Source organism: Pseudophryne corroboree, chromosome 5 (genome assembly GCF_028390025.1).
Source record: "Pseudophryne corroboree isolate aPseCor3 chromosome 5, aPseCor3.hap2, whole genome shotgun sequence".
NCBI lineage: Eukaryota > Metazoa > Chordata > Amphibia > Anura > Myobatrachidae > Pseudophryne > Pseudophryne corroboree.
The window spans coordinates 151,296,037-151,368,125 of NC_086448.1; the positions used below are offsets into that span (position 1 = coordinate 151,296,037).

Below are 72,089 nucleotides of genomic sequence, written 5' to 3' on the forward strand. Positions count from 1 at the left end.
TTGTATTCCCCTTTACACCACCCACTCTGAATGGGGCTGTAGTACAAGGGTAAAATGTCCCTAGGTAGACATTTGATGGATAATGTTGAACCTGTCTGTGGTCAACCACACCTTCCCTTTCCCTTTTTTTCAAATTCAATGCAAAAGAAATACCTCTGGGGTGACTAGATGTGCCAGCAACTTAGGTGGTTTCTGGTTTAAATATCTATCTGATCTTACCTTAAATAATACTTCATCAGTGTAGTCTTCTTGAAATTCCTCCCATTCCTCAAATGTGATGGGAAGGAATGTCCACTCTCCCCCTCCTGCTGAAGTGGGACCATGAGAGCAGACCCAACAATTTGTTGTGTCAAGGGCATTCCCTACTAACTGATGCAACTGTAGCAACATGTTTTGGTCTGATCCACTAGGGGCCTTACACCATTCTGTACATGACTCCTCTGGTGGATGTCCACAGTGCTCACAAATACATTTTGGGGTGAGTGACAGATTTCTGCATTCATGGATAGGCTTTTCTACTTCCCTTTCCTGGTGTGTGAAGTTCACTTCACTGCCTCCTCCTTTCTCCAAAATGTCATGTAACTCTCTTTTGTGTCGCCCTATTTCATCACTTATGTTTTTCTTGTATGTGTGGTTTTGACATGTCAGTTTCTTGTTACACATACAATCTTTCTCCCCAACTACGACATATATGGCAAGAATAGTGCCTACTGTTACCAGTGGGGCACCCAATATTATTCCCCAAAGTGCTTTATCTGGCTTGGGGCCTAGTAACCTGTACATTCTTGTTTCTTATCCAAACTTAACTTTCAAAAGTTTGCAATGTGATGAATGCACCCAAGACTCTCTGTCTTTCAACTTCGCAGACGTTGGGATAGTTAGTAACACCTGGAATGGACCATCATATCTGGGCTCCAGGGACTTCCTCACGTGTCTTTTAAGGTACACCCAATCTCCTGGCTGGAGATGATGTGGATTCTGATCTGCTGTAGAGTCTGGAAGAGAAGTATGTGCTACGACATGAAGATGGGTTAGTCTCTCAACCAGACTTTTTACATAAGCAGTTAGATCACCATGTTTATGCTGCAATTCTTGTGGATAATAACATCCTATCTTAGGTATACTACCAAACAAGATTTCATATGGTGAATATCCTGACTTTTTGTTAGGTGTAGTTCTAAGATTAAAAAGTGCCAAAGGCAAACAGTCAACCCATCCCTTCCCAGTGTCTTGCATTGCTTTTGCTGTGGCTTTGGCTACTGGAAAGGCTCCTGCCCATTTTGAGAAGGTGTCGACACAGACCAGTACATACTGGAAAGGCCCGTGAGTTGGCATCTGAATATAGTCTATCTGTAATATTTGGAATGGCATATTGGCTTTTGGAATGGCTCCTGCAGGAGTCTTGGTTCTCCTTCCTGGATTTGAGATTCCATATATCCAGCATGCATGTGTATGCTTCTCTGCTGCCCCTTGGAATCCTGGGGCTATCCATCTTTGATTGACTTGTTTTGTCATTTGGTCTTTTCTTGCATGGGTGATTCCATGGCTTACTTGACACATAGCTGGATATAGTACTCTTGGCAAACATGTCTTATCTTCTGTCTTCCAGAGTCCTGTATCATGTTCTTGTATGGCTCCCTTCCTTTGCCATGTGGCTTTTTCTAAGGGACCTGCTTGATTCTGGAAGAGGATGAGTTGCTGTAGATCAGCCATGTGTGCTGGATTCTGGGTTTCACTTTCAGCTAGCATTACTTGTACTACTGATTTGTCAGGGCTCTTGGCTGCCCTCTTTGCTTCGGCATCTGCCAAATTATTTCCTCTTGTCTCTTTAGTTTGATTCTTAGTGTGTGCTTGGATCTTTATGATGGCTACTTCGATTGGCTTGTCCAGAGCTTCAAATAGTTTCTTTATCAGATCTGCATGTTGTATCTGTTTTCCTGTAACTGTTTTGAAGTCTCTGCTCTTCCAAATCTGACCATAATCTTGCGTAATTCCTTAGGCATATCTGGAGTCTGTGTATATGTTAGCTGTTGTGTTCTCTGCATACTCCAGAGCTTTGGTGAGAGCTATTAGTTCTGCAGCTTGTGCTGATAGTTGTGCTGGTAGACTTCCTGATTTGATTATATCAGTCTCTGTTGTAACAGCATACCCTGTATATGGGGTTCCATTATCATAGTACCTTGATCCATCCACATAGAGGTTGTGCTGGGCATCAGGAAGGGCTGTGTCTGTGACATGAGGTAGTGGTTGAGTCTCTTGTTCCATCAGAGCCATGCAGTCATGGGAAAAAATGTTATTGTGAATATTTTCATCACTTTCTGCATTCCCATAGTTCACGTGGTCCTCATCATCCTGGTTATTCTGGGTACCATTGCTAGAGATATATGTCCCTCTTCTCCCTCCTTTTGAATCTAGGGATTCACACTCTGCTCCTTCTTCCTGCAATAGGGCTGGTAGTAGAGTTGCTGGGTTGAGGGTGGTACATCTCTTGATGGTGACATTTGTAGCACTTAGTAGAGCTACTTCATACTTGGTGAGTCTTGCGGCTGATAAGTGCTTGGTTCTGGCTTGCTGTAATATTTCAGTCACTACATGCGGTACCTGGATGATTAGTTCATGATTGAGCACAATGTCTATGCATTTCTGTTTGAGAACTGCTGTTGCTGCGACTGCTCTGATACAGGTGGGTGCTCCTTGGATAATGTTGTCCAGTTTGCTTGAAAGATAAGCTACTGGGCGTTGCTTGCTTCCATGCAGTTGCGTGATGACTCCAAGTGCATGGCCTTTCTCCTCATGGCAATAAAGAGTAAATGGTTTGGTGTAATCTGGCAGACCCAATGCTGGTGGAGATGCTATGGCAGCCTTGAGTTTCCAAACTGCTTCTTCAACTTGCTCTGTGGTGTAGATTGGTACATCTTTCTTCGTACTATCATACAGAACTTGCATGTAGATAGAAGCATGAGGTATCCACTCTCTGCAGTAGCCGACAAGACCTAAGAATGATCTGGTCTGTTTGATGGTCTTTGGTACTTTGGTTTGTAGAATGAGCCGTTTTCTTTCTTCAGTGAGGTGTCTGGTTCCTTGTGAGATACAGTGACCAAGGAAAATGACCCTCTGCTGGCACAGTTGAAGCTTTTCCTTGGAAGCTCTGCAATTTTGCTCTTCCAGAAATCTTAACAGGGATACAGTCTCTTGTTTACATTGGTCTTCTGTACTTGTGGCTAGCAATAGATCATCTACATATTGTATGAGCTGTGTGTTGTCTGGGAACAATGGTCTCCATGCTTGTAGAATGAGTGACATCGCTTCAGTGTAGTCTGATGGACTGGTTGCTCCTCCTTGTGGGAGTCTGGTCCAACAGTACTGTTTTCCATCATGAGTGAAGGCTAGCATTGCCTGTGATTCTTCTGTGATCGGAATTGAAAAATAGGCGTTGGCCAAATCGATTACCATGAACCAGGCCCCTGAAGGTGGGATCTGGTTCAGCAAGGTATGAGGATTTGGCACAATAGGAGAATTGATCACCAGTCTCTTGTTGACTTCTCTTAGATCATGAACAAGTCTATATTGTACTTCTTGTGCTCCATCTTGACCTTGACCTTGACCACCTTTCTTTTTCACAGGAAACAATGGAGTGTTCCATGGGGATTTACACTGGACAATGATCCCATTTTCTTGAAAGGCTTGGATTTGCTTTGCAATGGCTTCAGTTTGTGCAGTGGTAAGGGGGTACTGCCTGATTGAGACAGGTATGGTTCCGGGCTTGAGCTGCTGGTGGACAGGTTGAACTCGTAGTAGTCCAGTATCCATCTTTCCTTTTGACCATAGTCTGTCCGGAACTTGAGAAGTAATCCATTCTGGAAGGGTTAATTCTGAGCTGGGCTTGGCAGTTTCTTGTAGTAGGAAAACTTAAATTGCAGCTTCAATGTTGGGCTTCATAATAGCTGGAATGTTGCTGGTATACTTGATTCCTTGTGGGGTATACTGGATAGTAGCTTGCATGATGTTAAGGATATCAGCTCCCAGCAGATTCACTGGGCATGTGGGTGAAGTCAAAAATTCAATGGGTACAGGTGTAAGTTCATCATTTTTTATACGGAGAGAAGTTGGCTTACTTCTCTGAAGAGGGAGGGGCTGTCCTCCCAGCCCTGTCCCTTCAACATAGTGGCTGGTTAAGAGTTCTTCTGGGACGTCAGTTTTCTTAAGTACAGTGACTGCTGCTCCAGTGTCCAAAAGGCATTCTAGGGTGTTTCCTGTAGGTAGAGTAAGCATAACAGTACCTTTAATGGGGTCAGTGTAGGTGTCACTTGAGTAGGTGGACCCCGGAGCAGGATTCAGTCATTCCTGTTGTACCGTGAAGGCTGGGACAGAGTCCTTAGATTTCAGCCATGCCTGGTATTTTTTGCATTCCTTCTTCTGATGACCTGAAACCTTGCACCAAAAACATTTACCAGTCATGTCTTCACCCTGCACATTTCTTGTGGTGTAGGGCCTGGAGTTATTAACACCTTTACCTTGATTTTGGACCTTAATTGTCTTGGTGTTAGACTGGGCAGCCTGCACTACATGTATAGTAACAGCTGGTGCTTTGGAAGTTCTCTTATCCCTCCTTTCTTTCTCATTATCTTGAATCCCTTCTAGGACTTCTACTAGTGAGGTAATGTTCATCAAATTTGCTTCTGGTCGGATAGCATACAACTGCTGCCTGTATTCAGGTCTAAGTCCATTAAGGAACCTGGTCTTGAACAGTCTGGCGTTGTTAGCCTCTGCAAAGGGAAATCCTTAATTTTCTTGTTTAACTGACAATTTGTCATAGTATTCCCTTATGCTGAGGATTTTTTGTACCAGATCAGGTTCAGCTGGGGCAGTGTCTCTGATCTGCGCACACCTGACTTGTACTCTATATAACAGTTGCAAGCCTGAAGCTAGAGTATAACGGTTAGCTTCAGAGGGAGCTGCCTTAATTTCCCCTCTATCACCATCTGCAGCTTGGGTGGTTATAGCTAAAATTTTATTATATTCACCTATTCCTATGGAGGCTTTAAGAATCTGGTCTAAGTCAACCCAACATGGTCTATACACAACAGTAGCTTGTTTAATCTTCTTTTCAAATTCAGCTGGACTTTTCCTGATATCTGGTAAGTCATTTACAGTACGCATAACCTACTGTATGAAGGGAGCCAGGGTATGTATTGTTCCTGCTCCACATATTCTGCAATATAACCATCAGCCCCAGGTAACCTGTCAGCTGTATGTCTGGGATTAGGGTGGCTATTAACTCTGATAGGCAGTACGTGGTATTTATCACCAGGTACTGCTTTTGGATTTTTATCAGGACTATTATTGAAATCCCACAATCTCTTTAACATCCACGGAACTTGTGATTTTACATTTCCCCCTTTTTTAACATATTGTGATTCACATGGCCCTGAGTTTGGGTCTACCCAGCTACCACAAAATGGAAATGTTTCACTGCCCTCCGGGACACATCTCTCACAAATAGGACACTTTCTTTCAGGGTACTGGTTTACATCCCTAAGGACCAGCGTACCTTCTGGGTTCTCTACAAAACTCTTGCATGCCGTACTGTGTAAAATGGGGACTCTTGCCTGCTGTACTGTGTAAAATGGGGACACTTGCCTGCCGCACTGTGTAAAATGGGGACTCTCGCCAGCGTAATGTGTAAAATGGGGACTCTTGCCTGCCGCACTGTGTAAAAAGGGGACTCTTGCCTGCCGCACTGTGTAAAATGGGGACTTTTGATGTTTGTTTGTTTTTTCCTGTGGTGGCCGTGATGATATCAGATGAGACCACGCCCATATCAATGAGGCCACACACCCTTGCCGGGAGCGCGCCCATGCTTTTTCTTTTTATAGCTATGGGGGGGGGCACTTTTTTTTTATATAAATGGAGGGGGGCGCGTTTTGAAATCTCGCACTGGGAGCCAAATTGGCTAGAAACAGCCCTGGACCACATCCTTTTATTCAGCGGCGCTGTCCCTTTGTAAAGTATGGGAGGGCGCAAATTTATAGTTTGCAGGGGGGCGCCGAACACCCTAGCACCGGCCCTGCCTCCTCTGACGCATTGCTGGGACCTGTGTTCTCTTCCCCCTCACTAACGCATTGCTGGGACCTGTGGTCTCTTCCCCTTCACTGACACATTGCTGGGACCTATGATCTCTTCCCCCTCACTGACGCATTGCTGGGACCTGTGGTCTCTTCCCCTCCACTGACACATTGCTGGGACCTGTGGTCTCTTCCCCCTCACTGACACGTTGCTGGGACCTGTGGTCTCTTCCCCTCCACTGACACATTGCTGGGACCTGTGGTCTCTTCCCCCTCACTGACACATTGCTGGGACCTGTGGTCTCTTCCCCCTCACTGACGCATTGCCGGGACCTGTGGTCTCTTCCCCCTCACTGACGCATTGCCGGGACCTGTGGTCTCTTCCCCCTCACTGACACATTGCTGAGACCTTTTGGTCTCTTCCCCCTCACTGACACATTGCTGGGACCTGTGGTCTCTTCCCCCTCACTGACGCATTGCTGGGACCTGTGGTCTCTTCCCCCTCACTGACGCATTGCCGGGACCTGTGGTCTCTTCCCCCTCACTGACACATTGCTGGGACCTGTAGTCTCTTCCCCCTCACTGACGCATTGCTGGGACCTGTGGTCTCTTCCCCTCCACTGACGCATTACTGGGACCTGTGGTCTCTTCCCCCTCACTGACACATTGCCGGGACCTGTGGTCTCTTCCCCTCCACTGACGCATTGCTGGGACCTGTGGTCTCTTCCCCCTCACTGACACATTGCTGGGACCTGTGGTCTCTTCCCCTCCACTCAGGCCATGCGCTACCCGCTCAGCAAAGGGATGCAGTGCAGGTAGGCGCCAGGGAGGAGAGGCGCTTTCCCTGCACTGCATCCCCGCTGCTGCCGGCTGCTGTGCCTGTCACTGTATGACAGGCAGCAGCATCAGTTGATTAAAGCCTCCTCTCCCTTTGACGTTCTCTACGGTAACAGTCTCCTCCCCCAGGCGGCGCTAACATACGCTACCCATTGTTTTCTCCCTGGGCCTCCCCTCGCTGGAATTACACTTTCTCCGCCTCTTTTCCGCTGCGCCACTCAGACATCCCAAGCTGTGGCATGTGCGTATGCACAAGAAAAGAGCAAAGGGGGAGCGTGGCATCAGCGACGCTGAGACCTGAGTTGCCACGGCGGAGCAAGTGTAATACCAGCGAGGGGAAGCCCAGGGACAAAATAACAGAGAGCATATGGCAGCGCTGGCTGGGGGAGGAGAACTGTTACCATGGAGAATGTCAAAGGGAGCGCAGTGAAGGCAGCTGAGTACATCCTGCCCTAACTGATCGGACGAAGGGGGCGGAGTTTCACGGACGAAAAGGGGGTGGGGCTACACGGAACCAGAAGACTGCAGTACCACAGAGGAGCAGGAAGATCCTCTTCAAATGTAAGTAGTCTCTCTCTCTCTCCCCCTCCCTCTCCCTTCCTCCCTACCTACTTAACACTTGCCTGCCGTACTGTATAAAATGGGGACACCTGCCTGCCGTACTGTATAAAATGGGGACACGTGCCTGCGTAATGTGTACATTGGGGACTCTCGCCTGCTTAATGTGTAAAATAGGGACACTTGCCTGTGTAATGTGTAAACTGGGGACTCTCGCCTGCGTAAAGTGTACAATGGGGGCACTTGCCTGCTGTAATGTGTAAAATGGGGACTCTCACCTGCTGTAATGTGTAAAATGGGGACTCTTGCCTGCGTAATGTGTAAAATGGGGACTCTCGCCTGTATCATGTGTAAAATGGGGACACTTGCCTGCCGTACTGTGTAAAATGGGGACTCTTGCCTGAGTAATGTGTAAAATGGGGACTCTCGCCTGCGTAATGTGTAAAATGGGGACTCCTGCCTGCCGTACTGTGTTAAATGGGGACTCTCGCCTGCGTAATGTGAAAAATGGGGACACTTGCCTGCCGTACTGTATAAAATGGGGACACTTGCCTGCGTAATGTGTAAAATGGATACTCTTGCCTGCCGTACTGTGTAAAATGGGGACTCTCGCCTGCGTAATGTGTAAAATGGGGACTCTTGCCTGCTGTACTGTGTAAAATGGGGACACTTGCCTGCCGCACTGTGTAAAATGGGGACTCTCGCCTGCGTAATGTGTAAAATGGGGACTCTTGCCTGCCGCACTGTGTAAAATGGGGACTCTTGCCTGCCGCACTGTGTAAAATGGGGACTTTTGATGTTTGTTTTTTTCCCCCTGTGGTGGCCGTGATGATATCAGATGAGACCACGCCCATATCAATGAGGCCACGCCCCCTTGCCGGGAGCGTGACCATGCTTTTTCTTTTTATAGCTATGGGGCGGGGGGGCGCTTTTTTTTATGTAAAGGGGGGGGTGCATTTTGAAATCTCGCACTGGGAGCCAAATTGGCTAGAAACAGCCCTGGACCACATCCTTTTATTCAGCGGCGCTGTCCCTTTGTAAAGTATGGGAGGGCGCAAATTTATAGTTTGCAGGGGGGCGCCGAACACCCTAGCACCGGCTATGCCTCCACTGATGCATTGCTGGGACCTGTGTTCTCTTCCCCCTCACTGACGCATTGCTGGGACCTGTGGTCTCTTCTTCCTCACTGACACATTGCCGGGACCTATGGTCTCTTCCCCCTCACTGACGCATTGCTGGGACCTGTGGTCTCTTCCCCCTCACTGACACATTGCTGGGACCTATGGTCTCTTCCCCCTCACTGACACATTGCTGGGACCTGTGGTCCATACCCCCTCACTGATGCATTGCTGGGACCTGTGGTCTCTTCCCCTCCACTGACGCATTGCTGGGACCTGTGGTCTCTTCCCCTCCACTGACGCATTGCTGGGATCTATGGTCCATACCCCCTCACTGACGCATTGCTGGGACCTGTGGTCTCTTCCCCCTCACTGACGCATTGCCGGGACCTGTGGTCTCTTCCCCCTCACTGACGCATTGCTGGGACCTGTGGTCTCTTCCCCTCCACTGACGCATTGCTGGGATCTGTGGTCCATACCCCCTCACTGACACATTGCTGGGACCTGTGACCTCTTCCCCCTCACTGACACATTGCTGGGACCTGTGGTCTCTTCCCCCTCACTGACACATTGCTGGGACCTGTGGTCTCTACCCCCTCACTGACGCATTGCTGGGACCTGTGGTCTCTTCCCCCTCACTGACACATTGCTGGGACCTGTGGTCTCTACCCCCTCACTGACACATTGCTGGGACCTATGGTCTCTTCCCCCTCACTGACGCATTGCCGGGACCTATGGTCTCTTCCCCCTCACTGACGCATTGCTGGGACCTGTGGTCTCTTCCCCTCCACTGACGCATTGCTGGGATCTGTGGTCTCTTCCTCTCTACTGACGCATTGCTGGGACCTGTATTCTCTTCCCCCTCACTGACGCATTGCTGGGACCTGTGGTCCATACCCCTCACTGACGCATTGCTGGAACCTGTGGTCTCTTCCCCCTCACTGACGCATTGCTGGGAACTGTGGTCCATACCCCTCACTGACGCATTGCTGGGACCTGTGGTCTCTTCCCCTCCACTGACGCATTGCTGGGATCTGTGGTCCATACCCCCTCACTGACGCATTGCTGGGACCTGTGGTCTCTTCTCCCTCACTGAGGCATTGCTGGGATCTGTGGTCTCTTCCCCCTCACTGACACATTGCTGGGACCTGTGGTCTCTTCCCCCTTACTGACACATTGCTGGGACCTGTGGTCTCTTCCCCCTCACTGACGCATTGCTGGGACCTGTGGTCTCTTCCCCCTCACTGGCACATTGCTGGGACCTGTGGTCTCTTCCCCCTCACTGACACATTGCTGGGACCTGTGGTCTCTTCCCCCTCACTGACACATTGCTGGGACCTGTGGTCTCTTCCCCCTCATTGACACATTGCTGGGACCTGTGGTCTCTTCCCCCTCACTGACACATTGCTGGGACCTGTGGTCTCTTCCCCCTCACTGACACATTGCTGGGACCTGTGGTCTCTTCCCCCTCACTGACGCATTGCCGGGACCTGTGGTCTCTTCTCCCTCACTGACACATTGCTGGGACCTGTGGTCTCTTCCCCCTCATTGACACATTGCCAAGACCTGTAGGCTCTTCCCCTCCACTGACGCATTGCTGGGACCTGTGGTCTCTTCCCCCTCACTGACGCATTGCTGGGACCTGTGGTCTCTTCCCCCTCACTGACACATTGCTGGGACCTGTGGTCTCTTCCCCCTCATTGACACATTGCTGGGACCTGTGGTCTCTTCCCCCTCACTGACGCATTGCTGGGACCTGTGGTCTCTTCCCCCTCACTGACGCATTGCTGGGACCTGTGGTCTCTTCCCCCTCACTGACACATTGCTGGGACCTGTAGTCTCTTCCCCCTCACTGACACATTGCCGGGACCTGTGGTCTCTTCCCCTCCACTGACGCATTGCTGGGACCTGTGGTCTCTTCCCCCTCACTGACGCATTGCTGGGACCTGTGGTCAATTCCCCTCCACTCAGGCACTGCACTACCCACTCAGCAAAGGGATGCAGTGCAGGTAGGCGCCAGGGAGGAGAGGCGCTTTCCCTGCACTGCATCCACGCTGCTGCGCCGTCCTGTCCCCCCCTGCTGCCGGCTGCTGTGCCTGTCACTGTATGACAGGCAGCGGCGCCGGTAGATTAAAGCCTCCTCTCCCTTTGACGTTCTCTACGGTAACAGTCTCCTCCCCCAGGCGGCGCTAACATACGCTACCCATTGTTTTCTCCCTGGGCCTCCCCTCGCTGGAATTACACTTGCTCCACCTCTTTTCCGCTGCGCCACTCAGACATCCCAAGCTGTGGCATGTGCGTATGCACAAGAAAAGAGCAAAGGGGGAGCGTGGCATCAGCGACGCTGAGACCTGAGTTGCCACGGCGGAGCAAGTGTAATACCAGCGAGGGGAAGCCCAGGGACAAAACAACAGGGAGCATATGGCAGCGCTGGCTGGGGGAGGAGAACTGTTACCATGGAGAATGTCAAAGGGAGCGCAGTGAAGGCAGCTGAGTACATCCTGCCCTAACTGATCGGACGAAGGGGGCGGAGTTTCACGGACGAAAAGGGGGTGGGGCTACACGGAACCAGAAGACCGCAGTACCACAGAGGAGCAGGAAGATCCTCTTCAAATGTAAGTAGTCTCTCTCTCTCCCCCTCCCTCTCCCTTCCTCCCTACCAACTTGACACTTGCCCGCCGTACTGTATAAAATGGGGACACCTGCCTGCCGTACTGTATAAAATGGGGACACGTGCCTGCGTAATGTGTACAATGGGGACTCTCGCCTGCTTAATGTGTAAAATAGGGACACTTGCCTGTATAATGTGTAAACTGGGGACTCTCGCCTGCGTAATGTGTACAATGGGGGCACTTGCCTGCTGTAATGTGTAAAATGGGGACTCTCACCTGCTGTAATGTGTAAAATGGGGACTCTTGCCTGCGTAATGTGTAAAATAGGGACTCTCGCCTGCATCATGTGTAAAATGGGGACACTTGCCTGCCGTACTGTGTAAAATGGGGACTCTTGCCTGCGTAATGTGTAAAATGGGGACTGTCGCCTGAGTAATGTGTAAAATGGGGACTCTCGCCTGTGTAATGTGAAAATTGGGGACACTTGCCTGCCGTACTGTGTAAACTGGGGACACTTGCCTGCGTAATGTGTAAAATGGATACTCTTGCCTGCCGTACTGTGTAAAATGGGGACTCTCGCCTGCGTAATGTGTAAAATGGGGACTCTTGCCTGCTGTACTGTGTGAAATGGGGACACTTGCCTGCCGCACTGTGTAAAATGGGGACTCTCGCCTGTGTAATGTGTAAAATGGGGATTCTTGCCTGCCGCACTGTGTAAAATGGGGACTTTTGATGTTTGTTTTTTTTCCCCTGTGGTGGCCGTGATGATATCAGATGAGACCACGCCCATATCAATGAGGCCACGCCCCCTTGCCGGGAGCGCGCCCATGATTTTTCTTTTTATAGCTATGGGGCGGGGGGGGGCACTTTTTTTATGTAAATGGGGGGGGGGGGGGGCACATTTTGAAATCTCGCACTGGGAGCCAAATTGGCTAGAAAATGCCCTGGACCACATCCTTTTATTCAGCGGCGCTGTCCCTTTGTAAAGTATGGGAGGGCGCAAATTTATAGTTTGCAGGGGGGCGCCGAACACCCTAGTACCGGCCCTGCCTCCACTGACACATTGCTGGGACCTGTGGTCTCTTCCCCTCCACTGACGCATTGCTGGGACCTGTGGTCTCTTCCCCCTCACTGACACATTGCTGGGACCTGTGGTCTCTTCCCCCTCACTGACACATTGCTGGGACCTGTGGTCTCTTCCCCTCCACTGATGCATTGCTGGGACCTGTGGTCTCTTCCCCCTTACTGACGCATTGCTGGGACCTGTGGTCTCTTTCCCCTCACTGACGCATTGCTGGGACCTGTTGCCTCTTCCCCCTCACTGACGCATTGCTGGGACCTGTGGTCTCTTCCCCCTCACTGACACATTGCTGGGACCTGTGGTCTCTTCCCCCTCACTGACGCATTGCTGGGACCTGTGGTCCATACCCCCTCACTGACGCATTGCTGGGACCTGTGGCCTCTTCCCCCTCACTGACACATTGCTGGGACCTGTGGTCTCTTCTCCCTCACTGACACATTGCTGGGACCTGTGGTCTCTTCCCCCTCACTGACGCATTGCTGGGACCTGTGGTCTCTTCCCCTCCACTGACGCATTGCTGGGACCTGTGGTCTCTTCCCCCTCACTGACACATTGCTGGGACCTGTGGTCTCTTCTCCCTCACTGACACATTGCTGGGACCTGTGGTCTCTTCCCCCTCACTGACACATTGCTGGGACCTGTGGTCTCTTCTCCCTCACTGACACATTGCTGGGACCTGTGGTCTCTTCCCCCTCACTGACGCATTGCTGGGACCTGTGGTCTCTTCCCCCTCACTGACACATTGCTGGGATCTGTGGTCTCTTCCCCTCCACTGATGCATTGCTGGGACCTGTGGTCTCTTCCCCCTCACTGACACATTGCTGGGATCTGTGGTCTCTTCCCCTCCACTGATGCATTGCTGGGACCTGTGGTCTCTTCCCCCTCACTGACGCATTGCTGGGACCTGTGGTCTCTTCCCCTCCACTCAGGCACTGCACTACCCACTCAGCAAAGGGATGCAGTGCAGGTAGGCGCCAGGGAGGAGAAGCGCTTTCCCTGCACTGCATCCACGCTGCTGCGCCGTCCTGTCCCCCCCTGCTGCCGGCTGCTGTGCCTGTCACTGTATGACAGGCAGCGGCGCCGGTAGATTAAAGCCTCCTCTCCCTTTGACGTTCTCTACGGTAACAGTCTCCTCCCCCAGGCGGCGCTAACATACGCTACCCATTGTTTTCTCCCTGGGCCTCCCCTCGCTGGAATTACACTTGCTCCACCTCTTTTCCGCTGCGCCACTCAGACATCCCAAGCTGTGGCATGTGCGTATGCACAAGAAAAGAGCAAAGGGGGAGCGTGGCATCAGCGACGCTGAGACCTGAGTTGCCACGGCGGAGCAAGTGTAATACCAGCGAGGGGAAGCCCAGGGACAAAACAACAGGGAGCATATGGCAGCGCTGGCTGGGGGAGGAGAACTGTTACCATGGAGAATGTCAAAGGGAGCGCAGTGAAGGCAGCTGAGTACATCCTGCCCTAACTGATCGGACGAAGGGGGCGGAGTTTCACGGACGAAAAGGGGGTGGGGCTACACAGAACCAGAAGACCGCAGTACCACAGAGGAGCAGGAAGATCCTCTTCAAATGTAAGTAGTCTCTCTCTCTCCCCCTCCCTCTCCCTTCCTCCCTACCAACTTGACACTTGCCTGCCGTACTGTATAAAATGGGGACACCTGCCTGCCGTACTGTATAAAATGGGGACACGTGCCTGCGTAATGTGTACAATGGGGACTCTCGCCTGCTTAATGTGTAAAATAGGGACACTTGCCTGTATAATGTGTAAACTGGGGACTCTCGCCTGCGTAATGTGTACAATGGGGGCACTTGCCTGCTGTAATGTGTAAAATGGGGACTCTCACCTGCTGTAATGTGTAAAATGGGGACTCTTGCCTGCGTAATGTGTAAAATAGGGACTCTCGCCTGCATCATGTGTAAAATGGGGACACTTGCCTGCCGTACTGTGTAAAATGGGGACTCTTGCCTGCGTAATGTGTAAAATGGGGACTGTCGCCTGAGTAATGTGTAAAATGGGGACTCTCGCCTGCGTAATGTGAAAATTGGGGACACTTGCCTGCCGTACTGTGTAAAATGGGGACACTTGCCTGCGTAATGTGTAAAATGGATACTCTTGCCTGCCGTACTGTGTAAAATGGGGACTCTCGCCTGCGTAATGTGTAAAATGGGGACTCTTGCCTGCTGTACTGTGTGAAATGGGGACACTTGCCTGCCGCACTGTGTAAAATGGGGACTCTCGCCTGTGTAATGTGTAAAATGGGGACTCTTGCCTGCCGCACTGTGTAAAATGGGGACTTTTGATGTTTGTTTTTTTTCCCCTGTGGTGGCCGTGATGATATCAGATGAGACCACGCCCATATCAATGAGGCCACGCCCCCTTGCCGGGAGCGCGCCCATGATTTTTCTTTTTATAGCTATGGGGCGGGGGGGGGGCGCTTTTTTTATGTAAATGGGGGGGGGCACATTTTGAAATCTCGCACTGGGAGCCAAATTGGCTAGAAAATGCCCTGGACCACATCCTTTTATTCAGCGGCGCTGTCCCTTTGTAAAGTATGGGAGGGCGCAAATTTATAGTTTGCAGGGGGGCGCCGAACACCCTAGTACCGGCCCTGCCTCCACTGACACATTGCTGGGACCTGTGGTCTCTTCCCCTCCACTGACGCATTGCTGGGACCTGTGGTCTCTTCCCCCTCACTGACACATTGCTGGGACCTGTGGTCTCTTCCCCCTCACTGACACATTGCTGGGACCTGTGGTCTCTTCCCCTCCACTGATGCATTGCTGGGACCTGTGGTCTCTTCCCCCTTACTGACGCATTGCTGGGACCTGTGGTCTCTTTCCCCTCACTGACGCATTGCTGGGACCTGTTGCCTCTTCCCCCTCACTGACGCATTGCTGGGACCTGTGGTCTCTTCCCCCTCACTGACACATTGCTGGGACCTGTGGTCTCTTCCCCCTCACTGACGCATTGCTGGGACCTGTGGTCCATACCCCCTCACTGACGCATTGCTGGGACCTGTGGCCTCTTCCCCCTCACTGACACATTGCTGGGACCTGTGGTCTCTTCTCCCTCACTGACACATTGCTGGGACCTGTGGTCTCTTCCCCCTCACTGACGCATTGCTGGGACCTGTGGTCTCTTCCCCTCCACTGACGCATTGCTGGGACCTGTGGTCTCTTCCCCCTCACTGACACATTGCTGGGACCTGTGGTCTCTTCTCCCTCACTGACACATTGCTGGGACCTGTGGTCTCTTCCCCCTCACTGACACATTGCTGGGACCTGTGGTCTCTTCTTCCTCACTGACACATTGCTGGGACCTGTGGTCTCTTCCCCCTCACTGACGCATTGCTGGGACCTGTGGTCTCTTCCCCCTCACTGACACATTGCTGGGATCTGTGGTCTCTTCCCCTCCACTGATGCATTGCTGGGACCTGTGGTCTCTTCCCCCTCACTGACACATTGCTGGGATCTGTGGTCTCTTCCCCTCCACTGATGCATTGCTGGGACCTGTGGTCTCTTCTCCCTCACTGAGGCCTACCTGGGACTTGTGGTCTCTTCCCCCTCACTAAGGCCAACCTGGGACCTGTGGTCTCTTCCCCCTCACTGACACATTGCTGGGACCTGTGGTCTCTTCCCCCTCACTGACGCATTGCTGGGACCTGTGGTCTCTTCCCCCACACTGAGGCCTACCTGGGACCTGTGGTCTCTTCCCCCTCACTGACACATTGCTGGGACCTGTGGTCTCTTCCGCTCCACTGACACATTGCTGGGACCTGTGGTCTCTTCCCCCTCACTGACACATTGCTGGGACCTGTGGTCTCTTCCCCCTCACTGACACATTGCCGGGACCTATGGTCTCTTCCCCCTCACTGACACATTGCTGGGACCTGTGGTCTCTTCCCCCTCACTGACACATTGCCGGGACCTATGGTCTCTTCCCCCTCACTGACGCATTGCTGGGATCTGTGGTCTCTTCCCCCTCACTGATGCATTGCTGGGACCTGTGGTCTCTTCCCCTCCACTGACGCATTGCTGGAACCTGTGGTCTCTTCCCCCTCACTGACACATTGCTGGGACCTGTGGTCCATACCCCCTCACTGACACATTGCTGGGACCTGTGGTCTCTTCCCCTCCACTGACGCATTGCTGGGACCTGTGGTCTCTTCCCCCTCACTGACACATTGCTGGGACCTGTGGTCTCTTCTCCCTCACTGAGGCCTACCTGGGACCTGTGGTCTCTTCCCCCTCACTGAGGCCTACCTGGGACTTGTGGTCTATTCCCCCTCACTGACACATTGCTAGGTCCTGTGGTCTCTTCCCCCTCACTGAGGCCTACCTGGGACTTGTGGTCTATTCCCCCTCACTGACACATTGCTGGGACCTGTGGTCTCTTCCCCCTCACTGACGCATTGCTGGGACCTGTGGTCTCTTCCCCCTCACTGAGGCCTACCTGGGACATGTGGTCTCTTCCCCCTCACTGACGCATTGCCGGGACCTGTGGTCTCTTCCCCCTCACTGACACATTGCTGGGACCTGTGGTCTCTTCCTCCTTACTGACACATTGCTGGGACCTGTGGTTTCTTCCCCCTCACTGACACATTGCTTGGACCTGTGGTCTCTTCCCCCTCACTGACACATTGCTGGGACCTGTGGTCTCTTCCCCTCCACTGATGAATTGCTGGGACCTGTGGTCTCTTCCACCTCACTGACACATTGCTGGGACCTGTGGTCCTGTCCATATTCTTTAAATTTATACAATTTGGTTGCTTTGAGGATAGAATACTGACTTTGAAATTATGTGGGTTAGGTTAATTAATCACCCTCCACATGTATTCATACTTGCCTACTTTTGAAAAAGCATTTCAGGGAGATTGTGAAAGTAACACCTATCAGCGCGCGCGAGTACTACTACATCGGAGAGGCGTGTCATGAAAATGACTTACATCCAAATGTAAATGACCCCCACAGTTAGTAAGATCTATTTGTTTGTGTAAAATACTGTAAGTGGCAATAGGGATCCATTGTGCCTTATAACCAATGCAGGGAAATGGCACAAGGATCCCATTTGAATGTATGTATCTCTGATTTATTTTTCCCCCAAGAATGAGGGAGATTGATGGACTTTTCAGGGAGTGAGGAAGATTGCTGCTATTTCAGGGAGTCTCCTGCAGAATGAGGGAGGGTAGGCAACTATGCATGTATTGTTTGTAAATAATGCACCCTTGTTTTTTTCCCGTATAGTTGATGGACATATCAAGTCAAGATGAGATGGTTTCCAATGACTCGAGTGAATACCAACCCAAAGAAAGTTCAGAGGATGATGATTCTAATAATAATGAAGATTCAGATTCCAAAAAATCAATTAATAAAAGAGCACCTCGCTTTACCACCACAGAGAATGAGTCCTTAATAGATGGAGTTATTAGCTATTACAAAATTTTATTTGGCAAGCTTGGTGGTTCAAATTCTACATTTGAGAGAAAAGAGCAGATCTGGAAAAGAATTGCTAGAATGGTTTCCTCGGTTGGCAAAGTTCCCCGTTCTGCGTACGTTTGTAAGAAACGTTATTCTGACTGTAAGATTACTTTCAAAAAGAAACTGTCCATGATGGAATTACACTCTAGAAAAACTAGTGATGTGCACCGGACATTTTTCGGGTTTTGTGTTTTGGTTTTGGGTTCGGTTCCGCGGCCGTGTTTTGGATTCGGATGAGTTTTGGCAAAACCTCACCGTATTTTTTTTGTCGGATTCGGGTGTGTTTTGGATTCGGGTGTTTTTTTCAAAAAACCCTCAAAAACAGCTTAAATCATAGAATTTGGGGGTCATTTTGATCCCATAGTATTATTAACCTCAATTACCATAATTTCCACTCATTTCCAGTATATTCTGAACACCTCACACCTCACAATATTATTTTTAGTCCTACAATTTGCACCGAGGTCTCTGGATGGCTAAGCTAAGCGACACAAGTGACCGACACAAACACCTGGCCCATCTAGGAGTGGCACTGCAGTGTCAGGCAGGATGGCACTTCAAAAAAATTGTCCCAGAACAGCACATGATGCAAAGAAAAAAAGAGGCGCACCAAGGTCGCTGTGTGACTAAGCTAAGCGACACAAGTGGCCGACACAAACACCTGGCCCATCTAGGAGTGGCACTGCAGTGTCAGGCAGGATGGCACTTCAAAAAAATTGTCCCCAAACAGCACATGATGCAAAGAAAAAAAGAGGCGCACCAAGGTCGCTGTGTGACTAAGCTAAGCGACACAAGTGACCGACACAAACACCTGGCCCATCTAGGAGTGGCACTGCAGTGTCAGGCAGGATGGCACTTCAAAAAAATTGTCCCAGAACAGCACATGATGCAAAGAAAAAAAGAGGCGCACCAAGGTCGCTGTGTGACTAAGCTAAGCGACACAAGTGGCCGACACAAACACCTGGCCCATCTAGGAGTGGCACTGCAGTGTCAGGCAGGATGGCACTTCAAAAAAATTGTCCCCAAACAGCACATGATGCAAAGAAAAAAAGAGGCGCACCAAGGTCGCTGTGTGACTAAGCTAAGCGACACAAGTGGCCGACACAAACACCTGGCCCATCTAGGAGTGGCACTGTAGTGTCAGGCAGGATGGCACTTTCAAAAAAATTGTCCCCAAACAGCACATGATGCAAAGAAAAAAAGAGGCGCACCAAGGTCGCTGTGTGACTAAGCTAAGCGACACAAGTGGCCGACACAAACACCTGGCCCATCTAGGAGTGGCACTGCAGTTTTCTAGCGAGAGGATGAGTGCTTCCATCCTCATGTGAATCTGAACCACTATCCATGAACATAGGCCAGGGCCTCAGCCGTTCCTTGCCACTCCGTGTCGTAAATGGCATATTGGCAAGTTTACACTTCTCATCAGACGCTTTCAATTTAGATTTTTGGGTCATTTTACTGAACTTTTGTTTTTTTGGATTTTACATGCTCTCTACTATGACATTGGGCATCGGCCTTGGCAGACGACGTTGATGGTATTTCATCGTCTCGGCCATGACTAGTGGCAGCAGCTTCAGCACGAGGTGGAAGTGGATCTTGATCTTTCCCTATTTTACCCTCCACATTTTTGTTCTCCATTTTTTAATGTGTGGAATTATATGCCAGTATCAATTGCAATGGCCTACTACTATATATACTGCGCACAACTAAAATGCACCGCATGTATAGAATGTAGATGGATAGTATACTTAATGATGACACAGAGGTAGGCACAGCAGTGGCCTTCCGTATCGTACTGCTATATATAGTATACTGGTGGTCACTGTGTCGGCAAACTGCAAAACTAAAATGCACCACAGGTATAGAATGTAGATGGATAGTATACTTAATGATGACACAGAGGTAGGCACAGCAGTGGCCTTCCGTATCGTACTGCTATATATAGTATACTGGTGGTCACTGTGTCGGCAAACTGCAATACTAAAATGCACCACAGGTATAGAATGTAGATGGATAGTATACTTAATGACGACACAGAGGTAGGCACAGCAGTGGCCTTCCGTATCGTACTGCTATATATAGTATACTGGTGGTCACTGTGTCGGAAAACTGCAAAACTAAAATGCACCACAGGTATAGAATGTAGATGGATAGTATACTTAATGACGACACAGAGGAAGGCACAGCAGTGGCCTTCCGTATCGTACTGCTATATATAGTATACTGGTGGTCACTGTGTCGGAAAACTGCAAAACTAAAATGCACCACAGGTATAGAATGTAGATGGATAGTATACTTAATGACGACACAGAGGTAGGCACAGCAGTGGCCTTCCGTATCGTACTGCTATATATAGTATACTGGTGGTCACTGTGTCGGCAAACTGCAAAACTAAAATGCACCACAGGTATAGAATGTAGATGGATAGTATACTTAATGACAACACAGAGGTAGGCACAGCAGTGGCCTTCCGTATCGTACTGCTATATATAGTATACTGGTGGTCACTGTGTCGGCAAACTGCAATACTAAAATGCACCACAGGTATAGAATGTAGATGGATAGTATACTTAATGACGACACAGAGGTAGGCACAGCAGTGGCCTTCCGTATCGTACTGCTATATATAGTATACTGGTGGTCACTGTGTCGGAAAACTGCAAAACTAAAATGCACCACAGGTATAGAATGTAGATGGATAGTATACTTAATGACGACACAGAGGAAGGCACAGCAGTGGCCTTCCGTATCGTACTGCTATATATAGTATACTGGTGGTCACTGTGTCGGAAAACTGCAAAACTAAAATGCACCACAGGTATAGAATGTAGATGGATAGTATACTTAATGACGACACAGAGGTAGGCACAGCAGTGGCCTTCCGTATCGTACTGCTATATATAGTATACTGGTGGTCACTGTGTCGGCAAACTGCAAAACTAAAATGCACCACAGGTATAGAATGTAGATGGATATATAGTATACTGGTGGTCACTGTGTCGGAAAACTGCAAAACTAAAATGCACCACAGGTATAGAATGTGGATGGATAGTATAATTAATGACGACACAGAGGTAGGCACAGCAGTGGCCTTCCGTATCGTACTACTATATATAGTATACTGGTGGTCACTGTGTCGGCAAACTGCAAAACTAAAATGCACCACAGGTATAGAATGTAGATGGACAGGATACTTAATGACGACACAGAGGTAGGCACAGCAGTGGCCTTCCGTATCGTACTGCTATATATAGTATACTGGTGGTAACTCTGCACTGTACTCCTCCTATATAATATTAATTATACTGGTGGTCCCCAGTCCCCACAATAAAGCAGCACACTGAGCACAGATATGGAGTGTTTTTCAGGCAGACAACGTATACTGGTGGTCACTGTCAGAAAAACTCTGCACTGTACTCCTGCTATATAATACAGCTGATCCCCAGTCCCCACAATTAAGCAGTGTGAGCACAGATATATTATGCAGCACACTGAGCACAGATATGGAGCGTTTTTTTCAGGCAGAGAACGGATAAAACTGGTGGTCACTGATCAGCAAAACTCTGCACTGTACTCCTCCTAACAGCTGCTCCCCAGTCCTCCCCACAATTAAGCAATAAAGCAATCAAGTTCAACAATAAACGGAGAGGACGCCAGCCACGTCCTCTCCCTATCATCTCCAATGCATGAGTGAAAATGGCGGCGACGCGCGGCTGCTTATATAGAATCCGAATCTCGCAAGAATCCGACAGCGGGATGATGACGTTCGGGCGCGCTCGGGTTAGCCGAGCAAGGCGGGAAGGTTCGAACCTGCCTCGGACCCGTGTAAAATGGGTGAAGTTCGGGGGGGTTCGGTTTCCGAGAAACCGAACCCGCTCATCACTAAAAAAAACAGGTGGTGGTGGTCCACTTTTCGAATTGTGTGAATGGGAACAAAGGCTTAGGAACAAAATATCACTGACTGCTGTAAGGGGAATCTCAGAAGCCATTGACACAGAACGTCCTTCCTCATTGTCAACCTCGTCAGGTAATTCAATTTTGTAATTATTGTTTAATTGATGTTTAGGATGGAAATTTAAAAGTTTACAGTTTAAAGTGTTAAGAATGGTTATATCATTGTGCAACTGCACTGAATACTAGGTTTATCATCTTGGTTGTGTATGTCCTTTTTTTGGTGGTTTTTTGTCGTTTTTTTATTTACTTTAATAATCTACATTTCAGTAGTAATAATTTTGTAAGATTTTTTTTTTTAAATGTGCAAAGCTATATTGTGATGCAAATTGTATGTTGAATATATTGCCTTGCATGTTTAGTATTTTTTTTTTTTTTTTTTAGTTGGTAAAACAAAATGGATTAAATGCAAGAAGTCCCTAAAGATTTCAGAGTGTAAACACGAAACTAATGTAAAATCTTTTCAGAAGCGCAAAAAAAGAAGAAAAAATTAAAAAAGAATTGAATGTCAAAATACGGAAAAAAGGTTTTGTTTTTTTTAAATAATTTAATTTACCAAATATCTATTATGTGTAAATGTAATTGTACTAATACCACTAAAATATTGCATTGACAAATATAGTTTTTTTTTGTTGCATGTCACCTCACAAATACCTTCTTTACCTAACCTAAAGCAACTGCAAGTCTACACGCTGCAGATGTATTTTGTGGATCTACGCATGCGCACTGGCAAACTTCCAGGAAGTGTCCACAACACGATTGATCATGCTGGCTATTGGGGTATGGGCAAGGATTGTTGACCTGTATTAAGGGGGTTGCAGTGGGCAAAAAGGGGACGAGTGTGGAGAATTTGAGACACCTGCGTGTGTAGCTGGACGCAGATCTTGCTGAAGTTAGCAAGAACAGCATCCATCTCTGAGGACCCCCCTCAGCAAAGTTCTAGCACCAATTTGATATAAACTGGTTTGTTCCGTGTTTAGATGTAAAGGTTTGTTAGTTAGGATGGTAGAACATGGGATCAACCTGTGTTCCATCATGGAGAATGGTATTCACATTTCGGTGCATAAAGTTGAAGTTATAAGTATTATCCGTTTCCCTTGAAATTTTCCAAACATGCAGGCATCCAATGTAGCTGTTGTATCCAAACCTATGTACTATAAGACATCGCCGCCCCTCGCCAACTAACGTAGCGATACTAATCGCATATGTACTAACATATGCGATTAGTATCGCAATGCGGTATAGGAGGCCCCTCGCGATGATGTCTGCGTGGTCTGCGGGGTTTGGCAGGGGTCGGCGGAGGTCTCCGTCACCTCACAGACCCAGGAGGTGACGTGCGCAGGGAGTCCCCGGGCTCCTCCTCCTCCCCCCTGCAGCCGTAAAGGAGACAAGGCTGTGCTGCCGGGGAGGAGGAGGGGGGCCGCACCAGCAGCCTCTCAGGTATGCCGAGGGGAAGGGGGGGGTCGACGTGAGCAGCGCGGGGCGGCGGCGGGATGCGACAGGACCCGGCGGCGGCGGTAAGAGTCCCATAGGCTTCTATAGAGTATCGCCATTAAAAGATGGCAATACCCTATGGGGCGAAAACGCGGTGGTCGGGGGTTAGTACATATGAAAATGCGGTAAAACGGGGGTTTTACCGCATTTTCCCTTTAGTAAATCCCGCCCCTAATGTTGTGTAAATAGGTTACTGGTCGACCTGTCTGACTTAATCTTGCGCTTCCAGGGCTGACCTAATAACTGTCGGGCAAGAAAGGGTTGACCCACAGATTATCAACTTTTACATGTTTTACATCTGTTAATTTTAAACCATTTTTTCCACCAGAAATAAAGACAGAAATCGGAACCGTAAACAATACTACTGGGGATTGTGATGAATCTGAAAATTCTATTCAAATGATTGCAGATACTCTCAAGATTCCTGATACCTCTGATTCTGAGAAAGAATACAATGCTATTGCCCATAGGTCCTCAAAAGACCAACATCCAAACACAAATATCCCTGAACCTACCAAATTTCTTTAAAAAAAATTATTGAAGTCGGAAGTAAATAAGCCTAGTGCAATACCCACATCAGATGAAATTCAATATCTGATCCATGCAGCGTTGGAAGTGAATAAAAAATGTTGTCAGCACTGAATTTAGCAGTCTCCAAAAGGAATTGCAGAATCTACAATCTCTGATTTCGAAAATAGGGAAAAGGATCACAGATTTCCAAGAATGCTTGCTAAAATGTCTTGAAAACATTTTCAGAAAATCTGAGTATGAAAGAAATGATTTTACAAGAAGATGTACAGATGCATGAGATAAATAAAATTCAAAAAGAGGTTCTACAAAGTGATGGTGATCCGGATGATTTTACAGGTTCAACAAATGGAAGACATGAAGAGCAAACATCAAAGACGCTTGAAAATGAGGAATCACAGCAACAAGCCAGCCCTAGACGCTTGTTTAAGAAGCCTAGAAAATTTTTGGATGAGGAGGATGACTGAGAAAAAGTAGGTAGGATTTTATTAAATAATTTAAAAAATTGTGATATTTGTACTTATTGTGTTTTTAGAAATGCATTTAATACACGTGTACAATGAATGCTCAAATAGGATGCCTCTAGAGAACAATTTAGTTAGACAAGCCATTTATATATTAATTACTTAAAATGCTACTGTCAATCACTGTGCTGATGCTGGGTGTAGTAGATTTTAGGAATGTGGCAGGGAATATTTTTTTAAATATATTGAAATTGGACAATGTGTTAGCAATGGCCAGTTTTTTATATACAACGGTCATGTGCTGTAATATATTTGCATTTAAGATTTTAGAACCATTGTTTAACCTGAAGTTTGCCTTTTTGAGTGGCAATACTGAGTAGTTTGACAATAATTTTTTGATTGATGAAGCCAAGATGAACTATTGGTGTAACCATTCCAGCAGTGTCCACACTTACACGTGACACAGATGCATTAACATAAGCATTTATTTTTGCAATGGACAGCTTTTCTGAGCTGCCCTTATCAAATCCGGTATTCTGTGTAAGCCGCCGTGTGAGGCTCTGTGCACGGGTCACCTTTTCCTCCCAGAATAATTGCTAGGAAGCCTATAGGCTTATATAGGGTATTGCCATAACAAGCAGACATGACCCTACACATTATAAAGCAGATAGATGAAGCTTAATACATCTGATTTTGCATGAAAAAGAAGATTAGGATATTACGTAATATTGTTTGTGTATTTGCATAAAAATGTGTTTATTTGTTTTGTTCTCATACTATTATATTTTTTTCCACCAGGATACTTATTGAACTGTCAAGCTGTTCAGAATTTAAAAATCTGTAGCAGGGCTTGATTGGATTTAAAAAGTTGTCTTCACATTGTTATGGTTCTCTAAGGTTCACAAATCATTACAACATATTGTTGCCAAACTGATTTAAAATTTTGTTTGTTTAATTCTAAATTGTTTTTAGAAATTACAGATTTTGCATTGAGTGATATTAAAAATTAGTTGAAACGGATTTAAAAATCAGATAGTGTGAGACCGTTATTGTGAGTAAATGTCAAACTGTCTAGATATTTCAACTCATTGTATCAACAAATTGTGTTCTTCAGTATGACAGAACCGTTTCATATTTTAGGGAAAAAAGTTATTTTGAAAAAATAACCCAAATACTATTTTTTTTCAATATGAGAAGTGTAAATTTCATATTTGTATTTCTAATGTTACAAATAAAGAGTTTTATTTTCTATTTCGGACATCTAAAAATGTTAAATAAAAAGTTGTTTCAGCATTTTTTTAATCGTCTCTTCTTTGAAATAATATTTATATCTGAGGATATGGTTTCATAGACATTATACATATTTGAAATTATGGACATGAAAGGCTTTTAGACTTTACTTTGGGTAACACAGTCTCAATCACCACAATTAGCAAAATGTAAAAATGTATTCAAATATTATTGAACAGATGGTGTACTCAAGAATTTCTATAATAGGTGACTATAATTTATTTTTTTATTTTTAAATTGAGCCTTAAGTAATGAACATAAAGATTTTGACTTTATTACAATAATAAGAACAGCAACCAATTAGATCAGAAATAGTTCGCATTTCAAAATTCAAAAAAGAACACAAAAAAATTACTTATATTTACTTTTTATATGTGAAATTGTAAACACTATCACTAAACTATTAATAACTAATTTAAGAGAAATAATTAGCAATCAACTGCCCACAAACTTAGTTATCTTGTAATGAACAACTATTTCTCTCATCAGAGAAATTAGAAAAATTGTTTTGTGTAACTGGAATTCTCCTATTCCATTCAATGTTATTGTCAATACATATATTGTGAAGAATGCAACATACAGTAAATATTTTACATACTTTTGTGGCAGAGTATTTTAAAGTACCCCCTGATTTATCTAGACACCGGAATCTGCTTTTCAGTAGTCCAAAAGATCGCTCTATAACATTTCGAGTTGCAATATGTGACTTATTGTATTTCTTCTGGGATCTATTCCTTGGTCGATTTATTGGTGTTAGTAACCATGGCCTGCACCCATAACCTGAGTCACCTATTATAAAAAACATAAATGTGCATGCATAAAGAACAATCAATACAGAATTTAACATAAGAGTAAAACAAAATAGTAATATAAACATATATATGCTCTAATTATTTAATGTGGACTAACTAAGATAAGAAATGAAACAGCTTTCATGGATGCACAAATGGTAAACACTAGACTGATGAACAATATAATGCAGAGCCTAAATGCCATTGTGGTGAAACATTCCCATTTGTCATTTACACAGTTGTCCGAGCCAATAATGGAAAAAATAGTCCCTGGTCTGTCTGGTTTGTATACGACCCACGGGACTGCACAGTATTGCATATATGTCACAACTGAGGGCCTGAGCTGACGGGAGGCAGCCTCAGTTGTAGGGGCTGAGGTGTAGTGAAACCTGGGAGGTTGTATCAGACCACTGGACATGTAAGTTACACGTAGGAAGATTGCCCGAAGGCGTGACCACGACAACCAAAATAAAAGTCAATGATGTTTATTTGACAAACTCCATGCAACACAGCAGTAATAAAAGAAAAGCGTAAAATCAGCAGTAATAAACACAGTTCCTGAGTACTACAGAATGGCAATGGCCACAGGGCTCTGGTAGTATGGGTACAGTTCTTATTGTCCTCTAGATGGAAAGTCCTTACCAGGCCCGACTGTAGTAGTGGGAATAGCCCAGGTTCATACCAGCTGATGTTCCATGGAAAGCTGGACTGCTGTAGATGAAGTGGCTGCTGTGAGTACTGGTTGGAACCAGACAGATGTAGATACGGAGTGGATACTGGATGGAACCAGCCAAATGATATATGAAGCTTGAGAGCGATGAAATACAAATGATAGCGGTGAAATAATAGTACCGGTGGTTAATGGAAATCTGCAGAAATGGTACCGGCACTTTAAGAGGAGCTGATCTCTGCTGGAAGCTGAGTGCTGGAAGCAGGTGAATCTGTAACTGGAAATGGAGGAGTCACAGAGGACTGGAGAGTCAGGAAGCTTGGAGACAGGAGCTGGAACCTGGAAAACAACCACAGGAGAGAGACAGACTGGAACTAGGTTTGACAACCAAAGCACTGACGCCTTCCTTGCTCAGGTACAGGATACTTATACCTGCAGCAAGGAAGGGATTGGCTAGGCAATTATGCAGATTTCAGTGGAGCAGCGGATTGGTGGAAACTGAACATGTGAAAGAATCCAACATGGCTGCGCCCATGTTGGTACTTGGAGGGAAAGTTGGTTTGGTAATCCATGTGGAAACTTAGCAGCAATGGCGGCGCCGGCCGCAGAGGACAGGAGACGCCAGACTGATAACTGTACACTAGAACCACGCGGACGACAGCGGAGGCCGCGGCGGGCATGAGGCGCCACTCTGACAACCTGTAAACTGGAACACAGGAACGGCGGCGGAGGCTGCGTAGGACGGGAGATGCCATTCAGAAAGTAAACATGGCACCGCTGTGACAGCGTCTCAGGGTGACAGGAGAGGGATGCAGAATGTGGACATCAGTATTACAGATGAAATTCGGTCCTGGAACGCTGAGCCAGCCTCAGGAGACATCTAAAAGGCAAGTAATGGCGTCCAGATACCCGGATCGTGACAATATACAGTCGACTATGTAAACACTTTGTCCTAATGCCAACTTGAAACTAAAAATGTTTATGTTTATAACCACTCTTATTTGTAAAACCACAGGTTCTCCTAGTGTAGTGCAGCACAAATGATTATTTTTGCGTCCTATACAGAGGATTGCATTTCAAAATAACAATATTCACCGACCAGATATTATTAGGCCAAATAAGATATCTACTGTTCCTAATTTAAAAATAAATAAGTAAACAAATGGATAAGTATGAAGGTTAAAGTATGTATTGCAAGTATATGGTGTACAGTATGAAGTGTACCTTAACTGAAAAGTCTTTCACACCTATTTACAAGGTATGTAGATATTATAAGGTTAGGGTAACCAATAGGACATTTTCCATTAATGATAGTCCGAAATCATGAACTCTAGTCAGGCAACCTTAAAATTCATTTAAATTGGTAATTTATTTTAAATAGTACAATTTTAAAATAATTATTTTTATGTTTATTTTATTATAACTTCGTTTTTATTTGAAATAAGGTATACTCACCTAGTAGCCAGCCTTGTGGAAATTCTGAATTTTCAAATTTTTGGAAAATATTTGAATGTCTCAAAATGTACGCATCATGGGTTAAACCAGGAAACCCTGCAAATACATTTAAAAATTTAGTGTTTGAGTCACAAATTGCTTGGAAATTTAAAGAGTGAAAATTTTTCCGATTCCTACACACTTCACCCAGATCATGGGATGGTGAGAGTGGTATGTGTGTACAATCAATGGCCCCTAACACGTTAGGAAATTTGGCAATGCTGAAAAATTATTGTTTTAAATTAATCCATTCAGAGGCAGTTTTTGGAAAAGAAATGTAGTCTGCAGTATGTTTAAGTATTGCATCTAGAACTGTACCAAAAAAAACGACTAAATGAAGACTGGCTCACCCCACCTACTGAGGAGACAGTAGTTTGGCCAATAGTTTGGCCAGTCCATCAATTGCCCTACTCCTTCTGGTGAGTGGAATTATGCCATTTTTTATTTTGTTATATAGCTGTAGAATTGCAACACTGGGAAGGCGGTACATTTTTATAACTTTTGTCTCCCGTAATCTGAACAAATTTTTCCTTGCATAAAACAATCTTCTCCTTCTTGTTCTTCGATCATTCTGTCTATTGACTGCAAAATGAGGGATGTTTCTAACTCCAACTCTTGCTAACACTGCTAAAACTATTCTCAAGAAATTTTATGAGAAATCCATCTGAAATATAGTCAAAAACATTGAGAAAAATTTAGTTCACTATATAAATGTAAATTAACTCCAGCTGCTCATTCTGGACTTATATATAAAATTGTGTAAAGATCCTTACACACAAGACAAGAAAGTAAAAGATCTCCTTCACAAGGGTTAATCTGAGCGCAATCTTTTTCAATCTCTTGTGTACACTCATTTAACGGTGTGCGCTCCCGCTTATCGTTAACTACCACCTCCCTTGTCTGAACATGTACAGGCGAGGGAGGTAATCATTAACGACAGATGGGTGTTGTTCCCTCTGCCATCGCTCCCTTCCAATATCGGCATTGACAGGGTCTAGTTTAATAGGCCCTACTACACCCTGGGCGATAATACTAAAAGATATGAACGATCTCGTTCATTCATGAACGAGATAACGTTATATCTTATCTTTGAGTGTGGAGGCACCAGCAATGAACGATGCGTTGCCCCGCACTCGTTCATTGCTGGTTCCCCGTCGGCTGTGCATGCAGGCAAATATGGACGATCTCCTCCATATTTGCCTGCACTTCTATGGAGCTGGGTGATGGGGGGGTAGTGAAGAAACTTCACTCCCCCCATCACTGCCCCCCCGCCGCCGGGTTGCCCGTTGGCCGTATCCGGCGTCGGGCAGCTCAGCGGCGTATCGCTCAATGTGTAGGGTATATTAGGGCCCTACGCATTGGCCGATTTGCCGCCAAGGTGGACGACTGACAATCCATCGGGGGGGGGGGGGGGGGGGCCTTGGAGTGAAGTTTCCTCACTCCCTCTGTCACCTGGCCCAATAAACCTGAATGGTAATATGGACGAGATTGTCCATATTGGCTTGCAGGAATAGTCCCTTCACACTGGCCGATAACACTGAGATATGACCGATCTCATTCAATAATGAACAAGATATCGTTCATATCTTGGGTGCATCCATGATGAACGATGCGTGTCCCTGCGCTTGTTGATCATAGGTGTCAGCTCATTGATGCCTGCATGCCAATATGGACAATCTCTTCGATATTACCATGCAGGGCTATGGTGACCGGAGGAGTTAGGAAACTTCACTACCCCTTTCACTCCCCTCCTTTCCCCCGCCACTGGCTCGCCCGTCGGCCGCATTGTCCACCTGGCACCTCGCCGTGTGTGTAGGGCCCTATAAACAAGCTAGCACCAACGATGAGCAAATGAACGAGATCGTACATATCTTTCAGTGTTATCGGCCATTGTGTAGGGCCTATTATATTGTGTACTGGGCTCAAACAAGCCTGGATCTCCCCTGGCTTTCGAGCAGTTGTAAGTCTGTTCAAAATAGTGGAAAAACAGATATTTATCATTGGCTAATCATAATGGAGTCATTAAATACCCACGCGGGCACACATCACTCGTCATCAGCAGCATAAACACGCTGAAGTATAAACAATGTCACTAAAAGGAAGGGTAAGATCAACGTCGTTTATCGTTAACTGTGTATCCACCTTTATTAGACTAATTGACAGCTTCAAAATGAACAACAACTGCACACCGGAGTTCAGAATTTGATAAATTTTTAAAAGGTAAGTTACTACGTCTCCCCTTAATCCCTAAAAATATACAAAAGCAGCCTAATATTTTCACAACAGCCTTTTTGTACATGTACATGCTCTTTCCACTGTGAATACAGTGCACCCAGAAAGTATTCACAGCGGTTCACTGTTTCAACATTTTGTTAGGTTACAGCCTTATTCCAAAATGGAACAAATACATCTTTCCCCTCAAAATTCTACACATGATACCCCATAATCAGAGGCGGAACTACCGGCAGTGCAAGCAGTGCGTTGCACTGGGGCCCGCCTCTGTCCAGGGGCCCAAGCATGTAATGAGTCAAACTGATTCATTACATGCCGCTGTGCGCTGCGGGCAACCGCTGCCCGCAGCGCACAGCCGCCCGTAGAGGAGAGGAGAGGAGCGGCGCGCACTGCAGCGGTACGGGGTAAGGAGGAGGAGGGAGGCGGAGGAGGGAGCCGCAGCAGTGCTTTGTTACTGGTGGAGGCGCTGCTGCTGCTGCCCCTCTGCTTCGCTATAGGCTGTCTCTGAGAACAGCCTATAGTGAAGCAGAGGGGCAGCAGCAGCAGCGCCTCCACCAATAACACAGTGCTGCTGCGGCTCCCTCCTCCACCTCCCTCCTCCTTCTTCTCTACTGCCCGGGAAGCTGCACAAGGAGCCTGAGCCAACAGAGAGGGTAAGTATAATTCTTTCTTTCTTTCTTTCTTTCTTTCTTTCTTTCTTTATTTGTTGGGACTGCCTGCCGCAATGTGTAAAAAGGGGGAATCAGCCTGCCGCAATGTGTAAAAATGGGGAATCTGCCTGCCGCTATGTATAAAAATGGGGAATCTGCCTGCTGTTATGTATAAAAATGGGAAATCTGCCTGCCGCTATGTGTAAAAAGGGAGAATCTGCCTGCCGCTATGTGTAAAAATGGGGAATCTGCCTGCCGCTATGTATAAAAATGGGGAATCTGCCTGCCGCTATGTATAAAAATGGGGAATCTGCCTGCCGCTATGTGTAAAAAGGGAGAATCTGCCTGCCGTAATGTGTCAAAAGGGCACGCTGTCTGCCGTTATGTGTAAAAAGTGTATGCTGTCTGCCGTAATGTGTAAAATGGGGACGCTGTCTGCCGTAATGTGTAAAAAGTGCACGCTGTCTGCCGCTATGTGTAACGAGGGCACGCTGTCTGCCATTATGTGTAAAAAGTGTATGCTGTCTGCCGTAATGTGTGAAATGGGGACGCTGTCTGCCGCAATGTGTAAAAAGTGCACGCTGTCTGCCGCTATGTGTAACGAGGGCACGCTGTCTGCCATTATGTGTAAAAAGTGTATGCTGTCTGCCGTAATGTGTAAAAAGGGGACGCTGTCTGTCGCTATGTGTAACGAGGGCATGCTGTCTGCCGTTATGTGTAAAAAGTGCACGCTGTCTGCCGTAATGTGTAAAAAGGGGAATCTGTTCGCTGTAAGGTGTAAAAGGGTCTCTACCTGGTGTAGTGGTGCTACTGTGCGGCGTAATTTGAAGAATGGAGACTACTGTGCACCGTTTTATGAATTGGTATTATTTTGTGGACACACCCCTTCCCCACGAAGCCACGCCACTATGTATTTTTGCGCGCACCTACGGCGCGCACTGCCCCTGGGGTGGACTTGGATGGGATGGGGGGGGGGCCCAAAGCATTTTGTCGCACCTGGGCCCACCGCTTGCTTGTTCCGCCACTGCCCATAATACACATACCCCATATGCACCTGCGCTCAGTTTCGACTTTGTTGGCAAAGGCTGAGATTTGGTAATATTATTTTTTAATACAATTCCAAGAATCACCAAAAAACTCTTTCAGTTTGTCATTATGGGGAATTGTGTAGAATTTTGAGTGACAAAAAGAAATTATTCCATTTTGGAATAATGCTGTAACATAACAAAATGTGTAAAGTGAAACGCTATGAAAAATTATCGGATGCACTGTACTTTCTCCTGTATCGCTTCATGCCATGTCCCTCCTTTCCCCTGGTGCCTCATGCATGTCCCTCCTTTCCCCTGGTGCACCATATGCCATGTCCCTCCTTTCCCATGGTGCCTCATGCCATGTCCCTCCTTTCCTCTGGCGCCTCATGCCATGTCCCTCCTTTCCCCTGGTGCACCATATGCCATGTCCCTCCTTTCCCCTGGTGCACCATATGCCATGTCCCTCCTTTCCCATGATGCCTCATGCCATGTCCCTCCTTTCCTCTGGCGCCTCATGCCATGTCCCTCCTTTCCCCTGGTGCACCATATGCCATGTCCCTCCTTTTCTCTGGTGCCTCATGCCATGTCCCTCCTTTCCCCTGGTGCCTCATGCCATGTCCCTCCTTTACCCTGGCGCCTCATACCATGTCCCTCCTTTCCCCTGGCGCCTCATGCATGTCCCCCCTTTCCACTGGCGCCTCATGCCATGTCCCCTCTTTCCCCTGGCGCCTCATGCCATGTCCCTCCTTTCCCCTGGCGCCTCATGCCATGTCACTCCTTTCCCCTGGTGCCTCATGCCATGTCCCTCCTTTCCCCTGGCGCCTCATGCCATGTCCCTCCTTTCACCTGGTGCACCATATGCCATGTCCCTCCTTTCCCCTGGCGCCTCATGCCATGTCCCTCCTTTCCCCTGGTGCCTCATGCCAATGTCCCCCCTTTCCCCTGGTCCCTCATGCCATGTCCCTCCTTTCCCCTGGCGCCTCATGTCATGTCCTTCCTTTCCCCTGGTGCCTCATGCCATGTCAGCCCTTTCCCCTGGTGCTTCATGCCATGTCCCTCCTTTCCCCTGGTGCCTCATGCCAATGTTCCCCCTTTCCCCTGGTGCCTCATGCCATGTCCCTCCTTTGCACTGGCGCCTCATGCCATGTCCCCTCTTTCCCCTGGCGCCTCATGCCATGTCCTCCCTTTCTCCTGGTGCCTCATGCCATGTCCCTCCTTTCCCCTGGCGCCTCATGCCATGTCCCTCCTTTCCCCTGGCGCCTCATGCCATGTCCCCTCTTTCCCCTGGCGCCTCATGCCATGTCCCTCCTTTCCCCTGGCGCCTCATGCCATGTCCCTCCTTTCCCCTGGTGCCTCATGCCAATGTCCCCCCTTTCCCCTGGTGCCCTATGCCTTGTTCCTCCTTTCCCCTGGCACCTCATGCCATGTCCCTCCTTTCCCCTGGCGCCTCATGCCATGTCCCTCCTTTGCTCTTGCACCTCATGCCATGTCCCCTCTTTCCCCTGGCACCTCATGCCATGTCCCTCCTTTCCCCTGACGCCTCATACCATGTCCCTCCTTTCCCCTGGCGCCTCATGCCATGTCCCTCCTTTCCCCTGGCGCCTCATGTCCCTCCTTTCCCTTGGTGCCTCATGCCAATGACCTCCTTTCCCCGGTGCCTCAACTACTGCGCCTCTTGCCATGTCCTGCAGTATCCCTGCCTAAACAGTACCTTAAACACAATACATACCTCTCTAGTGCCTCCTGCCTCTATATTTGCCAACAGTTGTGCACAACAAATTATTTACGACAAGCAGGGGACAGATTCGCCTGCCAAAGGTGGCGAGCAAAAATATCAGGGAATGCCACTGACAGTTCCGATGCGATGAATGGTACATATGATAAAGCGGGAAAGTCTATACACGCCTGTGGGGAAGAGCTAACAGAGCGGAGAAGTGACGGAAAACCAATAATGCGAAAACTCTTCTTTTTTTTTTTACGAAAACTTTATTAGTACATTCGCGATAACCGGAAAAAGCACGAAAAGACGCTCTGGACGCTCCGGTAACCAATAGTAAATCCCGCCCATGGAGAGGTGCTGACAAGCAGGGGTGTATCTAGGGGTCCGAGCGCCCCTGGCAAAGTAAGGGGCTGGCGCCCCCCCTACACACATTTGGAATAAGGTGTGAGAATTGGAAATGGGGCATGGTCTTGTGGGGGAAGGGTGTGGACACAATAGTACTTCCAATTAAAATTTGCCACACAGTAGTGTCCCTCATTCACATTACACCGCACAGTAGTGTCTCGTATTCACGTTACACCATCCCTCCCCCCTAACCCACCTTTCCCACAGCCTTACCTTAACCTGCCCCTCTCCCCCAAAAGCTTCTTCAGTGGTGCCTAACCCTAACCCACCCTTCCTAATCTCCCTCCCTGCAGCCTAACCCTAGCCCTCCCACCCTCACAGCCTAACCCTAACCCTCCCACGTGGCTTGCCAGTACAGACTTTGGCACCAACTCAATCCGGATTTTGCCATTCTGCATCGCTATCTATGTTGGGATGCCAGCACCAGCATTCCGAGCAGTGTCGGCTTTCCGATCGCCGGGATGCCAAATGCCGGCATCTTAACTGCATCCTGAATGAAATGCTAATGAGATGCTGTGAGATGAGCCTCAAATGGACCCAGCCATTAACCAAACACCATTAGTTGGATGGTGGAAGTGTTTCCTGTTAGAAGAAACATCAGGGTGCCATCACTTCCAAGATGAAATGATCAATTATACAATTAACTGATATACGTTTCCTTGATCCTGGCCTGGAAATAGGTAAGATATGTATTTTCTTTATTACACTCAACAAGTTAAAGTTTTCGCTTACTTACTACTTACTTACATCTAATATGCATAAAAATCATGTAGTTTTCCAGGTACTACAGTCCCTTCTCCCAAACACTGACACTTTTTTATTATCTTCAACACGAATAGATCTATAGCACTGTGCTGTATAACAATTGCTGTGTACCTGGTGAGAGTCTGTTACTGCCGCCGCAGCCCCGGTGTCCGTCAGCACCGCACTGCACTAGTGATCAGACTAGTGTCCGGCAGCACCGCACTGCACTAGTGATCAGACTAGTGTCCGGCAGCACCGCACTGCACTAGTGATCAGACTAGTGTCCGGCAGCACCGTATTTGTAAGCAGACTCACAATAAACTACAGTTCCCAGCAGCCCTTGCTGCAAGGAGCTCCTAGCAACAAGGGCTGCTGGGAGCTGTAGTTTATTTTGAGTCTGATTACAAGTGCGGTGCTGCCGGACACCAGCGCCGCTCCAGCAGTAACAGACTCTCACCAAGTACAGTCTGACAGTACGGCTTTTCTATCCTTTGGCCGCGGGTGGCACAGCCAGGCGGCGCCCCCTCCTTGCCTGGTGCCCCTGGCGAGTGCCATCCTGGCCAATAGGTAGATACACCCCTGCTGACAAGTGGCGGGTGGCACTGATGTGAGGCAATGGTGATAGCAGCACCAGAACCCGGATGGGAGAAAGTGCCTAAGAGTATATATATCAATGGCATCTTCCATGGAGCAGGAGATCCAACATTCATCAGATAAGGCACAAGCAGCACCGGCCAGTCCATGGAAACACTGCGTCTTGGGGCGAAAAGGTATCCTTATTCTCCTGAGGAGCAAGCGTATGATCACAGATTGTTATACAGACCTCTAGCTGTCACTACGGCCTACAGATGCCCCTAGCACTACCTGCTGGTGACAGTCCTGTAGATCTTATAGAGATCCAGGTTCTATAGATGCTTGGGTACCATATATCCTGTATGAGGCAAAGGATGTGTTGGATTCTTCCCCAGAAGAGAAGGAATAAGCTCAATACTATGCTAAAGAGCGAGGAGCCACCACATAAATATCCCTTTTTTCTTCTCACTATCATGTGCCAGCAATCTCACTAAGTATAATGTTTCACTAACAACGATACTGCTTGCTGGTAAACTCAGTGACGACTATACTGTGTGCCGGCAATCTCAGTAACGACTATACTGCGTGTCGGCAATCTCACTGACAACTATACTGGGTGCCGGCAATCTCACTAACGATACTGCGTGCCAGCAATCTCACTAATGATACTGCGTGCTGGCAATATCACTAACTAAACTGTGTCTGCAATCTCACTAAGTATACTGTGTGTCGGCAATCTCACTATGTATACTGCATGCCGGCAATGTTACTGAGTATCCAAGTAGCTTAGTGAATCTGATTTGCTCTTCGAATCAGACAAATACTGTATATATATATTTTTTTTTCTCATTTCATATTTAGAAATATAATTGCTGGGTTCCTCTTCCCCAACTGGCAGGAATAATCTATTTATGAAAATGTGGGTTCCTTGCTGTGTAATGTTTATTTTAAACACTGCTTTTACTGTTTTTATATATTTAAATAAATGAGTCTGTTCACATGTGTGACCAATCAGATTCAGCCATCAATATATTTGTTATACATACACCAGGGTCAGAGCACACGCAGCTCATACCCTACGTCAGTGATGGCTAGCCTTGACACTTCAGCTGTTGTTGAACTACATATCCCAGCATGCCCTGCTACAGTTTTGTTATTTGGCCATGCTAAAACTGATGCAGGGCATGCTGGGATGTGTAGTTCAACAACAGCTGGAGTGTCAAGGTTAGCCATCACTGCCCTACATGATGCTGCATTTGAAATATGATAGACTCAATTTGTAAATACATGCCCACACGACGCCCTTACTGTACTTTTGCTGAGACTGCCAGCCCAATACGGTGAGACTCACACCCACTTCTCATGTTTATATGTCCCTTCCAGCCTCTAATCAAGTTCAATTTAAGACAAGAAAAAAAAATCTGAGATTGCCTTTCGAACTGTGAATAAGTTTGTTTTTACCACTGATAATAATGAAATAAACAGCATGCAAGTAAAGTGTCAGAAAGAGCTGCTGATTAAGGTAATAGGGCTCTTCACACTTGATAAGTAGGCCCAAAATTTTAAATAAATTGATGTAAAACTCTTTACTAAAATAATTTTAGATTAATTAATTGTTCCTTATCTTTTGATAATACGCCAAATAGGCAAATGAAGAAAAATACAGCAGTCATTTCTGAATCGCTCTGTCTCTTTCCCTGGCTATTCTGAGAGTGAGGCCCGAGGTCAGCATCACAGTATTATGCCACAGACGGTGATGTCATAATCTGAGAGTGAGCCCGGCATCACAGTACTATGCCACAGGCGGTGATGTCATAATGATACTTATGTGGGCAGCCACCAGCCTGCATTGGACTCAGTATATATATATATATATATATATATATATGCTTTACCATTGCCGTCAGAACTAAGAATATTTGTCACTTTCATGTCTTAAATTGAATTTAAACAGTGCTAAGTAATGACGCATACCATAGCTGCCTATTTAGCCCCTTCACTACCAGGGAGGTATGAGAAGGAGAGGAGGGCGTTATTACAAATATTACATGGATGGTTTTTAAGGCCTAGTATATATAGTCAGGGCCAGATTAACAACGGGGCAGATGGAGCTCCAGCTCCAGGCCTCCACATAAAAATAGGCCCATCTGCTAGTAGCAGGATGGTGACCAGGCACACAGCTGGCCAAACAATCATAAATTATAAGTATTAAAAAAGTTTTTTTCGTTTTCTCACAAAATTATGCATATTTTCTATGTTTATGTATTTAAGAAGTAATTAGGATTCATAGTGTATAGGGTTTACACACCCATATGGCTCTGGCCACACCCACACAGCACTAGTCACAGCTCCTCCACTTCTCAGCCCTTGGAAATTTTCAGCTCCAGGCCCATTTGGCTCTTAATCCGGGTTCCTAATATCACTATACAGTATGACAGTATCAAAGGACTCTCAATGTACGAATTCATTTTAGATTCTCACTATGGGGCCCATTTATCAAGATACGAAATGTAAGTGCGGTTAGCAGGTGTAATTAACTATTAGAGATGAGCGGGTTTGGTTCTCAGAGAACCAACCCCCCCCCCCCCCAACCCCCCGAACCCCTAGGGGATCCGGGGCCATCCAAGCCACAGCTCGAATGTCCCTGCCTGCCACGGATCCCCAATCGAGGCAAAACCTCAGGATTCCACTGTTGGATCCTGAGGGTTTGCCTCGGACGCTGGTCTCCATAGTAACCTATGGAAGGCCACTGATTGGCTGAGGGAGCTGTCTGTCATGGCTCTCAGCCAATCAGCGTTTCCCCATAGGCTATGAGGGCCCCAAGATGGATGCCCCCACAGCGCTAATAGCGTCGCCGCCCGCACTGCCGACACCGCCGCCCATACTGCCGACACTCCCGCACTGCCGGCACCTCTGCATTGAGGACACTTCCAGCACTCGCATTCTGCTGAAACTGCCGGCACCCCTGAACTCCTGCACTGAGGACACTTCCAGCACTCCTGCATTGCTGACACTGCTGGCACCCCTGCACTGAGGACACTTCTGGCACTCCCACACTGTCGACACTGCTGCTTCCCAGAACTCCTGCACTGAGGAGACCTCCAGCACTCCAGCATTGCCGACACTGCCGGCACCCATGCACTGAGAACACTTCCAGCACTCCCACACTGCCGACACTGTCAAGCCCCTGAACTCCTGCATTGAGGACACCTCCAGCACTCCTGCATTGCCGGCACCCCTGCACTGAGGACTCTAGCAGCACTCCTGCACTGAGGACACCTCCGGTACTCCCGCATTGCCAACACTGCTGGCACCCCTGCACTGAGGACAGTGCCAGCACTCCCACGCTGCCTACAGTGCCGGCACTCTGCACTGGGGTCACTGCCAGCACTCCTGCACTAAGGACACCTCCCACACTGCTGACACTGTGTTAGGGTCTCCTGCCCTGTGCTGCCACGTCGTCATGGCAACCGGGAGACAAGTGCTAGTGGAGTAACCTGAGCGCAGCTGATACTCCGGTTCGGGTCTTTTGCTGTGCAGTGGTTATAGGCTCTGTGCACGGCAGGGGATCCGGTGCTGGTTTTTGTGCTCACAGTCTGTGAGGTCAGAGTGGGGCGTGGACAGCACCTGCTTTATAAGGCCTCTTTTCAGGGTAAGCAGATGCTGCTGAATCTCTGTTGGTTAGTCAGTTCATGAAAGTTAGCCAGTACTGTGTAGCTTTGTATTTGTTTGTTGCTTACTGCAAATAGGCCTGGGGATTTGGTATTACACTCTGCCAATCCAGACCTAGCAGTAAGACTGGAGTCAGTCGTTTAGCTTGCTGGGGTTCTGTTATTACTCTGTGAACTTAGCAAGTTTGCGGCTGTATTCTAACACTTGCCTGTCTAATCCTGTCTCACTGTGCTAGGTGTCAGGGGTCAGTTTAGTGGCAGTAAGCTTAAACCTGTGCACTGCAAGTGAGAATCAGGATTGTGGAGGCTCTCCTTGTGTCTATCATTCCATCTCTGACCAAGGAGTTTACTGCCACACCCGTTGGTAACCCTTTAGGGTTTTGCTGTTGCCCTTAGCAACAGCATTTCGGGTTCTCTACGTATTAAAACACAACATCTTGCTTTTTACATCTGAGCAGTTCTAATACAAGGGAGATACCCAGTTCCTTAGCCTCTGGGCTTCTCTGTTCACTGTGTGTGTATTTTGTTACCCTATCACCTTCTGTGTACGTTATGTCATATTCCCCAGTTTGTCTGTGAGTCCATTTGTTTTGCATAACAGTTCAAACACCAGTACATTCCTGCAGACACTGGAGTGCATAACAGTTCTGACACTAGTACTTTCCTGCAGGCACTGGTGTGCATAACATATTCAGCAGCCTAATACTCCTGTTGAAATTTTGTGGGAATATGGAGCATACCCCTCAAAATACGTTGCAACAGGTGGTCGATCAGGTGCAGGTCCTGACTCGACAATTTAATGATTTGTCCATTAAAATGCACACCTCCCAGGCTGCTGGCGGAGCTCCCGCAGCAGCAGCACCTGCAGGGGTTAAGGAGCCGAAAGTAAATCTCCCGGATCGTTTTTCTGGAGATCGCTCGCAGTTCTTTTGTTTCAAGGAGAGCTGCAAGCTATACTTCCGGCTTAGGCCTCAGTCTTCTGGGTCGGAGATTCAGCGGGTGGGCATAGTGATTTCCTTGCTACAAGGAGACCCACAGGTCTGGGCATATGGGTTGCAGCCTGACTGTCCGTCGCTTAAAAGTGTTGATGCTTTTTTTACGGCACTGGGCATGTTGTATGATGACCCTGACAAGACGGCCTCAGCCGAGGCTCAGATTTCGATCCTTAAGCAAGGGCGAAGGCCAGTTGAGGTTTACTGTACGGAGTTTCGGAGGTTGGCCCATGATACCCAGTGGAATGACCCAGCCCTGAGACACCAGTACCGAAGAGGTCTTTCTAACCAGATAAAGGACCAACTGGTACAATATCCCTTGCCTGATAGCTTGGATCAGCTCATGCAGTTATCCATCCGGGTGGATAGACGGCTGAGAGAGCGTAGGCTTGAAAGGGAGACTGAGATTTCCTTCCTTCCCAAGGGAACCTCAGACTCTGAGGAATTTTCTGAGGAGCCTATGCAGATTGGGGCTACCCGCCTCTCCTCGCGTGAGAAGACGCGGAGGAGACAGCAGGGGTTGTGTTTGTACTGTGGGAATAAAGGTCATGTGGTAGTATCATGCCCAGAAAAGCCGGAAAACTTCAGGGCCTGAGGGTGATGGGAAATATCCTGTCAGGCCAGAAGTCAGAATTTCCCAAGAAGACTTTTATCATTCCGGTGACCTTGAAGATCCTCGGTCAAACTGTCAAGACTGAGGCCTTTGTGGACAGTGGGGCCGACGGGGTTTTTATGGACCGCCAATTCGCCCTAAAACACTCTGTTCCCTTAGTACCCTTGGCATCGGAAATTGAGATTTGTGGGTTAAACGGGGAACCATTATCCCAAGGTAAAATTACCTCTTGCACTAGCCAGATTTCTTTGTTTATTGGAGCCACACACTCTGAAAAATTGTCCTTTTATGTGACTGTCTGTACTTTTGCCCCATTGGTGTTGGGGTTACCCTGGTTAAGGGCCCACAATCCTCAATTTGACTGGGTCTCTGGGGAGATTCTTAGTTGGGGTACTGATTGTTTCAGGAGTTGCTTGAGCCTTCCAGTCAGGCTCTCGCAGCTAAGTTTGCCAGGATTGCCAGGGTGTTATGCAGATTTTGCGGACGTGTTCTCCAAAAAAGTTGCAGAGGTACTACCTCCCCATCGCCCCTATGACTGTGCCATTGATTTGTTGCCAAATGCTAAGCTTCCCAAGAGCAGGTTGTACTCCCTGTCACGTCCTGAGACTCAGGCTATGGCAGAGTACATTCAGGAGAACTTGGCTAAGGGATTTATCAGACCTTCACAGTCTCCAGTTGGGTCGGGGTTCTTCTTCGTGGGTAAAAAGGACGGTTCGTTGCGACCCTGCATCGACTTCAGGGAATTGAACCGTATCACGATTAAAAACTCATACCCACTGCCTCTCATTTCGGTCTTGTTTGACCAGCTTCGTACTGCCACCATTTTTTCTAAGATTGACCTACGCGGTGCGTACAATCTAATCCGAATAAGAGAGGGGAATGAATGGAAGACTGCCTTTAATACCCACTCAGGGCATTATGAATATTTGGTGATGCCTTTTGGGCTCTGTAATGCCCCGGCAGTCTTCCAGGATTTCATGAATGATGTGCTCAGGGAATATTTGGATAGATTCTTAGTTGTATACTTAGATGACATCCTAATCTTCTCCCATTCCCTGGAGGAACATCGGAAGCATGTACGCTTAGTCCTCCAGAAACTCAGAGACCACCGGCTTGGGGCGAAGCTGGAGAAGTGCGAATTTGAAGTTCAGCAAATCGCATTTCTAGGATATATTATCTCCCCAGAAGGTTTCCAAATGGAGGGTTCCAAGGTACAGGCAGTCCTGGATTGGGTGCAGCCCACTAGTTTGAAGGCGCTTCAGCGTTTCCTGGGCTTTGCGAATTTTTATAGACGATTTATCGCTGGATTTTCGTCTATAGTGGCGCCCTTGGTGGCACTCACTAAGAAAGGGGCGGATGTTGCTCACTGGTCTTGTGAGGCTAAAGCGGCTTTTGCCCGTCTCAAAAGGGCATTTGTTTCGGCCAAGGTGCTGCGACACCCAGATCCAGAGCGTCCTTTTGTGGTGGAGGTGGATGCCTCTGAGATGGGTATTGGGGCAGTGCTTTCTCAGATGGGAGTGTCTGATAATCGCCTTCATCCCTGTGCTTACTTTTCCCGTAAATTTTCGCCTGCCGAGATGAATTATGACGTGGGTAACCGGGAATTATTGGCTATTAAGGATGCACTCGAGGAGTGGAGACACTGGCTTGAGGGGGCTAAGTTTGTGGTCTCAATTCTCACTGACCATAAGAATCTGGCATATTTAGAGTCAGCGAAGCGTCTCAATGCCAGGCAGGCACGATGGGCTTTGTTTTTTGCTCGCTTTAATTTTTTGATAACATATCGCCCTGGGTCAAAAAACATCAAGGCTGATGCGCTCTCGCGGAGTTTTGCTCCAATCCAGGAGACCACCGAGGAGCCGTTGCCCATTGTTTCCCCATCATGTATTAAAGTGGGCATTACCCAGGACCTCTTATCATTAGTCCTTAGAGCACAGGAGCAGGCTCCTCCAGACCTTCCGGTAGGTCTTTTGTTTGTGCCTCCTAGGTTAAGACAGCGAGTGTTCCTGGAATTTCATGCCAAGAAGTCGGCAGGTCACCCGGGTATTGCCAGAACTCGGGAGTTGCTATCTAGGGCGGTGTGGTGGCCCTCGGTGGCTAAGGATGTGGATCAGTGGGTTCGGGCATGTGACATCTGTGCCCGAAATAAGACTCCTAGAGGGGTTCCTGTTGGCCCATTACATCCACTCTCTATCCCATCTAAGCCATGGACCCACATTTCAATGGATTTTGTGGTGGACTTGCCCAAATCCTCGGGGATGACAGCCATCTGGGTTGTCGTTGACAGGTTTTCGAAGATGGCGCACTTCGTTCCACTGGTTGGGCTGCCATCAGCCAGACGCCTGTCTGAATTATTTATGCTGCATGTTGTGCGTCTCCACGGGTTGCCACTTGATGTGGTCTCTGACCGCGGATCCCAGTTTGTGGCCAAATTCTGGAGGGCATTTTGTTCCGATCTCCAGATTTCTGTCAGCTTGTCGTCAGGCTACCATCCGCAGTCTAATGGGCAGACTGAAAGGGTGAACCAGTCCTTGGAGCAGTTCCTCAGGTGTTATGTCTCCAAGTGTCAGACTGACTGGGTTGCTCATCTGTCCATGGCGGAGTTTGCCTATAACAACGCGGCTCACTCTGCTACAGGGATCTCTCCCTTCCTTTGTGTGTATGGGCATCATCCTAAGGCCAATTCTTTTGACCCCCTGGACTCCACGCCTGGTGGTTCCTCTGTGGTTTCGGTCCTTAGAGGTATTTGGCGGAAAGTGAAGAAAGCCCTTGTGTCTGTGTCATTAGTGACCAAAAGGGTTTTTGATAAGCGGAAAAGACCCTGCAGCTTCAAATTAGGAGACTTCGTCTGGTTGTCTACCAAGAATTTGAAGTTGAGACAGCCATCTCATAAGTTAGGGCCCCGGTTCATCGGCCCTTATAAGATCACCAGGGTTATCAATCCGGTGGCATTTCAGTTAGATCTGCCCCGTTCTTTGGGTATCAATAAAACATTTAATTGTTCCCTTTTAAAACGGGCGATTAGTAATCCTTCTTCCAGTGGAAGACCTTCCCCTCTTCTGATACGTGGCCAGAGGGAGTTTGTTGTTGAAAGGATTCTTGACTCCAAGGTGGTTCGGGGTCGGCTGTCATTTTTGGTGCACTGGAAGGGGTATGGCCCGGAGGAGCGGTCGTGGGTGCGCAGTTGTGATCTTCATGCCCCCAGACTGATACGCTCTTTCTTCTCGCAGTTCCCCGATAAACCCGGTGGTAGGGGTTCTTTGACCCCTCGTCAGAGGGGGGGTACTGTTAGGGTCTCCTGCCCTGTGCTGCCACGTCGTCATGGCAACCGGGAGACAAGTGCTAGTGGAGTAACCTGAGCGCAGCTGATACTCCGGTTCGGGTCTTTTGCTGTGCAGTGGTTATAGGCTCTGTGCACGGCAGGGGATCCGGTGCTGGTTTTTGTGCTCACAGTCTGTGAGGTCAGAGTGGGGCGTGGACAGCACCTGCTTTATAAGGCCTCTTTTCAGGGTAAGCAGATGCTGCTGAATCTCTGTTGGTTAGTCAGTTCATGAAAGTTAGCCAGTACTGTGTAGCTTTGTATTTGTTTGTTGCTTACTGCAAATAGGCCTGGGGATTTGGTATTACACTCTGCCAATCCAGACCTAGCAGTAAGACTGGAGTCAGTCGTTTAGCTTGCTGGGGTTCTGTTATTACTCTGTGAACTTAGCAAGTTTGCGGCTGTATTCTAACACTTGCCTGTCTAATCCTGTCTCACTGTGCTAGGTGTCAGGGGTCAGTTTAGTGGCAGTAAGCTTAAACCTGTGCACTGCAAGTGAGAATCAGGATTGTGGAGGCTCTCCTTGTGTCTATCATTCCATCTCTGACCAAGGAGTTTACTGCCACACCCGTTGGTAACCCTTTAGGGTTTTGCTGTTGCCCTTAGCAACAGCATTTCGGGTTCTCTACGTATTAAAACACAACATCTTGCTTTTTACATCTGAGCAGTTCTAATACAAGGGAGATACCCAGTTCCTTAGCCTCTGGGCTTCTCTGTTCACTGTGTGTGTATTTTGTTACCCTATCACCTTCTGTGTACGTTATGTCATATTCCCCAATTTGTCTGTGAGTCCATTTGTTTTGCATAACAGTTCAAACACCAGTACATTCCTGCAGACACTGGAGTGCATAACAGTTCTGACACTAGTACTTTCCTGCAGGCACTGGTGTGCATAACACACTGCAGGCACCCCTGCACCAAGGACACTTCCGGCACTCCCACACCACTGCTAACACTGCTGCCAGCCCTGAATTCCTGCACTGAGGACACCTCCAGCACTCCCGCATTGCCACCACTGCTGGCACACATGCACTGAGGACTCTGCCAGCACTTCTGCACTGAGGACAACTCCGGCACTCCCGCATTGCCGGCACCCCGGTACTGAGGACACTGCCAGCACTCCTGCACTGAGGACACCTCCAGCACTCCCGCAATTGCCGACACTGCAGGCATTCCTGCAGTGCCGACACTGCTGGCACCACCACAATGAAAACACAGCTGACAACCCCGCACTAAGGACCCTCTGTCACAGTAAGTGCACTATTGGTGTATCCAACCTGCACTGTATCTGATCTGACCTGCACTATAACCCATGCTGTATCTGACCAACACTGTATCCGACCCACATTGTATTTGACCTGCACTGAAACCCATGCTGTATCCGACCTGCACTGTAACCCATGCTGTATCTGAACAACACTGTATCTGACCCACATTGTATTTGATCTGCATTGAAACCCGTGCTGTATCCGACCTACACTGCACCCGATCCGCACTGTATTCGACCCGTACTGTATCCAACCAACACTGTCTTTGACCTGCGCTGTATCCGGGTGGTATTCATGTGACCGCCGGTCAGCTGACCGACAGTCACATTACCTCCTCCACCAGCCCGACGGGTTACTATCCCGATGGTCGGCATGATGACCAACAGGGACTATTTCCACTCGTGGGTGTCCACGACACCCATAGAGTGGGAATAGAACCTGTGGCGACTGCAAGGGGCTTGCTGCACTCACCCCTCCCCGCCGGGATCCCGGCGTCGGTAAACTGACCGGCGGTCTCCAGACCGCCGGTCAGACATACTACACCCCTGTATCCAACCCACACTGTATTTAACCTGTACTGTATCCAACCCACACTGTATTTGATCCGCACTGTAACCTGCACTTTATCTGGCCCACGCTATACCTGACCCACAATATATGCAACTCACAATGTATGCGACCCATACTGTATCTGACCTGCACTTTATCTCGCACTGTATCCGACATGCACTGTATATGACCTTGCACTGTAGCCAACCCTCACTGTATGCAACACACACTGTATCCAACCTGTACTGTAGCCTATACTGTATCCAACCCACACACTGTATCCAAGCCACACTCTGACCTGCACTGTATCCGACGTGTACTGTATCTTGCACTGTATCCGACATTGCGCTGTAGCCAATTAGCACTATATCCAACCCACACTCCGATCTGCACTATATCCGACCCAAAAACAAAACACGAGCGGGGAATTAGAACCAAAACACAAAACACGAAAAGTAAAGAATACCGACCGCAGCATCCCGATATTCGAAATCTCAACAGGGGAAGGTGAGTATGCTTAACTTCACCCCCTGGTCCCCTAATTTAACCCACCCTTCCTGCAAGCTAAATCTACCCCCCCCCCCCCCCTCTCTCACAGCCTAATCCTAAACACCCCCTCCCTGAAGCCTAAACCTAACCTGCCCGGGGCGCTACCTTTCGCCATGCAGCCTAAACCTAACCCCTCTTTGAGCACGGTTTACCTCTCCTGTGGGCCGATGTCCTCTCTTTCAGCATCCCAGCTATCAGGATTCCGGCAACACGAATCGTTGTGGGATTCCAGTGTCGGTATTCTGGCAGCCAGGATCCTGATTGGATCCATTTGGGGGGCATTTGTCATAGGGTAGATGCTAGATCCAAGTGGGCTAAAGGACCTCCATGTGACCTGTGACCTGCCTCGTCCATCACTCCCAGGGAGGTTAGGGTTAGGCTCCGGGGAGATGTTAGGGTTAGGCTGCGGGGCTAGGATCCAGCACTCAAGGGGAGGTTAGGGTTAGGCTGTGGGGCTAGAAGCAAGTGCTCTCAGAAAGGTTAAGGTTAGGCACCGAGGAGAGGTTAGGGTTATGATCCAGCGGTCTCAGGAAGGTTAGGGTTAGGCTGCGGTGCTAGGAGCCAGCACTCCCAGGAAGCTTAGGGTTAGGCACCCGGGAGACGTTAAGTTTAGGCTGAGGGGCTAGGATCCAGCGCTCCCAGGAAGCATAGGGTTAGGCACCGGGGAGAGGTTAGGGTTAGGTTGTGGACCTAGGATTCAGTGCTCCCAGAGAGGTTAAGGTTAGGCACCAGGGAGAGGTTAGCGTTATGATCCAGCGCTCCTGGGGAGGACAGGGTTAGGCACCGGGGAGAGGTTAGGGTTAGACTGCGGGCTAGGATCCAGCGCTCCCAGGAAGGTTAGGGTTAGGCACCGGGGAGAGGTTAGGGTTAGGCTGCAGGGCTAGGATCCAGCACTCCAGGGGAGGTTAGGGTTAGACATTGGGGAAACGTTAGTGTTAGGCTCGGGTATAGGATCTAGCACTCCCAGGAAGGCTAGGGTTAGACACTGGGGAGAGGTTAGGGTTAGGCTGCGGGGCTAGGATCCAGCGCTCCCGGGGAGGTTAGGGTTAGGCACCAGGGAGAGGTTAGGGTTAGGCTGCTGGCTAGGTTCCAGCACTCACCGGGGAGATGTTAGGGTTAGGCTGCGGGGCTAGGATCCAGCGCTCCCAGGTAGGTTAGGGTTAGGCACCGGGGAGAGGTTAGGGTTAGACTGCCGGGGAGATGTTAGGGTTAGGCTGCGAGGCTAGGATCCAGCACTCAAGGAGAGGTTAGGGTTAGACTGTGGGGCTAGGAGCAAGTGCTCCCAGAAAGGTTAAGGTTAGGCACCGGGGAGAGGTTAGGGTTATGATCCAGCGGTCTCAGGAAGGTTAGGGTTAGGCACCGGGGAGACGTTAAGTTTAGGCTGAGGGGCTAGGATCCAGCGCTCCTAGGAAGCATAGGGTTAGGCACCGGGGAGAGGTTAGGGTTAGGTTGTGGACCTAGGATTCAGTGCTCCCAGAGAGGTTAAGGTTAGGCACCAGGGAGAGGTTAGCGTTATGATCCAGCGCTCCTGGGGATGTCAGGGTTAGGCACCGGGGAGAGGTTAGGGTTAGACTGCGGGGCTAGGATCCAGCGCTCCCAGGAAGGTTAGGGTTAGACACTGAGGAGAGGTTAGGGTTAGGCTGCGGGGCTAGGATCCAGCGCTCCCGGGGAGGTTAGGGTTAGGCACCAGGGAGAGGTTAGGGTTAGGCTGCTGGCTAGGTTCCAGCACTCACCGGGGAGATGTTAGGGTTAGGCTGCGGGGCTAGGATCCAGCGCTCCCAGGTAGGTTAGGGTTAGACATCGGGAAGACGTTAAGTTTAGGCTGCGGGGCTAGGATCCAGCGCTCCCGGGAAGCTTAGGGTTAGGCACCAGGGAGAGGTTAGCGTTATGATCCAGCGCTCCCGGGGAGGTCAGGTTTAGGCACTGGGGAGAGGTTAGGGTTAGACTGCGGGGCTAGGATCCAGCACTACCAGGAAGGTTAGGGTTAGGCACCGGGGAGAGGTTAGGGTTAGGCTGCGTGGCTAGGATCCAGCACTCCAGGGGAGGTTAGGGTTAGACACTGGGTAAACGTTAGTGTTAGGCTACGGGTGTAGGATCTAGCACTCCCAGGAAGCTTAGGGTTAGGCACCAGGGAGAGGTTAGCGTTATGATCCAGCGCTCCTGGGGAGGTCAGGGTTAGGCACCGGGGAGAGGTTAGGGTTAGGCTGCGGGGCTAGGATCCAGCACTCCCGGGTAGGTTAGGGTTAGGCACCGGGGAGAGGTTAGGGTTAGGCTGCGGGGTTAAGATCCAGCGCTGCCGGGTAGGTTAGGGTTAGGCACCGGGGAGAGGTTAGGGTTAGGCTGCGTGGCTAGAATCCAGCACTCCAGGGGAGGTTAGGGTTAGACACTGAGTAAATGTTAGTGTTAGGCAACGGGTGTAGGATCTAGCACTCCCAGGAAGGTTAGGGTTGGCCACCGGGGAGAGGTTAGGGTTAGGCTACGGGGCTAGGATCCAGTGCTCCCGGGTAGGTTAGGGTTAGACACCGGGGAGAGGTTAGGGTTAGACTGGGGGCTAGGATCTAGCGCTCCCAGAAAGCTTAGGTTTAGGCACCGGGGAGAGGTTAGGGTTAGGCTGCAGGGCTAGGGTCCAGCGCTCCTGGGGAGGGTGGGGTTAGGCACTGGGGAGACATTAGGGTTAGACTGCGGGGCTAGGATCCAGCGCTCTCAGGAAGCTTAGGGTTAGACACAGGGGAGAGGTTAGGGTTAGGCTGCGGGGCTAGGATCCAGCTCTCCCAGGAAGGTTAGGGTTAGGCTGCAGGGTTAGGATCCAGTGCTCTCAGGGAGGTTAGGGTTAGGCACCGGGGAGAGGTAAGGGTTAGGCTGCGGGGCTAGGATCCAGCACTCCCGGGGAGGTTAGGGTTAGGCACCGGGGAGAGGTTAGGGTTAGGCTGCGGGGCTAGAATCCAGCGCTCCAAGTAAGGTTAGGGTTAGGCTGCAGGGCTAGGATCCAGCACTCCAGGGGAGGTTAGGGTTAGACACCGGGGAGAGGTTAGGGTTAGGCTGCGGGGCTAGGATCCAGCGCTCTCCCGGGGAGGTTAGGGTTAGGCAGCGGGGAGAGGTTGGGGTTAGGCTGCGGTAAAGGAGGGGTAAGGTGCTTAACTCACCCATGTCGGTATCTTCATCATTGGGATGCCATCATTGGTATTCTGACCACCGGCATCCCTTGCGCCGGGATATTATACCCAGCCTGTCCATATTCCCCCTTTGTCTCTCTCCTCACCCTCAATACTCCTTGCACCTCACTGGCCCTATTCTCTCTCTCCCCCTCGTTTCTCTATGTGTCTCTTTCTCGCATTCCCCACACCATTTTATTCCCTCTATCCTCATGTCTGTATTGAACTGTCCTAAGATAAGGAGAGTGCCTGGCTGGGCACGATATCTATATAAGAGTCTTAGGGGTATATGCAATTAGCGGCGAATTCCCCAAAAAACGGACTTTAAAAATTCGACTTTTTGAAATTCGACTTTTGACAAATTCGACTTTTTTGCAATGATACAAATGCTGCAATTCGACCAAAGTCTATTCAATTGAAGTTTGGAAATTCGACAACAGTGCTTTTAGACAGTAAATTCGTCTTTTTCAATCCGCCACACTTTGGAGGGTGAAACCAATAAAAAAAATTTAAGACATGTTTTTTTTTGTGTTTTTTTTTTTTGGTAATAGCATATCTATTTATATTAGAAGGGATTAGGTACTTGATTTGTCTTTTTTGGAGGCACAAGTATTATTTATATATTTTTAAAAATATATATATATATTTTTTTATAGATGGAATGGTAAAATCCCGAAAAAAAATGGCGTGGGGTCCCCCCCTCCAAAGCATAACCAGCCTCGGGCTCTTCAAGCTGGTCCTGGTTCTAAAAATCCGGGGGAAAATTGGACAGGGGATCCCCCGTATTTTTAAAACCAGCACCGGGCTCTGCGCCTGGTGCTGGTGCAAAAAATACGGGGGACAAAAAGAGTAGGGGTCCCCTGTATTTTATACACCAGCATCGGGCTCCACTAGCTGGACAGATAATGCCACAGCCGGGGGTCACTTTTATACAGTGCCCTGCGGCCGTGGCATTAAATATCCAACTAGTCACCCCTGGCCGGGGTACCCTGGGGGAGTGGGGACCCCTTCAATCAAGGGGTACCCCCCCCAGCCACCCAAGGGCCAGGGGTGAAGCCCGAGGCTGTCCATCCCATCCAAGGGCTGTGGATGGGAGGCTGATAGCCTTGAGGAAAATGACCGAATATTGTTTTTTCCAGTAGTACTACAAGTCCCAGCAAGCCTCCCCCGCAAGCTGGTACTTGGAGAACCACAAGTACCAGCATGCGGGAGAAAAACGGGCCCGCTGGTACCTGTAGTACTACTGGGAAAAAAATACCCAAATAAAAACAGGACACACACACCGTGACAAATACAACTTTATTACATACTGCCGACACACACATACTTACCTATGTTGACACGCCGACTGCCACAGTCTCCGACGATCCGAGGGTACCTGTGAAAAAAATTATACTCACCTGATCCAGTGTCCAGAGATAAATCCACGTCCAGAGTATAATCCACGTACTTTGCAAAAAAAAAAACCGAACACCCGATCCAGCGGACTGAAAGGGGTCCCATGTTGACACATAAGACCCCTTTCCCCAAATGTGCCGGGCAGGCCCGGCGACAAGGGGGGTCAAAGGGGACACCCGTAGCGGGCCCCAGCATTGTGAGGGGCCCCAAGGTTCTGGGCAGTAAGAATGGCTGCGGGCTGTTACAGTGCGGCTGATAGTATTGATGCATAAGTAGTGGATTTACCGGCCCTGCGGCTCTTTGATTAATACATTTTTACTTCATGGCCCGGCAAACAGTCAGCGATTGGATTCCGGACAGCTGCCGGGTGCCACTCTGTCTGTCTCCTCCTCTTGCTCTCTGCTCTGTTTTGTGCAGCGCTGCCTGTGCCTGCGTGTGATGTGTCTCGGCTACACGCTCAGCCTCAGAGAGAGGAGCCGACTAGAATGATGAAGGCGTGCAGGCTGCAGCCAGTGACCTGAAGAATAGAAGGTGAGCTGCTCCCGCGGAGGGGAAGTGGGGTAGGTTGTTGTTGCAGCAGCTGAGGTTCTGGATGGTGGTAGCAGCAGCAGAAGGCCCAATACAGCTTCCAGCAGCTCTCCCATCTGTCCTGCTCCCTGACTACAGCAGTACAGTAGTTGACAGTAACTCCTATTCTAATACAAAGCTAGTGCAGTATACAAAATTGACAATGTGCGATTTGTCCCAGATGAAGACATATCAAACACTACACTTGTACATGTGAATTTGTATGTATATGTAGATATATGTATAGTGGTGTATCTGTATGTGTATCTCTGTGTATTGGTGTATTTTTATATTTATAAGAACATGTGTATTGATGTATCTGTATGTGCAGTTGTACAGGTGAACCTCTTTAAGTGGCAGCGGAAGCTGATGGTCGGGGAGAGGGGAGGATGGGAGGATGGGAGGAGGCCTGGTTGTGGTAGTAGCGGCTGATGTTCTAGGTGTTGCTAGCGGCGGACCAAGGCCCGGGGGGGGGGGGGGGGACCAGAAATATTACTGTACCGGGCCCCAAGATTTCTGTTGCCGGTCCTGGTGCCGGGACCCCACGTGGCTCCTGTCCCACCATTGAATATAATGGAGGGCGCTGTGCGATGCGCTGTCTGAGTTCAAACAGCGCACAGCCAATCAGGTGAGCGCCACTAAGTAGCGCTTCCTGATTGGCTTAAGAGACCTTTCTGTGACAGCTGTCACTGAGAGGTCTCTCTGCATTCGGGGAAAGGGGTCCCATGTGTCAACATGGGACCCCTTTCAGTCCGTGTGGTACGGGTGTCCGGTTTGTTTTTTTGACAAGTCCGTGGATTTATCTCTGGACCCTGGAACAGGTGAGTATATTTATCTTTTCTTTTCAGGTACCCCTGGATTCTACTTGGAGAAGAGGACCGATGTCGGCGTGTGAACATAGGTAAGTATGTGTGTGTCGACGTATGAAATAAAGTTTTACTTTCACGGTGTCTGTCTCCTGTTTTTATTTGGGTATTTTTTTTTCAGTAGAACTACAGGTACCAGCGGGCCCGTTTTTCTCCCGCATGCTTGTACTTGTGGTTCTCCAAGTACCAGCTTGCGGGGGAGGCTTGTTGGGACTTGTAGTTCTTCTGGAAAAAACAATATTCTCAGACTTTTCTCAAGGCTATCAGCCCCCCATCCGCAGCCTTTGGATGGGGGGGACAGTCTCGGGCTTCACCCCTGGCCCTTGGGTGGCTGGGGGGGGAGACCCCTTGATTGAAGGGGTCCCCACTCCCCCAGTGTACCCCGGCCAGGGGTGACTAGTTAGATATTTAATGCCACGGCCGCAGGGCACTGTACAAAAGTGACCCCCGGCTGTGGCATTATCTGTCCAGCTAGCAGAGCCCGGTGCTGGTTTTAAAAATACGGGGGACCCCCTGTCCATTTTTCCCCCGGATTTTTAGAACCAGGACCGGCTCGAAGAGCCCAAGGCTGGTTATGCTTTGGAGGGGGGACCCCACGCAATTTTTTTTCCGGGTTTTTTCCCGTTTTTCCCGTTTTTTTTAAATCGCGGCAAAATCCGCCTAATCGGCCGTTTTTCGCCCGCGGGACTGTCGAATCCGTTTTCCATTGAATATGGGCCCTCATTCCGAGTTGATCGCTCGCAAGGCGAATTTAGCAGAGTTGCTCAGGCTAAGCCTACGCCTACTGGGAGTGTATCTTAGCTTCTTAAAATTGCGACCGATGTATTCGCAATATTGCGATTACAAACTACTTAGCAGTTTCAGAGTAGCTTCAGACTTACTCGGCATCTGCGATCAGTTCAGTGCTTGTCGTTCCTGGTTTGACGTCACAAACACACCCAGCGTTCGCCCAGACACTCCCCCGTTTCTCCGGCCACTTCTGCGTTTTTTACAGAAACGGTAGCGTTTTTATCCACACGCCCCGAAAACGCAGTGTTTCCGCCCAGTAATACCCATTTCCTGTCAATCACACTACGATCGCCGGAGCGAAGAAAAAGCCGTGAGTAAAAATACTATCTTCATTGTAAAATTACTTGGCGCAGTCGCAGTGCGATTATTGCGCATGCGTACTAAGCGGAATTTCACTGCGATGCGATGAAAATTACCGAGCGAACGACTCGGAATGAGGGCCCTGGTGAATTTCGGCAACCACTTGCCGAAATTGTACGGTCGAATTGTGTCGAAAAAATAACCGGCGATAATTTGCCGCGATTCGCCGCTAATTGCATATACCCCTTACAATTTTGTGATTGGTTGAAGAGGTCAATTGTTGCTAGGCAGATCAGAGTTTTCAGTGAGTGGTAATTGGTTAGGGCCAGCCTATCGGTGAGTGTAGGGAGGTGTTTAGTGCATTAAGGGTAGAAACTTCCAGATTTTCTTCCTCTTGTCGGCTGGGGGAATAAGTGAAGGCTGTGTTATAGTCTGTCTGTCTCTTTCTTTCTCTTTTTTCTGCTTTATTCTCTATTTTTCCCCTCAGCACCTTTTATTCTATTCTATCTATTCACCTAGCCTTATTCTTATTTTCTATCCTGCTGCCTATATTGCCCCTGTATTACACTGCCCGGCTCCCGTGTGCCTCCTCACCCTGCCATTATGCCCAGGCCTAAGCGTGCAGCCCCCCGTCCCCAAAGGCTGGCGGATGCTGCTCCCGCATCGGGTGCTGTGCGCCTCCGCCGCCCTGCTGCTATCCCCGCTGGTCAGGCTCCCAGCTCGGGAGCGGGAGGCGCAACGGTGCCCGCTCCGTCAGCGCCTCCCATCTCTGCGCGCAATGCAGCGCCTGGCGGCTCCGGGCATGGTGGCCGTCAGCGCTGGACAGTCGCTGTCTCAGGCCGGGGATTCGGCACCCCCGGCCGCGAGCGTCACGGGGGCTGCAGCGCCGGACGGCCGCGTCTCTCCCGCGATCAGTGGGTATGGGGCGGTGGGCGCCGACGCTGCTGTGGGCGGCATGCGCGGCGGGGATTCGGCACCCCCAGCCACGCTGGTTTCTTACACAAGGGAGGTTGCTGGTAGCATGCTGGGTGGGGAGGTGCAGCCATCTGCTGTACACTTGGAGGTGCTGCGGGCCTTTTCTGTAGAAGGCTCTGCAGCAGCCTCTGTGTCTTTACCAGGCCAGCACTCCGTTACGAATTTTCGGTCCATGGCGGGGGGGTAGCTTTGCTACAAGCACCCTTGGCTTGCCGGCATTCTCCTCCCCCAGCGGTACGGGCCTACCTTACTCGCAATTCCCATTTCCCCCGGTAGTTTCGCAGAGTTTCCCTCCACTAGTTTCCACTCCGCAGGTGGTCCAGTCAGTCTGGTCCTCCGAGATGGGGAAAGCTTTCGGCCACCCACCTAATGTTTCTGTTACGTTCCTGATGCTCAGAACTAGAAAGATGTTGCGAAGTGAGTCCAGAGCACCAGGACGTGACGCTGAGATAGGGATGGAACGGAAATAGCCCCTAGCACCCTACCTCCGTTGTTTTACCCGTGTGGTCAGTTCACGCCTGAGTGACTATGGTTTCTTGGGCCCACGGCAGCCGCGTTTGAAGGGCGGATTAGGTCTGCCCAACTCCGATGCCCCCAGGTCTTAGAGTGAGACAAAGTGTGAATCGAGACAGGATAAATAACAAGGGGACCTCTAACTAAAGCAAACCGAAGCTAGGGGCTACTAACTACCCTAAAACTAAATATATGTGCGGCACGCCGCCAAAGGAAAAGAACAACAAAAGATACCAATGTCCACTCCCCCACACGGCACAGCCGAGTTTCGGGGAGGACAGTGAAAAGCGGAAACCTCCGCAAAAACCTCAAATGCAAAAAGTAACACAAGGACTAAGCGGCCTAGGCCGCAACACGCGGCAGAAGCCGCTACTCACGAAACCGGGAGAGAACCCCAACAAACGAGAACTCCCAGATGACTGCAACAGGTTCACTTGAACAGGAAGGATTCCCAGGAACGGCTTTAGAACTCCAGGACTCAGGAGCACAGGGAGCAGGATCGACCAGATACAGCTGACCAGGAACAGACGTTACAAGGCAGGAACAGCATACAGGAAGCTATCACCGGCGTCTGTGCCAGGTAGTGAGGGAGAATATAACAGGGAGCCCTCCAATAGCTGCAGCGAAGCTTAATTAGTAATGTCGTGCAGCTGCACGACCAGAGCTAACAGGTGTACTGATTGATAGGAAACAACGGGGAACGCGGTTCGTCAGTGGCGTCCCCGTTGCTAAGGAGGCTCAGCGCGCACGGTGTCCCAGCGTTGCCAGGGACCCGGCGGCTCAGCGCGCATGGCGTCCTGGCGTTGCTAGGCGCCGGGCGAGCAGGGAGGGAGGTGCGGCGGCCGTGAGCGTCGCTCGGAAGCAGACCAAGCGGTGCCGTGGACCGCGGCACCTAACAGTACCCCCCCTTGAGGAGGGGTTAAAGAACCCCTAAAGCCGGGTTTCTGTGGAAATTCCTGAAAGAATAATCTTTTAACTTTAGGGGCATGTAGATCCTTATCCAGGACCCAAGACCTTTCTTCCGGTCCATAGCTTTTCCAGTGAACCAAAAAATAAAGCCGGCCCCGAGAAACTTTGGAATCTAAAACCCACTCCACCAAGAACTCTTGTTGCCCCTGAACATCCACCGGAGGTCTACCCTGGGAAGTCTTCCGAGGGAATCTCCTGGAAGAAAAATACTGCTTCAGAAGGGAACAGTGAAAAGTATTGCCAATTTTGAGTGATTTAGGCAAGCGTAGCCGAAAAGCAACTGGGTTGACCTTCTTAATGATAATTAACGGTCCAATAAATTTGGGTCCCAATCTAGCCGAGGGTTGTCGGAGCTTGATGTTGCGGGTTGACAACCACACCTTATCTCCAACCTTAAAAGTGCATGGGCGTCGGAACCTATCAGAATTTTTTTTTTCTCGGAAGGCAACCTTCTTAAGGGCAAGGTGCACCTTTTTCCAAATCATTCTGAGACGGGAAGTTAAGGTCAACGAGGAGACTGGAAAATGAGGGTAAAAAGAATTGGCTCTAGGATGAAAGCCCAAGACCGAAAAGAATGGGGACTCCTTGGTGGAAGAATGACAAGATTTATTATAGGCAAACTCGGCCAAAGGAAGAAATTCAGACCAATCATTCTGAAGTTTGGCCGAATATAGCCGTAAATACTGTTTTAACGACTGATTAACACGTTCAGTTTGTCCGTTAGACTGTGGATGGTACCCAGATGTTAAAGAGAGTTTCATATTTAATGAAGCACAAAAACGTTTCCAGAAACGGGCGATGAATTGCGGTCCCCGATCAGAGACAATATTCCTGGGTAAACCATGGAGCCTGAACACATGGCGGAGAAATAAAACTGCCAACCCTTGAGCAGAGGGTAATCGGGGGAGAGCAATGAAGTGGGCCATCTTACTAAAACGGTCTACTACCACCCAAATAACTCGAAATCCAGCTGAAAGAGGAAGGTCCACCACGAAATCCATGGATATATGTGACCATGGCCTGAGAGGAATGGATAAAGGTATGAGTTGCCCGACCGGCAACTATCGAGATACCTTGTACTGAGCACAAACCTGACAGGAACGGACAAATTCCCTTACATCTTTAGAAAGATTAGGCCACCACACTGAGCGAGAGATTTACTCCAAGGTCTTAGTGATACCTGGATGACCAGAAACCTTATTATCATGAAACTCAGCTAGAACAGTGCCTCTCAGAAATTCAGGGACGAAGAGACGATCTGCAGGAGTGACTTTGGGAGCCTGCTGCTGAAGCTGGACTAGCTGTGTAAATAAATCCTGTGTGAGGCCAGCCCGGATGACAGACGATGGAACTATGGGGGTAGTAGCCGGGTGGTTATTGTGAACCAGAAGAAAATAACGTGACAGGGCATCGGCTTTTGTATTCTTGGAACCGGGCCTGAAGGTGATAATAAACCTGAAACGAGTAAAAAACAGCGCCCAACGTGCCTGTCGAGCATTAAGCCGTTTAGCTGACTCGATATACTGCAGGTTCTTGTGGTCAGTAAACACCGTAATGGTATGCCTTGCTCCTTCCAGCCAGTGCCTCCACTCCTCGAAAGCCCATTTAACTGCCAACAATTCTCGATTACCAACATCATAGTTGGATTCTGCGGAGGAGAATTTTCTGGACATGAAGGCACATGGGTGTAATTCCTGAGACTCAGGATAGCCCCCACTCCAACCTCTGAGGCATCTACCTCGACAATAAAGGGGAGATCCGGGTTAGGGTGTCTGAGTACTGGAGCTGAGACAAAGGCCTGCTTTAAGGCCAGAAAGGCAGACTTGGCTTCAGGCGACCAATTGGAAGGATCCGCTCCTTTTTTAGTCAATGCCACAATAGGAGCAACCAAATCTCAGAAGGTATGAATAAAACGCCTATAGTAATTTGCAAACCCTAAAAAGCGCTGAATTGCTTTTAAGTTCGTGGGTTGTGCCCAATTTAGGATGGCCTGGAGTTTCTTTGGTTCCATGAAAAACCCCTTAGGAGAAATAATATACCACAGGAAGGACACTTCTGTGATGTGGAAATCACACTTCTCCAGTTTGGCGTATAAATTATTTTCCCGTAACTTCTGAAGGACCAGTCGCACATGGGTAATATGTTGTTCAAGAGACTCAGAGTAAATCAAAATGTCGTCTAAATAAACGACTGCGAACTTTCCTAGAAAGTCACGAAGGACGTCGTTAATGAGATCTTGAAATACAGCAGGAGCATTTGACAGCCCAAACGGCATCACCAGGTATTCATAATGTCCCGACTGTGTGCTGAAAGCCGTCTTCCACTCATCCCCAGATTTAATTCAGATGAGATTGTAAGCCCCTCTAAGATCGATCTTGGAAAAGATAACGGCAGTCCGGAGCTGATCAAATAGTACTGAAATCAGTGGCAAGGGGTAGGTGTTTTTAACAGAGATTTTATTCAGAGCCCGAAAATCAATACATGGTCTGAGCGACCCATCTTTTTTCTCAACAAAAAAGAACCCTGCACTCAATGGAGATTTCGAGGGCCTAATGAAGCCTTTTTTTAGGCTCTCCTGTACATAATCATTCATTGTCGTAGTTTCTGGCCCAGACAGGGCATATAGGGGGTCATTCTGAGTTGTTCGCTCGTTATTTTTCTTCGCATCGCAGCGATTTTCCGCTAACTGCGCATGCGCAATGTCCGCACTGCGACTGCGCCAAGTAAATTTGCTATGAAGTTAGGTATTTTACTCACGGTTTTTTCTTCGTTCTGGTGATCGTAATGTGATTGACAGGAAGTGGGTGTTTCTGGGCGGAAACTGGCCGTTTTATGGGTGTGTGCGAAAAAACGCTACCGTTTCTGGGAAAAACGCGGTAGTGGCCGGAGAAACGGAGGAGTGTCTGGACGAACGCTGGGTGTGTTTGTGACGTCAAACCAGGAACGACATGCACTGAACTGATCGCAGATGCCGAGTAAGTCTGTAGCTACTCAGAAACTGCTAAGAGAGGTCTAATCGCAATATTGCGAATCCGTCGCAATTTTGATAAGCTAAGATTCACTCCCAGTAGGCGGCGGCTTAGCGAGTGCAAAGCTGCTAAAAGCAGCTTGCAAGCGAACAACTCGGAATGAGGGCCATAGTCTCCCCTTAGGTAAAGAGGCACCGGGAACTAAGTCAATAGCGCAGTCATAGGACCGATGAGGAGGCAGAATATCCGCATTACCCTTGGAGAAAACGTCGGCAAAGTCCTGATATTCCAAAGGAATAAGTTCTGGGGTGACTGCCGCAACCCGGACTGGACGGGAAATACATTCCTTAACACAAAAGGGACCCCATCGGGAAATCTCCCCAGACCGCCAATCTATGGTGGGATTATGAAAGGCAAGCCAGGGGTGACCCAGAACTACTGGGACAGCCGGACAATGGGTAAGGTAAAATTCGATTTTCTTTGAATGTAGGGCCCCCACTGTCAGTTGTACTGGTGGTGTGCGGTGAGTGATTACCCCATTAGAAAGCGGACCACCATCCAAGCCGTGCATGGTGATACGTTTATCCAAAGGTATCTGTGGAACGCCCAAAGCCTGAGCCCAACCAAGATCCATGAAATTTCCCGCTGCTCCACTGTCGACGAAGGCCGACACCAACGAACTGAGGCTACCAAAGGAAATTTTTACAGGAACTAATAAGGAATCATTAGAGGAGATTAACTGCAGACCCAAGTGAACCCTCTCACAATTCACTCGGTCAGAGCGTTTCCCTGCTTATTCGGGCAATTACGTGCAATATGTCCCTTGCCACCACAATACAAACAAAGACCAGAATTTAGCCTTCTGGTTCTTTCCTCTGGGGACAGCCAGGAGAGACCCATTTGCATGGGCTCCTCGACGTCCTCAGGGAAAGTATACACACATGGACTAGGCCTGAAACTAGCTCCTCTTTCAGCCCTCCGCTCCCGGAGACGACAATCAATTTTAATAGCAAGATCCATGAGTTTGTCTAGAGTCTCTGGAGCGGGGTACTGAAGGAGACTGTCTTTAATAACTTCGGACAAACCGAGGCAAAACTGACTGCACAGGGCCGGGTCATTCCAGCCACAGTCGTTCGACCAACGGCGAAACTCGGTACAATACACCTCTGCTGAATTTTTCCCTTGCTTAAGTGCACGCAGGTGGCTCTCAGCCGACGCTTCTCTATCAGGGTCATCATACAAAAGGCCTAAGGACTTAAAAAAGGCATCTACAGATAGCAAGGCAACATCATCGGCTTTTAGCCCAAAAGCCCAGGTTTGCGGATCGCCTTGTAGTAATGACATCACAATCCCGACCCGTTGAGACTCAGTACCAGAGGATCGGGGCCTTAAACGAAAATAAAGCTTACAAGCTTCCTTGAAATTAAAAAAATCCTTTCTGTTACCCGAAAAACGGACAGGTAGATGCATCTTTGGTTCTGGAATTATACTCGGGGAGGCTTGCAAAAGATCTTCTTGCGATCTCACCCGAAGAGTAAGATCCTGAACCATCTGAGTTAGTTCCTGAATCTGGTTGGCTAAAAGCTGGCTGGGATTCGGTCCTAAAACTGCCGGATTCATGAGGCTGAATTTCAAGGCCCACCAAATACAAATAACTGTTTATATCTTTTTTTTTTTGTGTGTGTTTTGGCCGGTGATAATGTTACGTTCCTGATGCTCAGAACTAGAAAGATGTTGCGAAGTGAGTCCAGAGCACCAGGACATGACGCTGAGATAGGGATGGAACGGAAATAGCCCCTAGCACCCTACCTCCGTTGTTTTAACCGTGTGGTCAGTTCACGCCTGAGTGACTATGGTTTCTTGGGCCCACGGCAGCCGCGTTTGAAGGGCGGATTAGGTCTGCCCAACTCCGATGCCCCCAGGTCTTAGAGTGAGACAAAGCGTGAACCGAGACAGGATAATAATAAGGGGACCTCTAACTAAAGCAAACCGAAGCTAGGGGCTACTAACTACCCTAAAACTAAATATATGTGCGACACGCCGTCAAAGGAAAAGAACAACAAAAGATACTACTGTCCACTCCCCCACACGGCACCGCGAGTTCCGGGGAGGACAGTGAAAAGCGGAAACCTCCGCAAAAACCTCAAATGCAAAAAGTAACACAAGGACTAAGCGGCCTAGGCCGCAACACGCGGCAGAAGCCGCTACTCACGAAACCGGGAGAGAACCCCAACAAACGAGAACCCCCAGATGACTGCAACAGGTTCACTTGAACAGGAAGGATTCCCAGGACCGGCTTCAGAACTCCAGGACTCAGGAGCACAGGGAGCAGGATCGACCAGATACAGCTGACCAGGAACAGACGTTACAAGGCAGGAACAGCATACAGGAAGCTATCACCGGCGTCTGTGCCAGGTAGTGAGGGAGAATATAACAGGGAGCCCTCCAATAGCTGCAGCGAAGCTTAATTAGTAATGTCGTGCAGCTGCCCTGCTGCACGACCAGAGCTAACAGGTGTACTGATTGATAGGAAGCAACGGGGAACGCGGTTCGTCAGTGGCATCCCCGTTGCTAAGGGTCCGGCGGCTAAGCGCGCACGGCGTCCCAGCGTTGCCAGGGACCCGGCGGCTCAGCACGCACAGTGTCCCAGCGTTGCCAGGGACCCGGTGGCTCAGCGTGCACGGCGTCCTGGCGTTGCTAGGCGCCGGACGGGCAGGGAGGGAGGTGCGGCGGCCGTGAGCGTTGCTCGGAAGCAGACCGAGCGGCGCCGTGGACCGCGGCACCTAATAGTTTCTTCTTTTGCGGGAGGGTTTCAATCCACTTCACTTCCGGCGCCAGCCTTCCATCAGTTCCCATACTGTCAACCGCCTTATCCCCCGGTGCAGCCGGGGCCTTACGGGTATCCTTGGCAGGGCAGTTTTGGGTCCCCAGGTGTTCGCTTCCCTAGCGTTAGCCAAGCAGCTACGGTGCCTCCGTTCCTTCCCCCAGCCCACGTGCCGCCGGCTCAGGTGGCACCGCCTGTGTCAGGTACACCGTCGCATTTGGTGGCCCCGGGCGGGGAAGCGGTTCATCTGTTGGTTTGGCTGAGGGGCCGGGTAACTTAATTCCGCTTGTTTCTGTTCCCGAGGTTAGTGCTGACAGCTCTGCAGCCCCTCAGGCTGCTCCGGTGCAGGACGGATCCGGGAGGCGCAGTGATGCGGACACATCTCCAGCAGATGCCGGTTCTTCAGTAGCGGGTTTCTCGCAGGCGACTGAGACGTCCGACGTCCCTGGCCCTTCCGGTTCTGGTGAGCATGACGTTGCAGCTGATTCATCTGTTGTATCTTCATCTGAATCCTCTGCTAGAAGCGAGGGGTCTGATTCCCCCATACGCCCGCGCAAGCTCGCTAAATTAGTTGCGCGCGAGGTCGCCAAGGTGGTAGGCAAGGACAAGGTGCCGAAAAAGGCTACTGATGAGCCGCTGTTGTTTTCGGAGATGGTGCGCTGCGCCAACACGGCTGTTACTCGGGCTTACGGAAGCGAATGAAGGAGAAAATAGTTAAAGGGAAATTTGTCGACCTTTTCACCCTCACGGACGACATGAGGAAGGACTTCGATAAGGCTAAGAAGGCGCGGGGTATCGGTGAAAACGCCTTCCGGAGCTTTCATCATTGGTTGAGAGGTTTCTTGGTCTTTTCTGCCGTTTACCTAAAAACTCGCCCTGCCGAACATCTTAATGTGGTGAAATACTTGTTTTTGATTAATGAGATGTTCTTAAAGTACAAATGTTCCGTTTGGAGGGATTATGATGAAAAATTCCGTAAGAATCAGGATGGCAATCCGACGTTACCTTTGGGCTTTAAGGATGTCGAGGTTTGGATGGAGGTTTCCAACCAAGGGAGCAGTGTGGTTGAGGGGCAGACCAAGAGGAAGTTTTCGGGGGGTAAGAATGTCCCTGGTACGGCGGCAAAGGGCAAGTGTTTTGCATTTAACGACTCTAAATGCACTAGGGGTGCGGGCTGTCATTTTCATCACTCCTGCCGTGTCTGTGGAGCCAATCACCCTGCCAAGGACTGTAAGTCCGGAGGCGGGGTTAAGCAGGCCGACCAGGGTGCTGCTGGCGGCAGTGCGAAGTAAGGCACCCTCACCCATAGTTGTACCTGAGTTGGCTAAATGGTTGCACCGTTACCCCAGGACGGCGGATGCTGAGTTCTTGTTAGCCGGGTTTAGTTGCGGTTTTCGTTTGCCCATTTCGGAATCAGTTTATGTGGTGTCTCGCAGGAATTTGAAGTCGGCGACGGAGTTCCCTCACGTGGTCAGGCAGAAGGTGGAGGCGGAGGTGAAGTTAGGACGCATGTGCGGCCCTTTCACATGTGAGCCTTTGCCTGGGTTATGCATATCTCCCTTGGGGGTGGTTCCCAAGAAGGCGCCAGTTAAATTCCGCTTGATCCAGCATTTGTCCTACCCGCATGGGGGCTCCGTTAACGACGCCATTCCTGAGAAGTTTTGCACAGTCAGGTATCAGTTGTTTGATGAGGCCCTGGAGTTTATCCGGGGTTTTGGGCCCGCAGCACTGTTGGCCAAGTTAGATGTTGAATCCGCATTTCGCCTTCTTCCCCTTCACCCCGTCTCTTTCAAGTTCATGGGTTTTCGGTTAGACGGTTTCTTTTATGTTGACAAATGTTTGCCGATGGGTTGTTCTGTCTCTTGCGCCTACTTCGAGAAATTTAGCTCGTTCCTGCATTGGTGCATTTCTGCTGGAACGGGGCACGTTGGCATCACCCACTATCTCGATGACTTTCTTTTTGTAGGCCCAGGAGGCAGCAACATTTGCCAGGAGCTCCTTTTTTCGGCGTCCGCCTTGTTCAGGGTTCTGGGAGTGCCTGTTGCTTATGATAAGACAGAGGGACCCACGTGTTGCCTTTCTTACCTGGGCATCGAGGTTGACACTAGCGCAGGTTGTTGTCGCATTCTGGCCGACAAGGTGAGGAAGCTTTTAGGACAGATCGAGGACTGCTTGAGTAAGCGTAGAGTTAGACTTCGTCAGGTGCAGTCCCTTTTAGGCTCCTTTAATTTTGCTTGCAGGGTCATTCCTATGGGGAGGGTTTTTTGCCGCAAGCTTGAGAGGGCCACGGCTGGAGTGACTGGGCCGCATCACACCATTCGTCTGTCTCGGGAAATTAAGGACGACCTTAGAACTTGGTCGACCTTTTTGGTAAATTTTAATTCAGAATTGTTGTGGCCTCTCCGGCCCGTCGATAATTCTTCCCTGGAGCTGTTTACAGATGCTGCAGGTTCTACGGGTTTTGGTGCTTTTTTCCAAGGCGAGTGGTGTGTTTCGGCCTGGCCCCGGTCTTGGGTATCTCGTGGTTTTACTGCTAACCTACTTTTATTGGAACTGTTTCCGATAGCTGTGGCAGTGGAGTTGTGGGCCTCTAAGTTGGACGAACCGGACGATTGTCTTTTGGTGCGACAATTTGGGGGTGGTGCAGGCGGTGAACAATCAACGTGCATCATCGCCGCAGGCTTTGCGGCTGTTGAGATTTTTGGTGTTACAATGTCTCCGTTTTAACATCAATTTCATGGTGAAGCACGTGCCTGGGGTCGAGAATGGCATCGCGGATGCGCTGTCGCATTTCGATTTTGCCAGGTTTCGCAGGTTGACCCCGGGGCGGAGGCCCTAGGATTGACATGTCCAACTTCTGTCTGGCAGATTATAGAACTGGCATAGCTGGCTTGGCGCTGAACTCATTGGCCCCTTCGACCCGTCGGGCATACGCTGCGGCTTGGCGTGAGTGGCAGACGCATCAGCTTAGGTGTGGGGCCGGGGGTAAGTCGGAGGAGGATGTTTTGTTGGCCTTTGTTTGGGAGTGTTACCAGAGTGGTAGGTCCAAGGCGTCCATGTGCGCGGCGTTGACGGGGATTTCGTTCCATGCTCGGTTGCAGCAGGGGACGGACCCCATCAGGTCTTTTACTTTATCCAAGGCGCTCAGGGGTTGGGCGAGGTTAAGTCTGTGCGCAGACCTATTGACATGCAGTTGTTGCGCGAGCTCATGGCGATTCTGCCGGCGGTGACTGATTCTGCGTTTGAGGCGTCCCTTTTCCGTGCAGCCTTTTCCTTTGCGTTTTTGGGGCCTTTCGAGTTGGCGAGCTGGTGGCCGCTAATAAACGGTCCACTGATACAGGCATGCTTTTCAGGGACCTGGTGCTCAAGGAAGGTGTCGTCGTGTGTAGGTTACCCCATTCCAAGACCGATCAGCTGGGTCGAGGACGCTGGGTGACTTTGAAGGCTCAGGAAGATGACGAATTATGCCCTGTACTGCTCGCAAAAATGTATTTACCTTTACGGCCTAAATGTGGTGCTCAAGTACTACTGCACGGGGATGCATTGCCTCTCACTCGGTTTCAGTTTGCCGCTGTGTTGAAGCGCTGTTTGGTCGCCCTGGGGCTTTATAGCGCTGAATATGAGACGCATTCCTTCCGCATCGGTGCGGCAACTTGCGCTGCGGCGCGCGGACTTCCACCGTCAGCCATTCAGGAAATGGGACGTTGGAAGTCAGCGGCGTTTAAGTCTTATATTAGATTGGATAAGGTTTAATGTTGCGCTACTTGCGCTAACCCAAAAACGTTGTTTACCTGCCAATTTTGGAATGGTTAGCGTTCCACAATTGGAGGTGTGAAGGAATTTTTTACATTTTTCCTCCGAGGGGGCCTAATTACAATTGGCTGACACTCCAGGTCCACGGGAGGTTTTTAAGTTTTCTCCTTCACTTGGGTTTTATGTTACTAACTGTTCGGTTCGGTCTAACAGTTCTAATTACCCGTTTTATGTGCACGGCCTGACAGCTAGGTTACTTTTTCTTTTACAGTGTCCACTGTCCACTGATTCCACCGAACAGATTTCGGTAGTTGGCCATTCTTACGTGTTTTGGGCCGAGCGTCATCCCCTTGCTGATAGGTCGTCTGAGTTGTTAGGTGGGCGCAGAGTGCGATGGTTAGGTCTGAGAGGTCTTAGATGGTCTGGACTCTCGGAGCTGTTGTTTCAGCACGAGCAGCGTTGGGGGCATCCCCAATGGTCGCTGCTGCACCTGGGCGGTAACGATGTAGGTCACCTTAAAGGTATAGATCTTATCCTTCGGATTCAGGCGGATTTGGGGGAACTTAGCTTGCTTTGGCCTGGTGTACGCTTGGTTTGGTCAGACATTATTCCTAGGTTTGTCTGGAGGGGATCGCGGAACGTCACAGCGCTTGACAGGGCTAGGAAGAAGATTAACTTTGCTGTGTCGAAGTTTGTGTTGGTTGCTGGTGGTTTAGCTGTTAGACATCCGCTATTGGTGCTCCAGAGCCCCTTTTATTTTAGGAAGGATGGTGTGCATCTCTCCCATCTTGGGATTGGAGTTTTTCTGAGGGCGCTGTTTTCTTGTCTGGATTAGTTTGTTACTTTGTAGGTAGGAATAGGATTCGTTTTGATAGGTATTTTGTTCTTTTAGTTGGATTTAATTTCGTATTGGGTTGGCGGGCTGCGTTTCTCTGAAACTGGCAGTGGCGGGAAGGCGCTACTGGCCAGCGGTCACTTGTAGCATAAGTGGTGCTGTGGGGCACTTACCCCTTTTGAAGGACGGCGAGTGTGTCCTGCCCTTGTGGGGGGGCGAGGGGCGCTTCCTTGGGGAGCGTGCTCACTCTGCTATAGGAAGGGGTGGTGAGACATTCGCAACACAGGTTATGCTGATATATATAGATGGGGCGTTTCAGTCGCACCCATGACAGTTGGGGCGTTTAGTCGCCGCCATTTTGTAAGATCGTGACTAGAGCTGGTTAGTGGTAGCGTCTTCCTGGCCACCCACTACGAGTGAGGTCATTCCAATTAATAAATTCAATGACCATTTAATCCAACGCAGTTGTGTCCGTGTCGTTATTTTTAGTTGATAAGCTAGCTTAAAGTGTATAGTTAATGTCAAGCACAATAAATGCATAGACGCCTCATAGGTTACGCTAAATATCCTGTATCCTGGCTGCGGGAGGGGGGGGGGGGATTTAGCTTTAATAGCCACCCAAGAGGTTAGGGGGATGAGTTAGAAAGCTTAACTCACTCCTGTCGGGATCTTCTGTCGTCTGTATTTTGACCGCCGGTATCCCATGGATATTATACCCAGCCCATCCTAATACCCGACACTTCATGCACCATACACTCTATAATACACCCTTATCTCTCTCTACTCATTCCTCATTGGGTTATCCTGTTTTTTCACAGTCCCGTTTATTCACTCTTAGGGTGGGATGTACACAGATGTTACGCTGCTCTAATGGCCCTCTTACCGCTCCAAACCCCCCCCCCCCCCTCTGCCCCCCCCCCCCCTCTCCCCACCCCGGGAAGCAAAGACACCTGGGAGCAAACATCCCCCCCTCTTCCACCATCTCCTCCTCCCTCCATAGCCTCCTCCTTTCCTGGCCGTGCAGCTCTCCCTGCCCAGCACTGGCTGCAGGCGGAAGCGAGTGAGCGGATAACTGGACGTCACGGAGCCGCGGGCAGACAAAGGCGCATCTATCCGCCCGGGTTTTTGTTGAGTATAATTATTATTATTATTTTTTTTTTTATAGGTACCCGTGGATTCTACATGACAAGTGGATGTGAATGGCGGCGTGGGATGTAGGTAAGTATGTGTAATTGTGTTTTAATAAAATTATAATTTCACAGTGTCTGTGTGTTTATTTGAATATTTATTTTATTATTCCCCCATATTTTTGGAACCAGGACTAGTCCAAGAGGCTGATGCTGCTTGTTTAAATATGGGAGAATGCTATTCAAATTTTCACCCATTTTTTTCCAACCAGCACCGGCGCAAAGAGCCCGGGATGGGTTATGCTTTTTTTTTTTTTTTTTTTGGGGGGGGGGGGGGGGTGGAGTCCTGCACGTGTTTTTTTTTTACTCTTTCTTTACTTCTACACACAGAAGCATGCACAGACCTCACTGATCTCTGCATGCTTCTGTCAAGCTCACCAGCCAGAAGCTGGTCTACAGTATTTATTGTCAATGATTTGGTAATGTTTTAGGTGTGAGCTCGCATCCTATTACATTGCCCGAGTTGTATGTTTGCAATGCCAAAACATCTGGATGCGAGTTTTGCCATTGCCATTTTTTGGACTGCAGGAAACATGAGATTTTGCATGTTTCCGCTTCCCATTACATTGGTCGTCTTAGCAAAATTTGTGAGTTTAGCGCTAAACTTGCACATTTATGCAAAATCACACTCCATTACATTTGGCCACTGAGTGGTAGCACAGCTTAGGTGGCTGAGGAGGAATTAAATAATGTGATTGCGATGTGATCACATTACTTCTGAGTGATCGACGAAACGTGCTCCCTAAGCCGCGGTCAGCCCTGTCACTCCATCCGCGGCATGTCTGCCATGGTTAGTTTAGTGTGTCCAGGGGTGGGGGTGGAGCCTAACATGGATTTCCTCCATGTTATCTTTTGCGTCACTCATGTATGCATCTGTTCAAGCCTTCCAAAATTCAAGTTTTATAATTTGCATAAATTGGTTTTTCATTTCTAATGTGTTTTGAACTACACAATGGGGGAAATGTATTAGGATGTGCTAATCAGGAAGTCAGAGATTTTGGGAGAGTTCTCCTGTTTTTTTAAAGTGGCAATCATTTACGTGGAAAAAACAATCTAGTTTTGCCATGTAAATGATACACACTTTAAAAAAACAGGAAAACTCTCTCAAAATCTCTCACTTCCTGATTCTCACATCCTATAACATTCCCCCAAAGGGTTAAGTTACTTTTGGTCAGTTAGCTGCTGTTTCCACTACAATACTGTTTAGTAATTAAATCTATTTTTAGAAATTATCCAGGTAAAGATAATCGGATATTTCTTGTAAACTTTGTTCAAGTTCTATTCTATATCGAATGGGTATATGTATAATATATGTGTGATATAGCAAAGTTAAATTGATATTTTAATCTAAAAAATAAAACATTTATGAAGAAAAAACAAAGATGTGTTGTCCAAGTTTTAGTTTAGAAGAAAAACATATTTATATTGAACCAAACATGACAAAAGTATTACATGGTGTTAATTAGAGATGAGCGGGTTCGGTTCCTCTGAATCCGAACCCGTCCGAACTTCAGGTTTTTTACACGGGTCCGAGCAGGCTCGGATCTTCCCGCCTTGCTCGGCTAACCCGAGCGCGCCCGAACGTCATCATCACGCTGTCGGATTCTCGCGAGGCTCGGATTCTATCGCGAGACTCGGATTCTATATAAGGAGCCGCGCGTTGCCGCCATTTTCACACGTGCATTGAGAGTCATAGGGAGAGGACGTGGCTGGCGTCCTCTCCGTTTAGAGAAGAGAGAGACACAGTATTTTGGGGAGCATTATTAGGAGGAGTACTACTATACTGTATACTACTATACTACTTGCTGAAGTGATATTTATAGATTAGATAATAGATAGTGTGACTGTAAGTGTATTATCTGACTTGTGGGGGAGACACTGACAGTGGGGAGCAGTTAGAGTCTGAGAGCAGGACTCAGGAGTACATATAACGTACAGTGCACACTTTTGCTGCCAGAGTCAGTGCCACACTGCCATTGTTGTGACCACACTGACCACCAGTATAATAATATATTTTGTGATTGTCTGCTTAGGCCTCGGAGTACTAGTTGCAAGTTGCAATGTGACCTGAAGTGACCACCAGTTTAATAATCAATCACCACCAGTTTAATATATATATATATATATATATATATATATATATATATAATTGTATATAATATATATATATATATATATATATATATAATATTGTATACCACCTACCCGTGTTTTTTTTTTTTTTCATTCTTCTTTATACATACTGCTATAGTAGCTTACTGTAGCAGTCTGCGGTGCTGTGCTGACCTGACAGTGTCCAGCAGGTCCGTCATCAGTCATTACATAATAAATATATATAGTACCTGTCCGGCTGCAGTACTAGTGATATTATATTGATTTCATCTCATTATCAATAATTTATCATCCAGTCTAGACTCTATATTAGCAGCAGACACAGTACGTTAGTCCACGGCTGTAGCTACCTCTGTGTCGGCACTCGGCAGTCCATCCATAATTGTATACCACCTACCCGTGGTTTTTTTTTTTCTTTCTTCTTTGTACATACTACTATAGAGTATAGTAGCTTACTGTAGCAGTCTGCGGTGCTGCTGAGCTGACAGTGTCCAGCAGGTCCGTCATCAGTCATCATTACCTAATAAATATATTATCTACCTGTCCGGCTGCAGTACTAGTGATATTATATATACATACATATATATATTGATTTCATCTCATTATCAATCATCCAGTCTATATTAGCAGCAGACACAGTACGTTAGTCCACGGCTGTAGCTACCTCTGTGTCGGCACTCGGCAGTCCATCCATAATTGTATACCACCTACCCGTGTTTTTTTTTTTTTTCTTCTTTGTACATACTACTATAGTATAGTAGCTTACTGTAGCAGTCTGCGGTGCTGCTGAGCTGACAGTGTCCAGCAGGTCCGTCATCAGTCATCATTACCTAATAAATATATTATCTACCTGTCCGGCTGCAGTACTAGTGATATTATATATACATACATATATATATATTGATTTCATCTCATTATCAATCATCCAGTCTATATTAGCAGCAGACACAGTACGTTAGTCCACGGCTGTAGCTACCTCTGTGTCGGCACTCGGCAGTCCATCCATAATTGTATACCACCTACCCGTGGTTTTTTTTTTTTCTTTCTTCTTTGTACATACTACTATAGAGTATAGTAGCTTACTGTAGCAGTCTGCGGTGCTGCTGAGCTGACAGTGTCCAGCAGGTCCGTCATCAGTCATCATTACCTAATAAATATATTATCTACCTGTCCGGCTGCAGTACTAGTGATATTATATATACATACATATATATATTGATTTCATCTCATTATCAATCATCCAGTCTATATTAGCAGCAGACACAGTACGTTAGTCCACGGCTGTAGCTACCTCTGTGTCGGCACTCGGCAGTCCATCCATAATTGTATACCACCTACCCGTGGTTTTTTTTTTCTTTCTTCTTTGTACATACTACTATAATATAGTAGCTTACTGTAGCAGTCTGCGGTGCTGCTGAGCTGACAGTGTCCAGCAGGTCCGTCATCAGTCATCATTACCTAATAAATATATTATCTACCTGTCCGGCTGCAGTACTAGTGATATTATATATACATACATATATATATATTGATTTCATCTCATTATCAATCATCCAGTCTATATTAGCAGCAGACACAGTACGTTAGTCCACGGCTGTAGCTACCTCTGTGTCGGCACTCGGCAGTCCATCCATAATTGTATACCACCTATCCGTGGTTTTTTTTTTCTTTCTTCTTTGTACATACTACTATAGTATAGTAGCTTACTGTAGCAGTCTGCGGTGCTGCTGAGCTGACAGTGTCCAGCAGGTCCGTCATCAGTCATCATTACCTAATAAATATATTATCTACCTGTCCGGCTGCAGTACTAGTGATATTATATATACATATATATATATATATATATATATATTGATTTCATCTCATTATCATCCAGTCTATATTAGCAGCAGACACAGTACGGTAGTCCACGGCTGTAGCTACCTCTGTGTCGGCACTCGGCAGTCCATCCATAATTGTATACCACCTACCCGTGGTTTTTTTTTTTTCTTTCTTCTTTGTACATACTACTATAGTATAGTAGCTTACTGTAGCAGTCTGCGGTGCTGCTGAGCTGACAGTGTCCAGCAGGTCCGTCATCAGTCATCATTACCTAATAAATATATTATCTACCTGTCCGGCTGCAGTACTA

General features: G+C 48.6%; 1 long non-coding RNA gene across 1 annotated transcript; it reads left to right on the plus strand.

Moving 5' to 3' along the window:
• The first annotated feature begins 4,944 nt into the window (after positions 1–4,944).
• LOC134928876 (uncharacterized) lies at positions 4,945–25,377 on the plus strand. The gene is made up of 4 exons (XR_010178092.1): positions 4,945–5,138; positions 17,518–17,822; positions 23,525–24,197; positions 24,987–25,377. It is a non-coding gene; the product is annotated as an uncharacterized LOC134928876 (long non-coding RNA).
• The last annotated feature ends 46,712 nt before the right edge of the window (positions 25,378–72,089 follow it).